Source organism: Lactuca serriola, chromosome 4, assembly GCF_051521515.1.
Source record: "Lactuca serriola cultivar US96UC23 chromosome 4, Lser_US96UC23_V15, whole genome shotgun sequence".
NCBI lineage: Eukaryota > Viridiplantae > Streptophyta > Magnoliopsida > Asterales > Asteraceae > Lactuca > Lactuca serriola.
Window position 1 is genome coordinate 314,280,692 of NC_136411.1, and position 72,089 is coordinate 314,352,780.

The 72,089-nt window shown below is 36.2% G+C and overlaps 1 protein-coding gene across 1 annotated transcript; it reads left to right on the forward strand.

Moving 5' to 3' along the window:
- The first annotated feature begins 27,001 nt into the window (after positions 1-27,001).
- Positions 27,002-48,662, forward strand: LOC145099516 (uncharacterized). The gene is made up of 3 exons (XM_079037084.1): positions 27,002-27,142; positions 27,246-27,566; positions 47,103-48,662. The coding sequence occupies exons 1-3, from the start codon at positions 27,002-27,004 to the stop codon at positions 48,660-48,662; spliced, it is 2,022 nt and encodes a 673-aa protein (XP_078893210.1).
- The last annotated feature ends 23,427 nt before the right edge of the window (positions 48,663-72,089 follow it).

The following is a 72,089-nucleotide window of genomic DNA, read 5'->3' on the forward strand; positions in this document are numbered from 1 at the left end:
ACTGATCTTCTTGTGGTAGTGTTGGTAAGTTTTTAGACTTGTTAACATATCACAACCATTCTAGGGCATATGCTAATCACTCCTAGGACCAGCATAGTTGATCAGGCTATGCCATTCCCAGGACTGACCATACATCCCCGAGCTCACTTGTGATATCTAACAATCGTAATACTTTTGTTCTTGTCATTGTGACACTTATTTTAGTATGAATGCAGACTAGTATACTTAATTAAATATTTTATTATTTAAAGTATAGACTCTTGGTCAGAGTGTTTTAATCCCTTTTGGGTTTATAGTTTAGTATATCTTTTATGGGTTGATATACTTGATTCACTATAAACAATGCTCTGATACCAATCTGTCACACCCCAAAACCAAGAACGGCGGAAACGTTCTGGGGCGGAGGACGTCATGTATAGTATCACAACACAGTAAATGTAAATAAGTAAACAACATCATCCATTGCATTAAATATATAATTTTAATACAAGTGTGTTCTGTACAGTTATAGACACCAAAAATAATGTAACACAAAATAATATGAGATGAGTCTTGAATGCACTCCATCTTCTCAAAAGCTGGCCTCGGTACCTGTCTACTGATGACCTGAGAATACAAGTTATTTTGAAAGAGTTTATCAGCATTAAGCTGGTGAGTTCATAAGTATTTTAGTGTCAATGTTTGTTGGCAAAAACGTTTGAACCTGTCTCAATGTATAAGTTTGTAAAAATGTAAATAGAAGTTTGAAAGTGTTTGCAAAAGTTTGAATCTCTCAGAAAATCCTATATTTTCTATAAAAGTAATCTTCTACCAAGGCTTAACTGTCTTGTATACTCGTTTGTTGTAAAAGTGTGTAATTACCCAAGTAACTATCATTTAATAAAATATAGTTTGTACATTAATGCTGAAGTGAGATTATCACTAAAATATGTAATGGGTAAATCATTGTAGTACTGTAGCTTTGTATAATAAAAACTACTACTGTACTAATTACTACCTTAAACCAGATTTATATTAAGGTATAATGTGATAAATTGCACCATGCTATCGACTGGTAACAACGACATAATGAATGGTCGTAATAAAGAAATGACGTTTGGCACCCGCAGACCTGCAGGTCCGGCTGTAGCTAGCAGCAAGGTGTAGGATAGTCAATCCAGTATAGATCTATACGCAAACTCATGCTCTCCCTCCAAGAGAATTCTGGCTACAACTCGGGCCATGACATTTAAGGCATGCTCCGACACAGTGGATCACAATTGTCAACGTATTCATGTATATGTAATGTTTCTCGTTCTAGTATAGCTGTATATGTACTTGTTTCTAGTATAGCTGTATATGTACTTGTTTCTAGTATAGTTGTATATATTCATGTTTCTAGTATAGTTGTATATGTACTTGTTTCTAGTATAGCTGTATATGTACTCGTTTCTAGTATAGCTGTATATGTACTTGTTTCTAGTATAGCTGTATATGTACTTGTGTTACCCCGATGGTAACTAACTATTGATGTACTGATAAGTATGAATATGGAATTACTTTTATGTCTATATATGTATATATGATATATAAGTAATATTGAAACGACCTTCGGATGGTCACCCGAAATCCCACCAGACCACATCTCAAGGCGCGAAAAGGAAATAGGGCGGATGGCCTTCCTAAGTCCTTTAAACATTATTTATACATCTATACATATATGGGCATGCAATTGAATATATAAAAGCATAAATAAGTTTTCATAAGACATTTGAAGCATAAATATAATTTCAAGAGAAGATCGACTTGATGTCGATCTATAAAACAATTTGAAGGCATAAGTTGATAAAACAGTTTAAGTATAAGAAGCATTTGTTTGAATCACAGTCTATAAATAAGTTTGGATAGTAAAAGAGTTTGTAAAACATTTCAATGTAAAGTAGTTTGATAACAGTTTGAACAGTGGTAAAAATCGTTGTTTTCCTAGTTATTAATCACATGTGATTAAAAGCAATCACATGTGATTGAAGCAATAACTATAAGTATTTGACTTGTATTCCCCCCCCCCCCCCATAAAGTATTTAAAACATTTAAAATCATTTCAAAGGTTGATTTAAGGGGTATGAACTCACTTGTGGTGAGTCGTACGAATTGCAGTGTCGGATACCGTGCTAGGTGGCAAACGGAGACTTGTTTACACGCACGAGCCTAGTTATCATATAATAAGCATATATATAACTAATTAGACAAATAATAACTTAATAAATAAGTTAGGACACTTAGGAACATGTAAACACTTTTTATAAGTGTTTAAGGTCCAAATGGTTGCATCTAAGCTGCAACGGGACAAGGCAAAAGGGTTTGAAACATCAAATGGCCTTGCATAAGAATTCACCACCCAACAAACCCCACCCTTTGGAGTTTACGGCCATACAGTATCACAACAGTGTAATATAATAAACAAGCAACAACATCATCCATTGCATTATAAGTAGAGTTTTAATACATGTGTGTTCTTTCATAATGTACGACAATACAATGAATAATCAAAATAAGGCGAGTCTTGTCTGTGCTCTATCTTCTCCGGTAACATGGCCATCGCACCTCTCTAACTGATGACCTGAGAATACAAGTTATTTTGAAAGCGAGTATAAGCTTTAAAGCTGGTGAATTCATAAGTATTTATGTGTTATTGTCCTGTTTTGGAATGTTGCTAAGAATGTCGTATAAATCCTTAAATAGAACAGTTGATATAAGTATGAAATGTGGTCTTCTACCAAGACCCGAATGTTTTGTTATGACCAGTAAAATGATAGGTTTTCCTTTCTATTCACTAGTACTAAGAGTACTTAGTCTAACTCATCGTTTATGTGAATATATCACAAAATAAAGTAACATAGGGAAATGATATGATAGTCTTCTACGAAGACCTAAACGTTTTGTAAGTAAAATGATAGTTTTTCCTTTCTATCGACTAGTACTTAGAGTACTTAGTCTAACTCATCGTCTATGTGAATATATCACAAAATAAAGTAAAATAGGAAAATGATATGATAGTCTTCTACCAAGACCTAAACGTTTTTTAAGTAAAATGATAGTTTTTCCTTTCTATCGACTAGTACTAAGAGTACTTAGTCTAACTCATCGTTTATGTGAATATCTCACAAAATAAAGTAAAATAGGAAAATGATATGATAGTCTTCTTCCAAGACCCTAATGTTCTGTTATGACTATGTAGTCTTCTACCAAGACCAGATTGTTTTGTTATGACTAAGTAGTCTTCTACCAAGACCCGAATGTTTTGTTATGACTAAGTAGTCTTCTACCAAGACCCGAATGTTTTGTAATGACTAGGTAGTCTTCTACCAAGACCCGAATGTTTTATAAGAAATATGATAGCTTTTCTTTTCTATTGAATAGTACTAGAGCGCTTAGTCTAACTCCTCGTTTATGTGAAAGTATCACAAAATAAAGTAAACAGGAAAAATATAATCATGTAAGTGTTATTATCTTGGGTTACCAGGACAAACACGACATCGCCGAAGGGAATGATAGACCCTATGGACATCCGAAGAGTGTCCCCTCATCCTCTGTAGTGGCAGCAGGGTGGAGGGAGGGTTAGTCTTGATATCGATCTCTTAATACAAATCGCTAACCTAATGATCCTCCGAAGATTCACATCTCATCCACTATTGCAACAGTGGACAGAGGGATGGTTAGTCCCGTCACTTACTACAAAGTAAGTAACAACCTTAGACATCCGTAGACGTTCATCGACCACTGGTGCTAATCTGTGGGATTCGAAATGGTAAGTCCCGCCGAATTATCCCATTGAACTGGGATAGGGAAGATAATTTACACAGTAAATACTAATAAATCATCCTCGTAGTTCTAAGTACAAGTATCCAGGTAAGTAAATACAAGATAATGCACCTAAGTAACAGTCTTCCTGTATGGTATTCACGTAAGTGTGTTCATGTAACAGGTAAGTATATGTAAACATATTCATGTATCAGGTAATCCTAAGTAAGTGTACTCATGTATCATGTAAGGTATTGGCATAGACTCATGAATGAACTGACTCTTGTGTGATTTTTTGTAATAGTAATAATGTTTGATATCTTCTAACTATCTCTATGATAGCTAACTAGAAGGTAATTGGTTGTTCAAGTAGATTTATGCACCCTTGCTACCCAAGAGTATTGGAAACTAAATGAAGGGTGAAAACTATAATCTCTAACATATAAATGAACATATGCACATAAGTATAGTTCGATTCAAGAAGGTAAAATAATGGTTTTGCAAGATATCTAGGAGTTTTGAACAATAATTAAGAGTGACTTGATGTCATTTTAATAAACATTTCAAAACTGATACTTTTGTTATCAAGGTATTTTAAGATAGAAAACCATTTCATGTGACACCTTTTGAAATATGTGAAATCTACTGAGTGAAAACACAGTTATAAAATACATAAGATTGATTTATTAACATACTGTTTTCTACTTGTATCCCCCCATTAAAGCATTTAAAATCGTTTAAAACATTGATTAAGGGGTATGAACTCACCTGTTGTTGGTAGTTTAGATGAACTAGACGGTGTAGGATTGTTAGGCGTCAAGTGAGGACTTGTACACACACTACGATCCTAATGAACATATAATCACACATATATGCACTCAATTAGTCTCAAATCACTAATTGATAAAGTTAAGACATCCTAGACATAATAAACACTTTATATAAGTGTTTTAAGCCCTAAGGATTGCATCTAAGCTATTGTGGGACAAGGCACTTGTGTTTAGGGTTCCAAAGGACCGCATATATGAGTTTACTCCTCATATACCAACACACATGGAGTTTACGGTTGTAAACTCTTGAGTTTACGGCCGTAAACTCCCAACCATGGGTGTTTGGTGTGTTTTGAAGTTCCAAATGATTCCTAGAATTATTCCAACTTGGTGGTTAAATTCTTGGAAGGGTTTAAGGCCTAGAAACACTCCCTAGAGGAGTTTACGGCCTCAAGGCCATTTCCTTTGGAGTTTACGGCCGTAAACTCCCTTGGAATGGTGGTTTTGTTGTTTTTAAGTCTCTTTGATTTGAAGGATAGGTTCTAGACATTTGTTTAAAGCTAATGAGGACCCTAGGCACACTATGGTGCCCTTGTTTGGTGTTTACGGCCTAGGATCATTACCAAGGCCGTAAACTCACTTCAAGAAGTGGTTTTGATGTGTTTTTGTCCTTTAATTAAGTGGGAAACAATTCCATGTAAAGGTCTAGGGCTTTAGGTGACTTAAAAGCACCCTTTGCTCCATTTCAATGGAGTTTACGGCCTAAGATACACTTGGGCCGTAAACTCCCATGTGTTTGTGTTCTTTGATTGTTTTCTTGTCCTTTATACACCTACAATTGAGTCTAAGGCAGTAGCATAACACAAGGGTCGGTCTCGACTTTGTTTCGGGAGTTTACCGCCCAAGAACACCTTGGGGAGTAAACTCCTAAATCTAGTGATTTAGCCTTCTAAATCATGTTATAACTACATATAAAGCTTTCTAACACTACTAGAAAGAGGTACTCACGATTTGGGATAAAAACCCGAAGATCCGTGAGAGACAAAATGGCTTTTCTCTAGTTGGAAATGTGAATAATGAATGAATTTGGTTCAAAATTCTATTTATAGTCCTGAGATATTTTTGGCAGAAAATATTTTTATTCCTGGAATGATTTCTAATATAACCGAGTGTTGGAATAATAGTGTTGCACAAAACCCTAGGGCAACCACTCTCCTGATATCTCCTTAAGTGTAAATCCTGAAAAATTGTTAAACTTATACCCGAAGTCTAGAATTTCACTGAAACTGTTCTAAGCTCTATTGTCTTGATATGGTTTGTTCAGAATGGAAATTTCGGGTTGTCACATTGTACAACCAATTGAGAACTCTAAGAACTCATATGCAAAGCCAACTTTAACTGGAATGGGCACAGAATATGTCAACATGATAGGTTATAAACCTCAAGTCGTGTGCTAGTGAAGAACTTCAAGATTTATTCTTGATTAGTTCTTGAGAGTTTCAACACTTTAAAGACTCCCACTGTCCTATTGACATATATGACTTTCTTGTCAGTTATTCAAGAGATAGTGTGGATTCTAATCAAGACAAACACGTCACAAAATTGGCCTAAGTTGGTCTTTGTTTTATCCAAAACATCATAACTTACCAATTTCAGATGTACAAGAGTAGAAAACTTTTACTCTTACATTTGACAAGTGTTTTAAACCTTCTCTAAGACATGCAATTCAAATTACAATCTTGGAGTATGACTCTAAGACTTGTATTGGAACGAAGTATGACTCATCTTCTTGATTTAACTATTTCAACAATTCAAGTTCCTCTTCTTAGTCATAATGATTTCCTTAGAGAACTAATTTTGATATGGTTTCTTAATCATTAAGATGATCACAAAAATTGATACTAAAGTACTCTCCCATCTTTTCAGATTTGAGAAACTTTTATCCTTCTGCCTAAGTTGATTCTTTGTATTCGCTCTGTCTTACATTGGAACCTTTTCCAATGACTCGGAGTTACACTTAAGCTTGTAAGTATAATCATATTTACTGAGCTTTAGTAAACTATGCCAAATAGTCTTATTGATCTTTTGTGGTGGACTTAATCAGTGCACAAGAATGTGTACTCGATCCCTTAGTCCTTTACTTGACTCACACATCCATGTGAACAAGTAATTAGTCTTAATTTTCCAATGCTTGAAAGTTCTCATTCATCATGCTATACATCTTGCATGATTCCAAGTCCCGGTCCAATTGAAACTTGGGTGATGAGAATCTTTCCTTATTTGGTAAATTTAGACATTACCACAAATGAAACAATCAATTTCATATTTCCACTCTTGCTATTTATGGAATCATATAAGCAACAATTTTTCCTCAAATGCCATTGTAAGGATATTTTAAAATAAATAAAATCATCATTTTTCCTTTTATTTTAAAACCTTTGCGGAAAAACTATCCTTACAATCCATATGAAAACTTGTTGTTATCTATTCCTAAGCAATATCTCATAACTCCTAAGAAATAGCTCAAGACTCCAATCTTCAAACTATGCGATAGAAATCCATCTACGCGATCAGATTCAACATATTCTTTCTTTAAGTTTCTTTACTTTTCTTTCATTCTTGAAACATCACCATGTGACCCAGTCACATCATATATCAAGAATCTTAGAATAGAAACTTAGCAGAGTTAGATAGTGGACTTTACCTGAAGTAAAGTCAAACTTATTGACTTTACCATCCTTAGGTAAATTGGCAGATTCGCAACCAATGCCCCTTCCTTTGGCAATATAACATATGGATGATTTGGTAATGGAACATGGGACTATCACCGACTTAGCCTTTCTCTTTACCATTTGGTCAACCGAGTTGACAATGGTCGATCCCTTTCCATTGGGAAGAGAGAGCTTTACTAGATATCCAATGTCATCATTGTCAATGTCCATAAAGTTTTAGGAAGTTGATCTTAGCAAATATATAAGATCATTAAGGGTCTTGTCATAGTCTATTTCATAGGTGTCCCAAAGGAACTCACTATGTAACTTAGAAAGTGATTGAGCCACCAAGTTTCTCAAGACTTTGACACCCAACTCTCCCGGCTTGTCAATATGTGACTACATCTCCAAGATGTGACCACACCTAGACCTTTCCTTGCCAATAGGGCTTGAGTGACCTTAAACTTTTTCAAGAACTTGTGGGTTAGTGAGAATAATTGGAGGAGGTGAAAGAAGTATGATTTGCATGGGACATCATCTTCATTTAGGAAACCTTGTTTCAAGAGATTTGGGAAGATCATAAATGTCTAAACCAGACATCTTTTGGGATATATTCAAGATAGTTGATTTAAAGTCCTTAATATGACACCCAATATGAAATATTAAGGCTAGGACCCAACAAATTATTTTATAACTTAGAAGAGGGATGCCGTAATCCAAGCTATAAAATATTTGAAGGTAGGTGAATGATGAGTCACCAATTTCCACCATGAAAAACAAAATAATAATTATGTTTTTAATTGGATTTGAAACTCCTAGATCTATTGAGATTCATTGAAATGTTCAATGGCATGTTTCAATCTCGAGTGTGCCCTTCAAGTTTTGTGACTGGGATGCCGAGGATCACAAAACAAGGTGTGAAGTAACCATGCAAATTACTTGGTACCCTTAAGTGTTTACCCCTCAATCGATGTGCTGGTTAACCACACACGCTCCATCGATACTATGATAAACATTAAGTTACCCTTTGCCTACGTTGTTAAATACGAGTTAGTGTGTCGGTTAACCACACACGCTCCACTAACCGACTTAAACAAAGTGCAAAGTGTAATTTCTTGGCTTAGCACCTTATTCACATTTTCCTAAGTAACTAAGATTGGGTATTATTAAGAGTTTAGTTACATAGTATTTATCATTAATACTTTTAATGAAGGGAGAATTATAGTCCTGTCAAACCCGTTCGGCTAACGACCCTCCACCGGTCAAGGAAGCGGTGGGTGAGACTGGACACTCATTAAACTACCATTTTATAGGTAGTAACCTTATACCCCCCCTAATAGACCGGCTTCGTGAATGAGGCCTACTAACGATAAGACTGACTTTACTCTTATATATATATATATATATATATATATATATATATATATATATTATTAACTTATAATATTATAAAGTATAAGGGTTGAATTTTAACTTTTAAAATTCTAAGGGCTAACTTGGAATTAAAGTATTCATAAGAGAAAACTTTTCAAATTCCAAAACTTGAGGGCAAGTTTTGAAACTATTCAAAACTAATTAATTCCATAACTTATGTGTTTAAAGTAGTTTTAATCCAAAAACTCTTCAAGTTCCATAATAAAAGAATTAACTTTTCTTTATTTTATAACTTATGGAATTAATTAAGGTTGCACTTTTTTTTATTTATTATTTAATGAAGAGACTCTTGGTCCTCCATAACATTAGGACAAGTTATGGAGTCATAAACCATTTAATAAGAACTAGACTCTTCATTTTGTAACCTTTGCCAACTTTTATGAGTTTTATGAAACTTAAATGTGACTTTTCATATAACTTGAGCACAAGTTACAAAAACACATTTCAGAATCAACTCTTAGATTAATTTGGATTGAAAACAACTATTTCACTCAACTTTTCTATTAATCTAAGCAACTCATAAGAACAAGATAATTCAAATCAAACTTTTTAATGTAATTAGTCTAAACCTTAAACTAATACAAAACATGAATCTATTAACAATTATCTTTGAAATTGGATTAGCATGAACATTACCACATCAAAAACAAGTTTATAAGTTCAAAAAAAACTTAGGGTAATGTTCCTAGTCCAATTAGAAGCCAAAAAAGTTGAATTTATGCTATCTGGGGGTCCAACTCGTCGAGTGCATGAACCAACTCGGCGAGTTGCATGCATTTTTCCTTGGACTCGGCGAGTCTGCTAGGCAGACAGCAACAAAACTCGATTTTTCAGCTTCTATTGCAAGTATAATAAGAAAACAAGCCTAGCCTCTGATATCACTGTTGGGTTTTGAGCATTCTAACACTCCTAAGTGTACATGCAACCCTAAATACCGTGGATCTATGCTTTCTCTATTATACATGCAAATATGAACTTCCAAGGTATTATCCTAATCTAGCATACAAAACAATGAATATAACAAGATAGAATACATACCTCTTTGATGTAGAATGTCTTCATGAAGCTTGAGTGCCTAGTGCCTCAAGTGTGACACCTCAAATGATTCACACAACACCAAATACACTTGGAATAACTTGAGAGAATTCTACACTTCATGAAAATCGGCTAGCCCTTTCATGCTCTCTCTTATAGTCTATCCAAATGCATGATGCCATGCAACCCAAATGGACCATGCCGGGTCGGGTCAAGTGTTACCAATTATAGTTATCGACTTAGACATTAATCCAAAAAATATAACAAATTTACCCCCACAACCAACACTTTGAGAATAAACAATATTGAACCAAAATAGTTACAAATCAATTGCGATTCACCTGGGACCTCTTGTGTTAACACCTAAGTTCTTCGAGTAATTCTTTGAATTCAAGGTTTTAGATTTGGTCGACGCTATTGATGAGGAGACCTCGCAGATTAATTATGATTCACCTTCGCTTTATCTTCTTGTTCTCCTCTTGATGATTTCAGACTCCGTCTCCACGCTTTAAATGATATTTTTTCATAAAGGCGTCGTTGTGGAGCATTGGGGTTTTTCTTTATTTCACAACCCTCGCACGTACTGGGTTGAGAGAAAATGAGAGAAACGGAAGCTTGGAAGAAAATAAAACCCTAGCACGTGCTAGAGAGAAGGGAGGCGGCGATGGCTTGGGGTTTACAGAGAGACAGGAGGTAGAGAATGAAGGGAGATCTAGAGGAGAGAGCATCAGAGAGGGGAGAGTGGATTGCAAAGATGAACGATAGATAGAAGGTAGAAAAAACGAGGCGGGTTTTCAAAATTTTGGGGATTTCATTTTCCCCCTTGTCAACTAAAAGCGTGTTTCATTAAAATTATAGAGCGACAGGTACAGACGATGCGCGTTTAAGATAAAGCTCCCTCCGTGTTTTAATTTTTTTTTTCTTGAGACACTAAATTAAGGGCACACAATAGTGCGTGACGTAAATCCTTAAATTTTTTGGAGAGATGACACTATCTTAAGGGCACGTCCTTTTGCGTATCATTAATCAGTGCGTGTCGTAAAAAGTGCTTCATTAAAGGTCTGTTTCTAGTAGTGAGTGTTTCCGCCAGCTGTACATCTCAAGTTCTCTAGATGAAATCTCAGCTCTTAGACTCTGGTTACCGTTTTCAATGAATTGCTATCTATTGTGACTCTCAAAGTGCCATTGCAATCTCGCACAATCCAATAATGACTAAGCACATTGAAATACGTTACCATTTCATTAAAGATCATGTTTTAAATGGTAACATTGAACTTATTTTTGTTCCATCTAAAGATGAAATTGCTGATGTCTTTACTAAGGCATTAGACGAAATCAAGTTCAATGGTTTTCTGAACAAAATGGATATGATGATGCCTGATACACAATTCTTTCAAGAGGCTTGTACTCTCTGACATAAACATTAGTAGGTGATATAGTTCCACAATAAAACCATTTTTCATCTCAGAACGATTGACTCTTGGAATAATTGGCATGATCTTATGCATTTTTTCTAACCATCTCTTGTAGTTTTAAGTTGTACAGCTCACTGTGTCACATGAAGTCCAAAACCAATATAGTCACATTGGTATTAATCTCATCTCGGAACTTACTTCATAAGATCATCACGAAATTCAAGTCCGGAATAGTATTGAACTCTTTACAAAATTCACTCCGAAACTTTTCAAAAATTCACTCCGGAACTTTTCAAAATTCACTCCGGAATTTTTCAACTTCACTCCAAAATTGTCACACCCCAAAAACCGAAGGCGGAAACATTTCCGGGGCGGACTCCACGTTGAGTATCAAATCCAATGTACATAGTAAGCAAAGTAAACAACCATTACATTACATATATAAAAGTTTACATTTTGTTTCAAAAGTAAGTTACACATGTGATACATAGTATATATGAACAACAATAAGACGAGTCTTCTACGCACTTCGTCTTTGCCAAAAGAGATCGTCGGATACCTGTCTAATGCGAACCTGAAAATACAAGCGGTTTGAAAATCAGCATAAAGCTGGTGAGTTCATAAGCGGTTTTGTTTTGTGAAAAATGTACGAGTTCCTTTGGTTTCCTGAAAAAGTGGTTGTCCAAGAAAATCTTATATTTTCTTAAATACAAGACCGATTGAATATCATAGAGTATAGTTTAATACACAAAACTATATATTGAGAATCATGGGATTACTATCCCGAATTAGATATAAAATACTTTGATATACGTGAATTGTAGATGGAAAGTAGTTTGAAAACCATGGGACTAACATCCCGTACTAGATACAAGATAGTTTGATATATGTGAAAATATAGATTGAATACCATGGGACTACCATCCCGAACTAGATACAAGATAGTTTGATACACATGAAAATATAGATTGAATACCATGGGACTACCATCCCGAACTAGATACAAGATAGTTTGATATACATGAAAATATAGATTGAAAACCATGATTGTTCTTGTGAATCGTTAAGTTTAGTTATCTAACTTGTTACACTTTTCTGGTTACGTACTACTGTTACTCAGGAAAATCCTATATTTTCCTACATGTGTGTGTGTGTGAACTGTTACCGATTCTATGTGTGCGAACTGTTACCGGGTCCGATTATGTTCAATGTTTTCCCCAGGAAAACCCCATGTTTTCCTAAATGTGTGTGTGTGAAATCTCCTGAAGATCTGATTATCCATAAATGTACATTAGTTTTATTACGTACATAAAACTAATAAATAAGTGTAAAATGTTAATAATCTTGATTGCGAGTCCTTAACCATACTCAGACTAGATATGACTCGGGCCAGGGCCAGTATCCTTTTAATGACTTTCGTCACCCTTGAACCTTTCGGTTCGGCTGTAGCTAGCAGCCAGGTGCGGGATTGTCAGTCCCGTATAGATCTATACACTCAAGTCACGTTCTCCCTCCTGGAGATTCTGGTTACAGGGTTAGTCCTCCACTCTCTCGTGCCAAGGAAGTGTTACAGAGGAGGTGTCTCCAATATTTTAGATTACTCTTTACTTCTCGTCTAGGGAAGTAGTATATACGACTAACTAAGTTCTAAGGGTACCTGTCCTTTACACTCGAGCCTAGGTGTTTTATTAAGGACATCACAAATGTTCTATGCTATCTAATGGTGGCTGTCCTTTACACTCGAGCCTAGGTGTTTTATAAAGGACAATACTGATGTTTTATGTTTTCTAATGATGTCTGTCTTTTACACTAGAAGCTAGGTGTTTTATTACAGATATTACAAATGTTTGATGTTTTATATCAATATAAGTGTGAATAATCAAATGTGAAGTATACAACATAACAATATATAATAAGAATTGAAAATTGGTTTGAACAACAACTCAGCAAGTTAAAACAGTTTGTTAAAAAGGTTTTCAATTCTTAAAAATGTACAAATTATGAAACCATTGAACTGAAATCATGAGTTTAAGTACAAGATATTCTTGTACTCTTTCTTGTATTCCCCCCCTGAAAACATCGAAAAACCATTGAAAAAGAGTAGGGGTATGAACTCACCGGACGCAGAATGTGACGACTAGGATGCTAAACGTCGAATCGAGGCTTGAATACGAGCGAGTTTCCTATGTAATATGAAATGATATACAAATATATCTAATTTGATTTATAAACTCTAATTAGATATGATATTACACTCGAATGAGCGAAAACACTTCAAAACGAGTGTTTGGAGTGACCCGGGTGACATCTACGAATGTGTATTGATGCGTGGGACTTTGGATTTGAGTTTACTCTTCAAGAGTACACTACTCACACATGAGTTCAAGGCCTTAAACTCATGTTGTCAAGGTTTATGGTGCTTAATGGTTCAATAACACTTGGAAGGAGTTGGTACAATTTTACCTAATGCATGGGATGGAAATTAAATCACCAATGACATTATTTAAGGGAGTTTACGACCCTAGCATGGAGCTTACGGCCGTAAACTCCTATACTCTCCTTGAATGAGTGATTTAATGTCCCAAGATTAATCACATGTGATTCCAATAATTTTTACAAGACTTCGGGTGAATTTAGGGCATCAAATGACACAATATTTAGGAGTTTACGGCCCTGGAGCATATGCTATGGCCGTAAATTGTGAAATGAAGGGTTTTGTTATGTTTATGGTCCCCAAATAATTTTTGGTTGGTTCTAGGATTTATTCCAAGGCTATTGGTGGTGTTGGATGGCTTTTTAACATGTTAAAATGAGTTTACTCCCCATTTTTGAGGGGTTTACGGCCCAAGCACATTCCTTGGCCGTAAACTCATGTTTGTCCCTCAAAATCCATGTCTAGGGTGTTCTATGTCTGGGTTTGTAAGCCATAAGGTCATATCTAAGTCCCAATGATGGTTTGGAAGGGTTAAGTTGCTCAAAAACCCCAATATTATGTGTTTACGGCCCAAGCATGCTCCTTGGCCGTAAACGCATGTTCCAGGTCCAAAATTATAATTTAAACATGGATTTGAAGGAATAAGAGGTTGAATAACAAGTTAGGGAGGTTACCTCTATGATTTGGAGCCTTAATTCATTGATTTTGGACCTAAATCTTGGATGAGGAGAGAGGTTAGAGAGAGAGTAGTGAGATGAAGCAAAGGCTTCAAATGAAGGCTTAGAACACTTTAAATAGTGTTCAGGATTTGGACACGGTGAAATTCTACCCGATACCGGCTTTAGACGGGGTTTTGGTCGCACCCGATCAAGTTGCCGTAACTCGATATGGTTGATTCTAGAAATGTTCCGATCACTAATATGAGGTGTTAGAATGATTTCTAAAGGTAACAGAACACCCATTAAGTCATAATATAAAATACACATTAATGACTTAATTAAATGACGGAATCGAAAACGAAATTGGTAACGGCAATTGGTTTATCAAAATGAGTTATGAAAAGGGTTACAAGCAGTAATACGAATTTCGGGTTGTTACATTATCCCCCCGTTAGAGGGAATTTCGTCCCGAAATGCAAAGATTTGAACACAGATCGCGAAGTGAAAAGAGATATGAGGATGAATCTACTACTTCGGGTCTTCATGCTCTTATGTGGAATCAGGTCTCTACTTGGCATTCCAGCGAACCCTCATTGTTGGGATGCAGCTTTGTTTCGAACGGTCAACCTATCAATCCATGATCTCAATTGATTCATCCATGAAGGTTCGGAATTCCGTTGGTTTCGATCTCATCAAGAGATTTCTAGGGTTTCGTCAGGTCGGCACTCCTTACGAACAAAGATATGGAATACCAGATGGTTGATGTTGAGTTCGGAAGATAGCTCGGAGAGGGATACAGAATCGATTCCTAATGAGGATCTCGAGGGGTCTAATGTTCTACGAGTTAAGTTTTTCGTACTTCCCAAGGCGTACTATGTCTTTCCAGAGTAAGACCTCCAACAAGAGGGCACATCTTCATGTGGCAGAGTAACTAAGGGTCCGATGGTTCTAAAGGAAATTTCTAGACGGGTTTGCAATAATAGTCGGCGGGACCCAAGAGTTGACGGGTTTCCATGGGTATTCCCGGTGCCGACTAATTCTTTATCGCCTTTAGTTTTTGGAAAGGTCCACAAGTATGACTGCTTTGCTTATCTACTTTACCGGAAAGTGGTTTGACCGAAGTGCATCACTACTATCTCGTAGTGATCGTATCAAGTCGTGGTTGCTGCCTTGGACACATCGTCGCCACTGAGGTTTTGGCTATGAGGTAATTCCAGGGATTAGATCGATGTGAAACTTAACTACACATTCGAAGGGAAATTCTCAGGAAATCTTTGGAAAAAGGCATTGGGGAAGGAGTTGCAGACTTCTCGTTTCTCGATGATCACATGGACGAGGAATACATGGGAAAAACTTTTTAAGCTTTGATGCACGAAGATCATGAGAGTCGGGTCGGAGGAAGGTTAAGACGTATGGATTTCTCAAAACCAGGAATAACAACATGAATGAGGCTCGGTCATTACATGCTTAAGACGACATCAAAGCATTTCATGAATAGTTTGTCATTAGATCGAACGGAAAAGAATAATTGTTCGGATTAAGGATACAATCTACAGATATGACGTTAGCGTTCTCATTCTCACTTGATAACCATCTCGACGGTATACATTTTCGATTACTCATGAACGATAGGGTTTAAAAGATGTTCAAATGGATGGTTAGCAAATTTCTTTCGGCAATAAAATCGAAACGAATCACAGGCATAAGATTCAACGAGGGGAAATATACTTGTGGCAACGGTGGGATCGGTGGCTGTCTCCTCTTGTCCTATCGCTAGAACTCTTCCAGTGTTGCCAGATGTTACTACCTTGGGTCAGTTTCGCTTGAAATGTCCAACTTCTCCACAATCATAGCATGCTCGACCAATGCCCGCTCCGGAAGTTTGACTCGTTAATTGAGTTGTTGTCTTACAGTTTTTCGCCATGTGACCCTTCATGCCACAACTGTTGCAAAATACCTCTATACATGGACCTAAGGAAGGTGATGATAGTTGCACTAGTCACAACTAGGAAGGGTTCCAACATACCTACTGGCAGGTTTCCGAGTTGAGGATCCAATAACAGAAACAGTTGCAGGGGAAGTGGCAGCGTGAACTGTCACCGTTTGCTGCCTCTTCGAAGACTCATGCGATGTCTCACCTTTCTCCTTCTTCCCAATCTTTCTTTTCTCACCACTCCTCTCCGTCGGCTCAGGAGTGGTAGCTGTCTCCTCAGGGTCATCACTATGATCTATTAAGATTTGTGCAAAGCGTTTGGCGCTGTCGTATGTATCTGGCCTCGCAGCTATGACGTTTCCTTTCGTTGGTTGGGTCAGCCCGCAGATGAATTTATCTATCTTCGTACTCTCTGAGGTAACCATTCCTGGGCAGAGTAATGCCAAGTCATCGAACCTAGAAGTGTAAGCGGTGATATCAGAACCTTTCATCTTCAGGTTCCAGAGTTCGTGTTCTAACTTCTGCATTTCGCCCCGAGGGCAGTACTCAGCCAGCAGAAGTTCCTTCATGGTTTCCCACCCCATGGCGTTGGCTATAGGTAAGGTTAGGGATTTGACTCGGCCGTTCCACCAAGTCAGGGCTTTGTCGATAAAGGTACAGGCGACAAACTTCACCTTGTCAGATTCTGAGCAGGCACAAATTTCAAAGATGGTTTCGATCTTCTCGAACCATCAGGTGAGGGAAATGACACCTCCAGTGTCATCAAAGGACGTGGGTTTCGCGTTCATGAAATCTTTATAGGAACCCTCTTTTCGGTGTCCCTGACTACTTTCTTGGCTTTGGGTTTGGGTACCACCTCCCGAACCACCGGAACCGCCAGAGTTCCATTGAGACATGGCAGCTGCCACTGCGGCTGTAACAGCTGCCTGGAATACTACAGGGTCAATTTGGGGAGGAGGTGGTGGCGGAGGGTTGTTGGTCTTGGAGCTGGGTCTCTTTCTTGGATGCATCTTGATCTAATAAGATCAATAAAGAGAGGATGATAAGTCCTCTGAATTGAATCAAGAGATATGACGGATATATGTTGAATAAGCGATAAAGCAGGAAAGCGTTATCTAAGCGGGAAAATTTATCGCTAAGGGAATGATCAAAGAACAATGCATGAACGAGGATTTCTACCAAGGATTGTCTTGAGAAATACTCCCATAGTATCTCATGATTCGTTACGATGCTGGCTCGATGTTTGTGGTATTAGGGTAAGTTTTAGGCATGCCGCATACCACAGTCACTCCCAAGAACATGTTGGCCGTGTCTCGAATGAATATAGTTGGCCAGGCTATATTGATCCTAGACACGACTACATAAACGCCCAGGTTTAACCGCAGCGTACGACACCCATTGACTTATGTTTTGTTCTACTTGTACTTACGGATCTTCATGGTTCGGTATACTTATATACTTTTGAAAATACTTATATTTTGGAGGATACTTTTAGTTCAGAGCACTTAGGCCCCTTAATGTTTATAGTTTTATACCATGTAAGGTTTGGTATACTTTATTCACTATAAACAAGGGCTCTGATACCAATCTGTCACACCCTGAAAACCGAAGGCGGAAACATTTCTCTGCCGGACTCCACGTTGAGTATCAAATCCAATGTACATAGTAAGCAAAGTAAACAACCATTACATTACATATATAAAAGTTTACATTTTGTTTCAAAAGTAAGTTATACATGTGATACATAGTATATATGAACAACAATAAGACGAGTCTTCTACGCACTTCGTCTTCGCCAAAAGAGATCGTCGGGTACCTGTCTAATGCGAACCTGAGAATACAAGCGGTTTGAAAATCAGTATAAAGCTGGTGAGTTCATAACCGGTTTTTTTTTTTGTGAAAAATGTACCAGTTCCTTTGGTTTCCTGAAAAAGTGGTTGTCCAAGAAAATCCCATATTTTCTTAAATACAAGACCGATTGAATATCACAGAGTATAGTTTGATACACAAAACTATATATTGAGAATCATGGGATTACTATCCCGAATTAGATATAAAATACTTTGATATACATCAATTGTAGATGGAAAGTAGTTTGAAAACCATGGGACAAACATCTCGTACTAGATACAAGATAGTTTGATATATGTGAAAACATAGATTGAATACCATGGGACTACCATCCCGAACTAGATACAAGATAGTTTGATACACATGAAAATATAGATTGAATACCATGGGACTACCATCCCGAACTAGATACAAGATAGTTTGATATACATGAAAATATAGATTGAAAACCATGATTGTTCTTGTGAATCGTTAAGTTTAGTTATCTAACTTGTTACACTTTTCTGGTTACGTACTACCGTTACTCAAGAAAATCCTATATTTTCCTACATGTGTGTGTGAACTGTTACCGATTCTATGTGTGCGAACTGTTACCGGGTCCGATTATGTTCAATGTTATCCCCAGGAAAACCCCATGTTTTCCTAAATGTGTGTGTGTGAAATCTCCTGAAGGTCTGATTATCCATAAATGTACATTAGTTTTATTACGTACATAAAACTAATAAATAAGTGTAAAATGTTAATAATCTTGATTGCGAGTCCTTAACCATACTCAAACTAGATATGACTTGGGCCAGGGCCAGTATCCTTTTAATGACTTTCGTCACCGTTGAACCTTTCGGTTCGGCTGTAGCAAGCAGCCAGGTGCGGGATTGTCAGTCCCGTATACACTCAAGTCACGTTCTCCCTCCTGGAGATTCTGGTTACAGGGTTAGTCCTCCACTCTCTCGTGCCAAGGAAGTGTTACAGAGGACGTGTCTCCAATCTTTTAGATTACTCTTTACTTCTCGTCTAGGGAAGTAGTATCTATGACTAACTAAGTTCTAAGGGTGCCTGTCCTTTACACTCGAGCCTAGGTGTTTTATTCAGGACATCACAAATGTTCTATGCTATCTAATGGTGGCTGTCCTTTACACTCGAGCCTAGGTGTTTTATTAAGGAAAATACAAATGTTTTATGTTTCCTAATGATGTCTGTCTTTTACACTGGAGCCTAGGTGTTTTATTACAGATATTACAAATGTTTGATGTTTTATATCAATATAAGTGTGAATAATCAAATGTGAAGTATACAACATAACAATATATAATATGAATTGAAAATCGGTTTGAACAACAAGTCAGCAAGTTAAAACAGTTTGTTAAAAGGTTTTCAATTCTTAAAAATGTACAAATTATGAAACCATTTAATTGAAATCATGAGTTTAAGTACAAGATATTCTTGTACTCTTGCTTGTATTCCCCCCTGAAAACATCGAAAAACCATTGAAAAAGAGTAGGGGTATGAACTCACCGGACGCGGAATGTGACGACTAGGATGCTAAACGTCGAATCGAGGCTTGAATACGAGCGAGTTTCCTATGTACTCTGAAATGGTATCCAAATATATCTAATTTGATTTATAAACTCTAATTAGATATGATATTACACTCCAATGAGCGAAAACACTTCAAAACGAGTGTTTGGAGTGACCCGGGTGACATCTACGAACGTGTATTGATGCGTGGGACTTGGGATTTGAGTTTACTCTTCAAGAGTAAACTCCCCAATGAGTTTTTGGCTTTATACACTACTCACACATGAGTTCACGGCCGTGAACTCATGTTGGCAAGGTTTATGGTGCTTAATGGTTCAATAACAATTGGAAGGAGTTGGTACAATTTTACCTAATGCATGGGATGGAAATTAAATCACCAATGACATTATTTGAGGGAGTTTACGGCCCTATCATGGAGCTTACATCCGTAAACTCCTATACTCTCCTTGAATGACTGATTTAATGTCCCAAGATTAATCACATGTGATTCCAATAATTTTTACAAGACTTGGGGTGAATTTAGGGCATCAAATGACACAATATTTAGGTGTTTACGGCCCTGGAGCATATGCTATGGCCGTAAACTGTCAAATGAAGAGTTTTGTTATGTTTAAGGTCCCCAAATAATTTTTGGTTGGTTCTAGGATTTATTCCAAGGCTATTGGTGGTGTTAGATGGCTTTTTAACATGTTAAAATGAGTTTACTCCCCATTTTTGAGGGGTTTACGGCCCAAGCACATTCCTTGGCCGTAAACTCATGTTTGTCCCTCAAAATACATGTCTAGGGTGTTCTAAGTCCAGGTTTGTAAGCCATATGGTCATATCTAAGTCCCAATGATGGTTTGGAAGGGTTAAATTGCTCAAAAACCCCAATATTATGTGCTTACGGCCCAAGCATGCTCCTTCACCGTAAACACATGTTCCTGGTCCAAAATTATAATTTAAACATAGATTTGAAGGCTTAAGAGGTTGAATAAGAAGTTAGGGAGGTTACCTCTATGATTTGGAGCCTTGATTCATTGATTTTGGACCTAAATCTTGGATGAGGAGAGAGGTTAGAGAGAGTATAGTGAGATGAAGCAAAAGCATCAAATGAAGGCTTAGAACACTTTAAATAGTGTTCGGGATTTGGACATGGTGAAATTCTACCCGATATCGGCTTTAGACGGGGCTTTTGGTCGCACCCGATCAAGTTGCCGTAACTCGATATGGTTGATTCTAGAAATGTTTCGATCACTAATATGAGGTGTTATAATGAGTTCTAAAGGTAATAGAACACCCATTAAGTCATAATATAAAATACACATTAATGACTTAACTAAATGACGGAATCGAAAACGAAATTGGTAACGGCGATTGGATTATTGAAATGAGGTATGAAAAGGATTACAAGTAGTAATACGAATTTCGGGTTGTTACAAAAATTTTCATAAATTTTGGCTCTAGAATCCTTATATTACATCCAGATTTTAGGATAAGTTGGTTGATTTCAGAACCTGTCTATTATCTTTTCTAACTTCATTCTGGAATTCTTCATGATAAGAAGTTGTTCAAAACCTTCCAGAATCCTATGGTTCCAAAATCAAATCACTCTTAAAGTCCGAAAGGTTTTTCGATGAATGGTTTTTTTACAATGGTTACTTTTTTGAAATTGCTTATATTTTTGCCCTCGAAATTTGCCCCACGTTTGCGCGTTTCCATAAACTAAACGTCCCATCACCGTGTGATGATTTCTATTTTGCACTATAATCCATTGAAACCTTTCGTTACATCAGGTCAACTCACTCCAAAAACGGTAACATAATTGATGCGACCATTTTCAATATTCGGATCTCATTATCAGCCCTCAACCCGACACGTTTCCATCACCTATATAAATCTTTTCAAACCTGTTATTCCCTCTTTACGTGCATTAAAAATCCCAAAATTTCTCATCTTCTTTATCTCTACTATGTTCTTCGAGCTCTCATCCTCTACAACAATGGCATCCAAAAAACCACTCTCGAAATCGCCAAACCCGCTCCCAAAAAGAAATCATCTAAGGGCTCATCATCATCTATGTCATCTGAACCCTTCCTCAGGGACACTACCCAACTGTTCTCCTTAGATCCAAACGACTACGTTGAATCCATCCTTGTTATGATCGAGTTCATCTCAAATCATCCCATCTCTGTTTCTCTTACCAAATTACCAGACCCTCCAATTCCTCTCTATCTACTTCGTGCTGCCTTTGAACGAATCAAGATCGACAATGATGTTCTTGAAACAAAGATAACTGGAGACAAAATCGTGCATGTTCACAAATTGACGTTCTTGAAGGCGATCGGTGTTGAAGAAAATCTAGAAAACTACAAGGTTGAAGAACCAACGGCCAAAGAGTTTCAGTGGTTTCTAAACCACATTGGGTACAGTGAAGAGTACAAAGCAAAGAAGTTCAAGAATTCTATTGTATCAGGGTTATGGACTATTCTCATGCACTTTATTATAAGAGGACTATCGGTCAAACATGGCATAACTGATTCATTGAGCAAGGATTGGTTGTACGTTGTTTACAACATCTTATCTGGCATGACCATTGTAGTGGATCTCCTTGAAGTTTTGTGGCAACACTTTCGGAAGTTTTCCATCAATCGTAAGCCACATGAGATCTCAACTTCTCTATTTTGGGCTCTTACCATCAAAAAATTGTACAGAGAACACAATGAGCCCATTCCTACCCACACCATTCCGGAAGAGGTACTTCTTAGTTTTAAAGCTATCAAATCCTATCGCCTTCTGGACCAAACATATTTTGGACCTGTTAGAAGATTACCTGAACACATGCTAGCCATTCTTCTGTCTGGATATATTTATTTAAAACAACATTTAGAGACTTCAGTTGTCTATTTTCCTCCACAATCTACCCATGTCTCCGTTGAGCCCACTTCAGACATGGCTAAGGTAGTTCCTTCACGAGGCAAGAAAAAGAAATTCGCCAAGCGCAAAGTTTCTACCTCAAAACTAGTAGCCAAAAAGAGAACCAATGTCGGTTGCTCCTTTCATCGGGTAGGAGCCAAATACATTTTGGCTCACTCTGGCCATCTGAATACCCCACCAACCCACTCTTTCGAGGTACCCCTGGGAGTTTCAGAATCATAAGCGCACACACACAGGGAGTCTCCACATAATCCACCCTCACCTTCCCAAACAAGGTGATGTTAGTGTTGAACAAAGTTCCTTGCCCCCAGGAAGAAACCCACGAGTCACATTCGATATCCCAATTCTTTTCCACACAATCATGGTCCGAAACCCCTATTCCGGACCCCAAGCATTCTGAGGCTGGAGTAGTCCCTCCAGCCTAAAGTGCTTCAACTGGTCTGATACCTGGTATGGGTACAGGATGACCAAGTGCTAATGATGCACTTTGGGAAGATTATGCTGACAGGGCGAATTCAAGGAATCCATAACTCACCAGGTCCCAAGTTGAATAAACTCTCATCTTAATGAGAAACAGACTATTCAAAGAAACTTACCATTTGTTGCTACTACTCACGATATCATAGACTTGGAGTACACTTCCGGAGAAACTCCAATGACTCAACATCATGATTCAATGCATTCTGATCCTAACGAAGAACTGTCAGAAGAAATGATTTTCGATGATGATGGTACCTTTGTTGCTGATACTCATGTGCTACCCTCTGTTCACTTTCAGTCTAAACCATTCCCATCAAAATCACTTCTTGATTTTGGACTCTCATCATGCTCCCTTGACCCATAGATGAAGAAGTTCAAATAAATGATCATCTTCAAGTTAATCCTGATTCTGAAACTGATTAAACTCCAAAACCCCAAGATGATGCTTCTACAACAAAGCCTGGCCCCTCCGAATCGCTAGTGAATCCGGAATCAATCAAAACAAAGTGTTAGGATTCCACTTCTGACACCGAATCTTCTACAGGGAACTACATCGATCCGTTTGCCCTCTTAGATATTGAAGTTATTGTCTCGGAGACCATAAAAAAGGTTGATGCCCTTGAAACCTCAGTGACTGGACTCAATTCAAATATTGATGAAAAAGTTTATGGATTGGATTCAAAGGTTGAGGCGATTCTCTCCTCCCTATCGAAAGCAAAAAAGTCAGTTCCCACCACAGTTGAAAGAGAAGATCAGGTTGATCAACTACTTTCTCTACACCTCAAACACACCATAGATGAAGTTGAACAGAAGTATGATGCATCTGTCAATCACTATCTCGACACCATCACCCAAATGGTGAAAGTTCATAATGATTAGTCGTTGCCACACATGAGCTTATAAAAAAACTCATGTTCGTCATGAGAAGCAGATTCAAAGATTTTAGAAGGAGATCCAAAAGAAAGACGAAATGAACCTTATCTTTCAACAGGTTTTCTCAAGCTACTCCAGGCATGCTGGAACATTTTTGACGTTCCAAATAACAAGTTTGATGAAATGCTTTCAATTCTCGGAAAATTGTTTGATCATCTCAAAGCTCAGGCTCCCATAGCTGATGCTTCTGACACCCTAACTCTTCAACTTAACATGGACTTTCAGAAGGCGTTTGATAAATTCTGCGAATTGAAAGAGATGTATTTCGTTGCACTGACTGCTAGGGCCTCCGTTGCAAGAGGTGGAGAAGGATCAAGCTCAAGAACGCAACCGTGGAAACCTGCCTCGGAATTCACACTCAGAGATGACAGTTTAGATGATGATGTCCAGCTTCTCACCGGTTCTCCCTATGCAGCTGATGATGATGATAGTGATGATAATGATGTATATGTTAAGAACGGAGTAGTGGGACTCCAAGCTCCAAGAAAGTTCCTTACTAAAGCAATGACAGAGGAAGAACAACGAATTTGGTCAGCAGTCTCTTGGCCATCTACCCTGGCTGACATTCTTCAAAGAACAATTGAAGAAGCTAAGGCTAAAACCAAATAAACGGTTGACGCCTTACGAGCATCTACATCCATGCTGCCCCCAACTACTGCACCTTGGATTGCTCCTATTGATGAAGCTTCACCACTCTGGGTACCAGGCATCCTTCTGGAAGAACCTATCTGATCCTCTCCTCCTAAATTTGTTGTTTATTGTTAGTACCTAAAAGTGAACCTCTAGCGATCACCAAACATGTTCCGAGACCAGTCTTAGTTCCGAAGTTAAAGGTGTTCCGGAGTAGATAGAGAAGAAGATTTCGTAGAGCTTATGGTATGAAGTGAATGAAGTCTGAGATGGTGAAGATGCTCCAAGATCAGTTTTTCCGTCTACATTAATTACTTTTGTCATTTTATTTTGATGTAATGTATCATATAACTTAGTATCTTTTTTTAACTTAGATAATTAGAGTGTTAAGAGTAACTCTATTATCTGGTTCTATGTATATTTTATGGTTAGTACGATGTAACACATTCTCCAATTTAAGGAGCATTCATGACAAATAAAAAAGATAGATTGCTTCACCAAAGATAAATATTTTCACAGTTACTTCACTTGCACCTTTCTTTCAAATTACATCTATCAAACATTCATTGTGTTCATTTATTGGCATTACTTGATCATATAAATTATCTTATATTTAATACATGAAGTACTTGGTTTATTCTTATATTCATTCTTTACTAGTCTTGCCAAACTTGACTGGAACCATTAAGTTAGTAGCAAACATTGATTTTAAGCATTAACTCAAAGTTTGAGTTCTCAAGCCTTGTCTGTGTGAAATCAGATCATTGTTATCACAATTGGTATTAGAGCTTGAGTGGTTTTCCTTTGAATCGATAAGAACAAATTATAGTTGATTCATGATAATTGGTATTAAAGCTTGAGTGGTTGTCCTTTGAATCCATAAGAACAAATTATAGTTGATTCAAGATTACCTTGGTATTTCGATAATTTTTATGTTCAGGATAAAAGTTCTTCTATATACCACTTTATCTTAAAGATATCTTAACTTCAACGACTGCTTCTAACACTCAACAAATGTATTCGATGCAAATAGCAAATAGCATGGGTTGCCCTAAACGTGTACCACTGCTTGTAGTTAAAGAGTATGATCATTGGAATGTCCGAATGGAAATATTTTTACATGGAAAAAAAAAGGTGAATCTATCTGGAGACCCATTAAAGAATGTCCTCATGTTCAAGTTCAAACCATTGTTATAGATGTTGCTGCAAATCTCTTGCGACTAGATCAACAACAACAAGCACCTCTCATTGTTTATGATCTTGAAAAGTTGCATGCAGATCAAATTGCCTTTTCAGAAATGGTGTTTGGTGTTCCACCTTCTCTCTTTAAGAACGTCAAATTGTTCAAGTCTACAAAAGAGATTTGGAACACAATTCAAGATTTGTTCGAAGGGTCTGAAAACATGAAGGATAAGCGCCTGAATTCGGTTGTCAATGAGTTCGACACCTTTACTACAACTCCTGGTGAATCCATTGGCTCAGCTTCAAACGAATACCAAATCATCGTCAACAACACGACAACTAATGGGATAGTCTGAACTTCACTTGAGTACATTCTCAAGTTCATTAACAGTCTCGGAAAGGGATGGGGAAATGTAAAATCATGTCTTCAAATCAATGGCTCACTAAAAAAGCTCAAACTTTATCATCTTTTCGATGAAATTCAAGGTCATGAGTCAATGTTGCACAAACTTTACGTGAACTCACTGGAGGTCCTCTAGCTCTAATTATCCACAAACCTCAAACCATACCACTTCGGATCCCCTCACCAGTGTTGTTCCTTATATTCCTCATGTTCAACCCTCACCTCTAACTGTTCCTACTCTCACAACTTCTAACTATCTATGTATGGGAGATCCTAATCCTGAAGAAATAGACTCATAACTATGTTTCCAGAAAGTGTTTGCCCTACTTTCCATGAAATACAACCGTCCTTTCAACATGTTTCACAACAATCGTTTCCAAACTTCACAACAAAACAATCGTTTCCAAGATCATCACCAAAATAATCATCAACCATTCAACAAACCTTCCGAAAATCCACCAGCCTACAAGCCTAACCTTCCTACCCCGGATCACATCTCGGAACCACCATAGAGTCCGAAGTCTGAAAAACCCAAGATTGTATGTCATAAATGTGGACATGCAAACCACTTTGCCAAAGACTACTTAGCTGAAGTCCCACAGAAACCCAAGACCATGGACTCTGCTTACTATGCATGTCGAGCTCAAGAAATGACAGAAAGTCCCACATGTCAAAGACACTGCATACTAGCTGAAGTCCCAAAAAAACTCAATATCAAGGACTCTGCTTACTAGCTGAAGTCCCAAAGAAAGCCAAGATCAAGGACTCTGCTCACTATGCACGTCGAGCTAAAGAAATGATAGAGAATGAAAAAAAAAACCTTTTTTATAACTGTATCAAGGGATGTGGAATGACATTGGTCGTCTGGAGATGATGATGATGTAACTACTGGAAGAAACATGTGTCTTATGGCTCGACAAGAAATTCAATGTGATGAAGACTACTGGTCTTCTGGGTCCGAAAGAGATGATGAAGATGTTGAACCAAATTATTGCTACATGGCTACCAACGATCCACCCAGTAGAAGCATTTTCCAACAGGTAAAAATCTATGATTATTGACAATAATTTTGACTTATCAGTTTGTGAACCATATCTAATTCATATTCAATCTGACATGAACACAATTTAAAAAGCCTATCAGTCAACCATAGAAGCCAGTGAAAAGAAGGAAAGTGAATTAAGTCGTCTTAGATTACGTTTTGAGGATAAGAAGTTGAAAATAGAGTCTTTAGAAAAAGAGCTTGTAATGTCAAAAGATGAACGTATCATTCTTAAAGATAAATGTGAAATTACTTATTCTAAAAGAAATGTTATAATTTCCAACAACAAACTACTCACTGCTAATATAGATGTTTTGCACAATTTCATTGACATTCTTGAAGCAAATGATCGGATGACTCACAATTTTCGTCATACTTGGTCAAAAGCACCTGGTCATGGAAGCACGTTTCCGAAACCAATTGTTCGTCCCTTGAAGGAGTTACCAAACCTAAATTTTGTGGGAGACATTCTGAACAGTTGGATTAGGTGTCTAAGCCCATAACTATAACTGGGATGTACTTGATCCGAGAGAAGCATGGTCCTTTTGAGTTGCGTTCACCAGTGCAATTTGATTGGATGGACTTTTGAGAATAAGGTTGTTTATGACTTATTAATATGTTATAAGTATAATATATTAATTGAGAAATCATATAATCTAATTAATATTGATCAAGAATTAATTTGGAATTAATTTAGTGATTAAAAGAGACTAATTAAATATACAAGGACTGGTTAAGTAAATCAATGATTCTTATATTGTGGGCCAAAGATCCATGGTTAATTAGGAGGAGCTAAACCAATATGAAAGTCCATGGAGGTTTTACCCATGGAGCCTAAGTAATATGAAGGGTCATAGTGCATTAGGATTTGCATGGAAGAAACCCTAGCATTTGTAATACTATAAAAGCAATCCCCTAGAGCTAAAATCGGTTGCCCATCATTCTAAGAGAGTGATAATCGATTTGGAGCTAACTAGCCTATTCTCTCAAGCCTTCTTTTGTATTAGGTGTGTGTGACACATTAGAGGCATCACACTTGATGTGCTAATGTTTTTTAAGGACAAGAGCTTCAAACTACACAAGAGGTATTCATTAAACTATGAGTTTTATGTCGTATATCCTCTATTGTATGCTAGTTAGGATGTATGCTTTGGAAAATTAAAAATGCATGAATAATTATAAAAAACATAGATCTAAAGCATCTAGGGTTGCATGTGCACCATAGGAGTGTTATAATGCTTAAAACCCAACAGCGGTATCAGAGCCTAGGATTGTTTTCTATTATATTTGATATTTGCTTATTTTTCAAAGTTGAAAAAATCAAATTTTTTGCCTCTGACTGATGAACTCGACGAGTCCAATGCCTGAATCGACGAGTTCACTCACTAAAAGGGTAACTCGACGAGTCCAGTTCATGCACTCGTCGAGCAGAGGCTTCTGGTTGCAGAATTTCGAGTTTTTCGCCAGAATTGGTTTAGGATCATTACCACAAAATGTTTTGGATAAGATAAAATGTATTTTCTGATTTGGTAATGATCATCCTCATCTAATTAAAGGGCACTTGTCAAATTTTAAGATAATAAGATATTATTTGATTATTTGATATGAATTGCCTTGCTATGAGTTAGATTAGATCTATAGTGAAATTATATGATAATGTTGTTAGTTAAAATTGATCTAAGTTGTTCTTGAAGTGAGTTTTGTAACTTGTCCTCAAGTTATATGGAGAGTCTTATTGATGAACATTAAAACTCATAAGTTTTCATAAATTATGGAAACCAAAAGTTTTGAAGAGTTACAAAACTTTCCCTCAAGGTATGAAATTTGTAAATTCTCACTAATGAAACATTTAATTCCAAACTTTAGAATTTTAAAAATTTAAATTTCAACCCTTATACTATTATAATATTAAAAGTCTAGTTATATATATACATATATATAGATATACATATATATATATATATATATAACACAAGTCAGTCTTACCGTTAGTAGGCCTCATTCACGAAGTCGGTCTATAAGGGGGGTATAAGGTTACTGTCTATAAAATGGTGGTTTAATTGGTGTCCACTCTTATCCACCGCTTCCTTGACTGGTGGAGGGTGATTAGCCGAACAGGTAGGATAGGAAATTAATTCACATTATAAGTAGAATGATAATTATAAAGTAACTGAACTTTTATTAAATTCCTAATCTTAGTTACTTTATGAAAAATGTGAAAATGGTGCCATTCCAGGAAATTGCACTTTGCACCTTGCTAAGTTGTTAGTGGAGCATGAGTTGTTCACCGACACACTAATGTGGGACTAACGAGGGTGGCAAAGGGTAGCTTGATGTTAATCATAGATCAATGGAGCGTGTATGGTTAACCAGCACATGCATTAGGTGATTTGTAACATTAAGAGTACCAAGCACATTTGCATGGTTATTCACACCTTGTTTGTGATCCTTGGCATCCCAGTCACAAACTTGGAGGGCACAATAGAGATTCATACATCCCATTAAAAAGTTAAATGAATCTCAAAAGAATCTAGGAATGTCAATCCAATTAAGAATTAATATTGAATTTCGTTTTCATGGTGGAAATTGGTAAATCGTCATTTACCTACCTTCAAATATATTACAATTGGATTACGACATCCCTTTTCCGAACTGTAAAATATTGTGTTGGGTCCTAGCCTTAATATTTCATTTGGGTGTGATATTAAGGATTCTCATCTAATCTAAACTTTTTTCTTCTTTCCTTTTAGATGTATATCCCAAACAACGCTTCAGGCTCCAACCCTTCTAGCTCATTCTCCTTCATGAACTTGGTTGGGAGAACTATCTTCGATGGGTCAAACTTTAACGATTGGATAAGAAATATTTGTATGGTCCTACGCTACAAGGACAAATAATATGTCCTGGATAAAGAGCTGACGGAGATTGATGAACAAACTGCCACTCCCGAACAAATCGAGGAATATAGGGTTCATGAGAGGGACACGACAAAGGTGTCGTGTATTATGATTGCTACCATGACTGCTGAGCTTCAAAAGTCCTATGAGGACTTCTGGCCTTTCGAAATGCACCGAGATTTGATGGAAAGGTACCATCAAAGTGGTCGACATGAGAGGTATGAGATCATTACCTCCATGATCACAACCAAAATGACGGATGGAGAGTCCATCACGACCCACTTGCAAAAGTTGCAGAGATATGTGGACTTCTTGCTGAAGTTAAATGTGAACTTCGATGAAAAGTCGGCCATTGACATCATCCTACATTCGTTACCTTGTTGTTATGATCAGGTGTGTATGACCTATCATATGAACAAGGAGGAGGTCACTCTTAGCAAGCTTCAAGGCCTTTTAAGAACTGCAGAAAGCAACTTGAAAGGCAAGTCGGTTGTACCTACTCTTACTACTACTGATGCCCATGTTCTGGCAATTGGAAACGGGAAAGGGAAGAAGAGGAAGGCTCCTTCTAAGAGTCGCAAGGGAAAGTCTCTTGATGGATCCTCTTCTAGTGGGACCAAAGTTGGTTATGCTAATCCCTATACCAATCTAAATGATGAAAAGTGCTTCCATTGTCATGAAAAAGGGCACTGGAAATGATGCTGCCCCAAATACCTGCAGGACATTAAGGATGGGAAGATAAAGCCCACCTTCACATGTATTTACACTATTCTTTCTAATAACTCATCACATGCTAATTCTTGGGTCGTTAATACATGTTGTGGATTTCACATTTGTTCTTATTTGTAGGGACTAAAAAGAAGTAGGGATGTGGAGCACGGGAAGATAAACTTAATCATGGAAAATTGGAATATGTCGCATGTCACCAAGATTGGATTTTATTCTTTATTGCTTAGTAGTGGTTTAAAACTAGAATTAAGTTGTTACTCGTTGGAAATAGCGAGAAATATTATTTCCTTTCACAGTTTATATAAACAAGGTTTTACCTTTTCTTTTAATAATGAAGTTGGTAGTATTAATGCTTATTATAATGGTACATTTTATTTTGAAGCATTACCTTGTAATGGTATATATGAAACTGTGATAGTTGTAGATAACCTAGGAAATAATGTTTTCAATGTTGATTTGTCCAACGTTTTGCATAAGGCATGCTTGTGGCATTGTCGTCTTGGACATGTCAACAAGAAGCGCATAGGACAACACCAAAATGCTGGATTCTTGGAGTCATTCGACTTGAAGTCGGATGATACTTGCAAATATTGTTTGCTTGGAAGATAACCAAGTCACCCTTCATTTTTACTTGTGAATGGGGTGATGGTTTGTTGGATCTTATACACACTGATGGGTGTGGAACCTTCAGAACCGCCACAAGGGATTCTAATCGCTTTTATGTGACTTTTACTGATGATTACATCAGATATGGCTATATCTACTTAATCAAGCATAATTCAGAAACCTTTAAAATGTTCAACGAGTTTAAGCAAGAAGTAGAGAATCAATTGATGGGTTTTGGTCATAAGACATCCTATGTGCTCATATAAACCCTAATGCTTTATCTAGGTTTCTCTATTGTACATGCTTTGAATCCAAGACTATAAACCCTAATTCTAGCATATGGAAATACTTATTAACATATAATTAGGTTTAAGATAGTACCTTGATTGTTATGTAGCAATAACAATCCCAATTCCTCCTTGAATTGACTTTGGAAGGCTTAGAGTCACAAGTGTCACTCCTCTAATGGCTCACAAACACCATAAGCAAGAGGATGAAGAGGAGAGAGGTTAGAGGCTGCCCAAAACGTGTTCTAACCCTAGAAAAGAAGTCCCCTCCGTTTTTGAGCCTTAAGGGTTATATTTATAGTGAGGCTATTAGGGTAATCTAACAAGGAAACCCTAATTTGGTTGCTTAAGCCCTAAGAAACCCATAGACTCCTTTAATCAATCCCTTGGACGATTTCCTTATGGGCTTCCCATAAGAATTCGTCCACCTCTTGATTTAAGACAATCCATGAACCAAATTGCAATTATCTTATAATTACAATTCCAGTCCCTTAAGTTTAATTAATCTCTTTTAGTCACAAAACTAATTACCAATTAATTATTGACTAATATTAATTAAACAATATGATTTCTCCTTTAATATATTATTCTCATAATATATTAATAAATCATATTTAATCCTTTCTCTCCATAATTCATCCTATCAAGTTGCTTTGGTGAAGGCAACCCAAAAGGACCATGCACCATCGGGTCAAGTACATACCAAAATAGTTATGGACTTAGACACTAATCCAACAGTCTCCCACTTGGATAAGTCTAATAACTATTATGCGTATGACTTTAGATCCTGATCTACAATCGTAGCTTTCCAAAGTTGTTGTCAACTCTGATCCTATCAGATACGCGTGTCCTTAGATAAGGGATCATATATTCCTCCATTCTAGATATCATATGAGATATGATTTCAAATCATTCTCTTTGTACTATATCTTGATTCCCGATTTATGACGACTGACTAATTGAACAAATCAAATTAGCTCTAGCCCGGCCGAGCATTTACGTTTGTCATCACAAAATCATCGAGGGGCCCAAAGATATCGCTTTTATCCTACTTAGGATAAAAGGAACGGATAAACTTTGATACAATTCTTGCTTGCACTCACTCACCGAATCACACACAACAATATGTTTTATAACACCAAGTTATTGGTGCATTTACATATTATCAATGTGCAACCGATTCTCAAGATACAACTCACACATCTCGGTTTCAAGAATATAAGATGTTATCGTCTCACCAATCACTCGTGATACAATTCATGGAGTGATCAAAGTGAGCGTGCGTTTGATCCAATGCTCAAATCATATTCATAAGCACTCATGAACGTTGCAGCAAACATTTGCTTATGTCTAATACTCTTTTAGACAATCCACACACCAATTCACGACAGTCTTCATTCATATCTACTTCCAACATATGAACAACTGTGGCCCGTTTGAATAATTCGATTATTCTTAATAAACTCAATTATTCTGGAAGTCAAAACATGCAAATGTGAAACACAAGAATAATACTAATCCCATATGGCCTCAAACCCTTGAGCATAAATAAAACACCTTTTATTTATCACCATATTGATTACTCATTATTTGTCGTTTCGGGTAATCAACTTCTTACTTGAATTATTACACTTTTCCCATGCTCCAAGCATGCATACAATGTTTACCTATGGTTCTTACTTTGTGAAATAGATCACATTGAACACATTTCGAATCATTCTCATTTCACAACTCCAAATCCTTTTTCATAAGTGTGAGAATATCAAATTCTTGTTACTTATAAAATATGCTAGATTCTAACATTCTATGCAATGGTCCTTTTGTAATGTCACTTTACCAAAGTCACAAAGACTATTGCCAATGATATTACAAAGTCCTCCATCGGAGATTGTTACAAGACAATTCCTTAGATATGATGTCTCTCACTCAAAGTACTTTCCTTTGAACATCCTTTTGCATAAAAGTTTCTAATCTTAGACATAGATTTTTCAATATTCATTCCCAATATGGACACGCTTCCATATTTTCCATATGACAACTCATTCTTAATAGAATCTTATCTATCCATAATAATGTCGATATGGTCCATCCAATATGGAAACATTTCCATATTTTCCAATACTATACTTCCAACTACTCACAAGCGACCAATCCTCGTCGAACTTTGGATTGTCCTTTGATAGATGTTTAATTATTTTAGTCAAAACCGATTCTAGTCCTTTTTCCCTCTAAATGCGCTAGACATTTCGAAAATTTTAGAATGGTCAAACATTAAAACATTTGCAATCGATCCTATACCCGGAGCGTATGGGACACGACGCAAAATGTTTTATTTGCTATGTTCTCAAAATTCGAATTGTGAAGAGGAATGTCGTAATCATAATCGAAATTTTAAGAACACACTATGTACCTTTGACTAAATTTATTAACATTTCTCAACCTAATCCTTTAGATTTGAAATGAAGCATAATATTTTCTCCCTTAGTTATAGCAAAATAACTTTACAACCCTTACGACTTTGCAAGGTATAACTCTTGTTTTCTATAATTAATATTGCCAACTTGCAATACGTGCCTTAATAATCATACAATCATAACATTTATGCTCCCACTATCATGATGATTATTATGAAACATAATACTTATGCTCCCACTAGCTTCGACATGTATTCAGAAACAACTTAACTTTCAGAAAAAAAAATAATGCTTATTGAATTTCCTAAGTTCATGTTTCTAATACTTAGTGCTTTGATAATCTTTTATCAAGGCTTCTTGAGCTCATACACCTTTGCCTTAGATAGTTCATATGTGTGTAAACAATTGCCAAACCTCACAATTCAAATTATGGAAAGGAATACCGTAACCATAATTGAATTCTAGAATACAATTTTACAATCACTATCTTCTTAAAATCTTTGTTAGTGAAAGCATTTCCTCACAATCATTTTCATGAAGGAGGAAATCTCATGACACTTAGATTTAAACGGTGTATGTGTTCCTATCCATGTGAATTTGTCAAAACTAAAGTTTACGACAAATTCAAACTCATATGGACCGAACTTTCTTAAACTTGATATATTGCCTTATGGTAGCACAGCTGCCCACCATGTCTTCCAAGTAGTTAAGCAGCTCACTCTTTCCTATCAATGTACCTTTCATTGATTAAGGTGCTTTGCCTTTTATGCGTTCAAAATGAGAACTCATAGAACTCACATGCATAATTAACTCGATTGGATTGGCACAGAAAGAAAATAATGTCAACACGATAGGTTGTAAACCTCAACTCGTGTGCTAGTGATGATCGGTAAGGTCTATTTGATTTGTTCTTGAAACCTTTCAAGACCATTAAGACTCCCACTGACTCCTTGACATATAAGATTCTCTTGTCAAAACATTTCTTGACAAACAAATATTCAAGAGTTAGTGTAGCTTTTATCAAAACTATTCATAAATTCGTCCTAGTTGCTCTTTGTTTTTATCCAAGACATCACAACTTTCCACATTTGATGAATGTTATAAACCTTTAATACTTTTCACTCAATGTCACAATCTTGACTTTAAGACTTTGTAACGCCCGTGTTTCTAGGCTAGGCATTAATATTGACATAATGGTCTAGGTTAACCTTTGTAACTCATTTAGAAGAAATGAAAAGGAATTATGTGAATTTTATGTGAATTATGTGTTTTATGCTTAATTATTAGGGTTTAATTAATTAAAAATAAAAATAAGCGTCAAAATTAAAGTGTGAGATAAGCCCGATATCTTTACATAAAGTTGTAGTGGTCGAAACAAGGATTTCGGGGATATAAGGAATGTCGAAATCCGAGTTATAACGAAGAAGTTATGACCTGTCGAAGTTTCGCGACAAAACCGGCACGGTGCTGAATGTCGTAAAAAGTGAGTTTTTGATAAACTACTTTTTAGCCTTAGTAATCTAAACGAAAGTCGTAGTATTCGTTAAACCGAGAAGTTCGATAAAAAGAACGCCCAAATCTAACTTCATATGAGGAAGTTATGATTTTTCGAAGTTTCAGCGTAGCAGTAGACAGCTAAAAACTCGAATTTTAGATCGAGCGATTTTTAGCCGACACAACCTAAACGAGAATTGAAGGTCTCGTCATTAGGAGCACAACGGTAAAAAGTCTGACGAAAACGGACGTCGGATGAAGAAGTTATGAATTTTTAACGGATTTCTGTCCCGGTCTGTTAAAAATAATAATATAAAATTTAAAGTCAAAATTAGCCGACGAAGTCTAAACGGAAGTTGTAGATCGTAATTTTAGCTATGCGTGCATATAAAGAATGTCAAAAACGGAGCTCGTATGCGAAAGTTATGGATTTTAGAAGTTTTGGCGCGAAAACCGAGAAATTTCGCATAGTCACACTTTGCCACGTCACCCTCGCCTCGCATGTGACACGTGTCCTGCTGAGTCACTGAAGCTGCTGAGTCACGAAGCTGCTGAGTCATCCGAGCACATGTCCCTATCCGAAGTGGTCCAGTGAAGATCCGACGCGTGCCTTCTCCCTCGTGTCCGAGCCCTCGCAGAAGCCACGTGCTTCCCTCATCGGATCCGAACTTCGGTCCAATCACAGGCCGCCAACAGCTCCTTCGCACGCGCAGCCCTCATGCGAGCCTCCCCCCTCTGCGAGCCTTCTCAGCCGTCGGATCAGAAGACTCCTGACCGTCCGATCAGAAGGTCTTCCCTATAAATAGAAGGCTGCGAGCCTTCCCGGGTAACTTTGGAAATTTGCCATTTTTCACCCCTTTCTTCATATTTTCTTCACCTTAACATCCCGCAAAGCCCCGGTATCGATTGTAAAGCCCGGAATACCCCACGAAGTGCCCGAGAAGCCCGGAAAATTTATCTTTTCGGTTTTGAAGCCCGACCTTTCGCAGAGCCCGGTTTCTTAATAAAACTCCCGGTTTTATTAAAAACGATCGTTTTAGGAAACGAATTGCTGCCCGATTATCATCAAATCAAGTGAGTGTATATTCACTTTCAATTTACACATAGATATGAAGTATTTACCTTAAAATACGTGTTACGTGTAAATATGTTAATTGTTTATTTGAGGTGACTGTTGTGTTGATATTCTATACAAGTTTTAAACTGTATATATATTTTTATCTACAAATATGTTGGGTAGAACATGGGTAGTTAGTTGGTGTGTGATAAAATAAAGTGATGAGAGGTATCAATGTTTAAGATGATCTAGTCATCTAACAGAGTATAGACAACGGCCACAGACTATTTTATATAGTCTAGTGGAACGTTAGTAGACTCGTAATCGGTACATATGTTTGAACTATATGTTCATAAAGTGTTCTTGAACTATATGTTCCTTAGGTGTTTTTGAACTATGTGTTCATCCGTTAATTCTTCTTTTTGACACTATTACGTGTCGGGGTACGGGAGCGTACGGGAGTACTTTATTAGTATTTTCCCTATGCTTTTATTTTGAAGAGATTTGGAGTCTTCGTTTCTTTTGTGAAGTGATCGGACGAGCTTCATGAGTCAGTGTTTTCCTTTCCGATGCCGGATAGGGGTGAGTCTGGGGGTTCAGACCACAGCCTAGGCATTAGTTAGTGTTTTCATTTCCGATGCCGGATAGGGGTGAGTCTGGGGGTTATATACCTCATGATATTCAGACCACAGCCTAGGCAAAGTTCGATGCTGGATAGGGTGCGTCTGGGGGTTATATACCTCACGATATTCAGACCACAGCCTAGGCATTGATAACTACCCCTGACTTAATTGTCTTGTGGTTCTTTCTTTTACGAACAAAGGTTCGTAGTTAAACTTAGTCCATTCATTCAATATCTTTATCGATCCTTGTTTACTGCTAGAGGATTTCTGAAGCAGTTTAGTTAGTTAGTTGTTCATATCGATTCTTTAGGTTAGATCTAGTAAGATCACTGTATAAAGTTAGTATGTAGGGATCGATGTTGTTAGTTCCTGTTGAGTAAATCTTGGTGACGATGTGACGTCGTGCCGATTAGATAAATCTTGGCGACAATGTGACTTCGTGCCTATTTGACATAAATTGTTGAAGGAAAACAATGTTGTCACCCCGGTGTTTGTTTTATTTGACATAAATTGCTGAGAAAGCAATGTTGTCACCCCTAATGAAAATCCTTAGGCTAGGTTCCTTGTGATAGTTGTTTTAGGGACGTAACGTGAGGATAACGGGAATGGGTAATTGGGGTAATTTGGTTGACTGATTGATGTTTAAACATAATAAATTTATGTATTGTGGGTTGAAAACCCTATATGCTCACCAGGCTTCCAAGCCTGACCCACTCAGCTTTTTATGATTACAGGTAGTGGACCCCGAGCATAGTCGGATGATGATGATGAGTGATTTTGGATTATAGGCCATTAGTTATAAATAACTGTTGTAAGGCTTATAATGTCTTGTTTATGCTTTTGATCTGTATCGGAACATGACATCCCGAGGTTTTGTTATGAAATAAAAATATATATTTCTTAAAGCAAGGTTTTGATAAATTTTTATCATGTTTGACTTTGGGAACAAATTCCGCAACACTTTTAATGAAATACTCTGATTTTATTTTAAAAAGCATAAACGAAATCGGTCTTTTCTGGCCGTGAAATTGGGGAAATTGGGGATGTCACAGTTGGTATCAGAGCATTAGTTTAAGCGAACTAAGAAATTGTAGAATTTCTAGACTTAAACTTAGAATGCTAAGTGATGATTGTGAGATGAGTGTCTACCATATTTTAGACACGAGCACTAGTTTATTTTAGGGAAGATGCCTAAAATGCCCTTATGTGCTAAATGCTATGTGTTTGCCATGTGTGCCATTATTTGTACGGATCTATGGTCTGTTGCCGACCGGATCTGGAAACCTTATGTGTGTAGGATTCTAAACGTATGACTACGGTATTGGAACTAACATATAAACGTTTCGAAGACTTAACATCTAACAAAAATGAGGATCTAAATTCACCTAGGATTGGTGTATAGATCGAAATGCCGAGTACTCAAAGTGGGTTCGAAAGTGATAATCCACATCCTGAGCTAATCACGATGACTGGAGTGCAGGCAATGGTACGTACGATGTTAGGTGAACAGATGAAAGAAGTCCTAGTAGAGTCTAGGAAAATTTTATGATTAATTGGACACATTTTCATGTGTTAAATTGTTTTGTGATTTTAGGACTTGGGGACTGCGAGACAGTACTTGGGACGAGTATGAGTAGGTGTGAATAGTAGTAGAGATCTATACTACTGGAAGCACAGGACTCGCACTTGGATCAGGGAAAGTCACAAGGTTACCAAGAAGCTATTATTTGATTCCGTCTTGTTCTAGTCTGTCGTTACCATCGTTTCGGTAATGACTAAGAAGATCATTGTTATTCCGACCTTAGAGGTCATATCAAATTGAGTCCGACTACGATGAGTTTATTATGTGGTTCAGAGAACCAAGTTCGATGTAACATTTGACTTAAGCCAGAAGATTGAAATGAAAGATGATCAAAGCGATCAATAGAAGTATCGCACTCATTGTTAAAGAAGTTGGTAGTTAGAAATGATACATTTTGAATGGTGATTGTATCGCATTAGAACATGAAGGAAGGTATAATTTGTTCTGAAATTGTCCCTAGGAGATCTGAGTCTAAGTAGTGCAGTATACAATGAGAGATCATTAGAACATGACCCATCGGTCTGTTACAATAAATACTTATTCCAAGAAGAAGGAGGAGTCCTCAATAAGGATTTATTTTGTAACTCGAAGGGTACAATTGAAAGTCCTATGGAGATCTGAAGCTTTTTAGGATTAGCTGGATATTATCGCTGATTTATCCAAGGCTTTTCTTTGATCGCGACTCCATTGACGGCTTTGACCCACAAAGGAGCTGTCTATACTTGGAATGAGAAGCATTGGAAGCTTTGAGAAGTCAAAGAAGAAGTTGTGTGAAGCACCGATTCTTTCATTACCCAAAGGAGTTGATGACTTCACAGTTTATAGTGATGCCTCTGGAGTTGGGTTAGGATGTGTTCTGACCCAAATGGATAAGGTGATAGCATATTCATCGAGGCAATTGAAAGAGCATGAAAAGAACTACCCCACTCACGATTTGGAGTTGGCAGCGGTAGTATTCGCCCTAAAGATATGGAGGCATTATCTTTATGGCACAAAGTGTAAACTTTTCACTGATCATAAGAGTCTTCAATATCTCTTTAATCAGAACGAATTGAACATGAGGCAACAATGCTGGCCAGAGTTACTAAAGGATTACGACTGCGAGATACTTTACCACCCTGGTAAAGCAAATGTGGTTGCTGATGCTCTCAGTCGGAAGGTAAACCTTGAAAAGTAAAGGCCAAGAGCGTTGAGAATTGAAGTTGTCTCGACAATTGTGGAAAGTATAAAGAAAGCTCAAGAGGAAGCTTTAGAGAAAAATGACCGAAAGGAAGCACGTTTGGGCAAAACGTTAGTATTCGGTACAAACAACCAAGAGTTGAAGGTATTCCAAGATAGGATTTGGGTACCTAAGACGGGCGGAGTAAGAGATCTTCTGATGGAAGAAGCTCACAAGACCATGTACTCGATTCATCCCAGCAGTAGAAAAATGTATAGGGATTTAAAACCCTATTATTGGTGGCTGACGATGAAGCTCGATGTTGCTAGGTATGTGGCCGAGTGTGTAACTTGTGCTAGGGTTAAGGCACAACATCAGGAACCGTATGGGAGTTTAGAACCTTTACCCGTACCCATGGGTAAATGGGAGGACGTCACCATAGATTTTGTGACTAAACTGCCCAGAACAAGGAACGGTCACGACATGATTTGGGTAGTCGTTGATCGCTTCACTAAGAGTGCGCATTTCATAGCAGCCATCGAGAAATGGTCTATGGATAAACTCGTGAATTCTTATGTGAAGGAAGGGTGAGGCTTCACGGTGTTTTGTTAACGATTGTATCCGATCGTGACAGCCGTTTTACCTCAATGTTTTGGAGGAGTCTATAAGAGGAAAAGCAGTTTATGGGACTTGAAATAGTCCATTAGATTGCTGAAAAGTTGTAAGTGATTAGGAAAAAAAGATATTAGCTGCTCAAAAGAGCTATGCTGACAAGAAAAGACAACCGATATCATTCGAAGTTGGAGATTCGGTTTCACTTAAAGTCTCGTCGTGGAAGGGACTTATAAGATTTGGTAGAAGGGGAAAGTTGAGTCCAAGGTTTATTGGACCATTTAAAGTTCTTCAGAAAATCCGGAATCAAGCTTACAAGCTAGAGTTACCGGAAGAACTAGTGGGTATTCATAACACCTTTCATGTGTGTTATTTGAGAAAGTTCACGGGAAGTGTGCCCGACATAATTCCCATTTCTGAGTTAAGGTTGGACAAGAACAAGAGATTAATTGGAGAACTTGAGGCAATCGTTAACCGTAAGACTAAGAAGTTGTAACATAAGATAGTCGATTTAGTGCCTGTGCGTTGGAAACATATAAATGGGCCAAATCCCACCTGGGAAACGGAGAGTGACATAGTGAGTCGCTACCCGTAGTTGTTTGTCGTTGTGTGATTCCGGGGACGGAATCATCCTAAGGGGGAGAGAGTTGTAACGCCCGTGTTTCTAGGCTAGGCATTAATATTGACATAATGGTCTAGGTTAACCTTTGTAACTCATTTAGAAGAAATGAAAAGGAATTATGTGAATTTTATGTGAATTATGTGTTTTATGCTTAATTATTAGGGTTTAATTAATTAAAAATAAAAATAAGCGTCAAAATTAAAGTGTGAGATAAGCCCGATATCTTTACATAAAGTTGTAGTGGTCGAAACAAGGATTTCGGGGATATAAGGAATGTCGAAATCCGAGTTATAACGAAGAAGTTATGACCTGTCGAAGTTTCGCGACAAAACCGGCACGGTGCTGAATGTCGTAAAAAGTGAGTTTTTGATAAACTACTTTTTAGCCTTAGTAATCTAAACGAAAGTCGTAGTATTCGTTAAACCGAGAAGTTCGATAAAAAGAACGCCCAAATCTGACTTCATATGAGGAAGTTATGATTTTTCGAAGTTTCAGCGTAGCAGTAGACAGCTAAAAACTCGAATTTTAGATCGAGCGATTTTTAGCCGACACAACCTAAACGAGAATTGAAGGTCTCGTCATTAGGAGCACAACGGTAAAAAGTCTGACGAAAACGGACGTCGGATGAAGAAGTTATGAATTTTTAACGGATTTCCTGTCCCGGTCTGTTAAAAATAATAATATAAAATTTAAAGTCAAAATTAGCCGACGAAGTCTAAACGGAAGTTGTAGATCGTAATTTTAGCTATGCGTGCATATAAAGAACGTCAAAAACGGAGCTCGTATGCGAAAGTTATGGATTTTAGAAGTTTTGGCGCGAAAACCGAGAAATTTCGCATAGTCACACTTTGCCACGTCACCCTCGCCTCGCATGTGACACGTGTCCTGCTGAGTCACTGAAGCTGCTGAGTCACGAAGCTGCTGAGTCATCCGAGCACATGTCCCTATCCGAAGTGGTCCAGTGAAGATCCGACGCGTGCCTTCTCCCTCGTGTCCGAGCCCTCGCAGAAGCCACGTGCTTCCCTCATCGGATCCGAACTTCGGTCCAATCACAGGCCGCCAACAGCTCCTTCGCACGCGCAGCCCTCATGCGAGCCTCCCCCCTCTGCGAGCCTTCTCAGCCGTCGGATCAGAAGACTCCTGACCGTCCGATCAGAAGGTCTTCCCTATAAATAGAAGGCTGCGAGCCTTCCCGGGTAACTTTGGAAATTTGCCATTTTTCACCCCTTTCTTCATATTTTCTTCACCTTAACATCCCGCAAAGCCCCGGTATCGATTGTAAAGCCCGGAATACCCCACGAAGTGCCCGAGAAGCCCGGAAAATTTATCTTTTCGGTTTTGAAGCCCGACCTTTCGCAGAGCCCGGTTTCTTAATAAAACTCCCGGTTTTATTAAAAACGATCGTTTTAGGAAACGAATTGCTGCCCGATTATCATCAAATCAAGTGAGTGTATATTCACTTTCAATTTACACATAGATATGAAGTATTTACCTTAAAATACGTGTTACGTGTAAATATGTTAATTGTTTATTTGAGGTGACTGTTGTGTTGATATTCTATACAAGTTTTAAACTGTATATATATTTTTATCTACAAATATGTTGGGTAGAACATGGGTAGTTAGTTGGTGTGTGATAAAATAAAGTGATGAGAGGTATCGATGTTTAAGATGATCTAGTCATCTAACAGAGTATAGACAACGGCCACAGACTATTTTATATAGTCTAGTGGAACGTTAGTAGACTCGTAATCGGTACATATGTTTGAACTATATGTTCATAAAGTGTTCTTGAACTATATGTTCCTTAGGTGTTTTTGAACTATGTGTTCATCCGTTAATTCTTCTTTTTGACACTATTACGTGTCGGGGTACGGGAGCGTACGGGAGTACTTTATTAGTATTTTCCCTATGCTTTTATTTTGAAGAGATTTGGAGTCTTCGTTTCTTTTGTGAAGTGATCGGACGAGCTTCATGAGTCAGTGTTTTCCTTTCCGATGCCGGATAGGGGTGAGTCTGGGGGTTCAGACCACAGCCTAGGCATTAGTTAGTGTTTTCATTTCCGATGCCGGATAGGGGTGAGTCTGGGGGTTATATACCTCACGATATTCAGACCACAGCCTAGGCAAAGTTCGATGCTGGATAGGGTGCGTCTGGGGGTTATATACCTCACGATATTCAGACCACAGCCTAGGCATTGATAACTACCCCTGACTTAATTGTCTTGTGGTTCTTTCTTTTACGAACAAAGGTTCGTAGTTAAACTTAGTCCATTCATTCAATATCTTTATCGATCCTTGTTTACTGCTAGAGGATTTCTGAAGCAGTTTAGTTAGTTAGTTGTTCATATCGATTCTTTAGGTTAGATCTAGTAAGATCACTGTATAAAGTTAGTATGTAGGGATCGATGTTGTTAGTTCCTGTTGAGTAAATCTTGGTGACGATGTGACGTCGTGCCGATTAGATAAATCTTGGCGACAATGTGACTTTGTGCCTATTTGACATAAATTGTTGAAGGAAAACAATGTTGTCACCCCGGTGTTTGTTTTATTTGACATAAATTGCTGAGAAAGCAATGTTGTCACCCCTAATGAAAATCCTTAGGCTAGGTTCCTTGTGATAGTTGTTTTAGGGACGTAACGTGAGGATAACGGGAATGGGTAATTGGGGTAATTTGGTTGACTGATTGATGTTTAAACATAATAAATTTATGTATTGTGGGTTGAAAACCCTATATGCTCACCAGGCTTCCAAGCCTGACCCACTCAGCTTTTTATGATTACAGGTAGTGGACCCCGAGCATAGTCGGATGATGATGATGAGTGATTTTGGATTATAGGCCATTAGTTATAAATAACTGTTGTAAGGCTTATAATGTCTTGTTTATGCTTTTGATCTGTATCGGAACATGACATCCCGAGGTTTTGTTATGAAATAAAAATATATATTTCTTAAAGCAAGGTTTTGATAAATTTTTATCATGTTTGACTTTGGGAACAAATTCCGCAACACTTTTAATGAAATACTCTGATTTTATTTTAAAAAGCATAAACGAAATCGGTCTTTTCTGGCCGTGAAATTGGGGAAATTGGGGATGTCACAGACTTGTTATTGGAACGAAATATGATTGACTTATTGATTTAACCATTTCTTCAATCATTGATTCCTCTTCATAAACATACAATTGTACTAAGACTCACTTAGAGGATCAATTGAGATATGGTTCTAAATCATTAAGACCTATCATAAAGCATAAAAGGTACTCTCCCATCTTCTTAGAATGGAGAAGCTTTTATCTTTCTGCCTACTTGATTCTTCTTATTCGTTCTACTATTGATTTAAACCTTTTCAATCAATTCAGAATTACACTTAATCTTATAAGTATAATCATATTTACTAAACCTTTAGTAAATCATGACAAATGTCATTGTTACTTTTATGGTGGCCTTGATTAGCACGCAACTTTGTGTGCTCGATCTCCTAGTCCTTCACTTGACACTTTGTCAATGAATTAGACTTATTTACAAATATGAAATTTCTCATTCATCGTGCAACCAAGTTGCATGATTCCAAGTTTCCGTCCAATTGAAACATGGGCGATGAGAAACTCTCCCTATTTGGTAAATTCTCGACATTTCCATAAACAACATAATAAGAACCAAATCCATTATAGAAACATTTTAACATCAATTTTTCATACACGCCATTGCAAGGATAAATAAATAAAATTTAAAATCAAAATTTATTTTATTGCGGAAAAATTTGTCCTTACAATGCAATTCATTGAAAAACTTATGTTAATACATCTTTCTTAGCAATCTAATTCTAACTCTAAGTAGTAGCTTAAGAATCTAATCTTCGAGAAATGCGATCGAAATCCATTCCTTCATCGTTAGATTCTGCTCACTTCTTCCTTTAAGCTCCCTTTCTTTTCTTTGATTCTACAAAACATCAATTGTAATCTTATCACATTATCTATTAAGAATCTAGAATGAAGCTTAAAAGAGTTAGTCAATGTATTTTACCTATATTAGAGCCATACGTTTCGACTCACCCATCTCTTAGATCTCTTAAGTAAATAGGGCGGCTTCGTCTCCAATGCCCCTTCTCTTGACAATAAAAGCAAGTTGACTCTTTTGGAACAGCACATGGAACTATTTCAGATATTGCCTTTCTCTTATGATCAAACTCTTCGATCATGACATGTCTTTCGTTGCCATTGCCTATACCCATAGAGGTCTGGAAGGCAGATTCACCAATCAACTTTGCTTTTCCATTGCGCCAAATCATTGCTGATTCAGCGGCAATAAGCATGTAGGTGAGATCTATAAGGGTCACGTCGCGGTTCATCATATAGTACTCTCTTACGAACTCACACTACTACAAAATGAGTCTAATGCAACATTTCATAAGCAACACTTAAAAATTTTGTTGGTTTTGATTCTAAACCAACGTTTCCAAAATAAGTGTTGGATTATACTATCTAATACAACACTTATTTTAAAGTGTTGGATTTTTTATTTAAAATACCAACATTTTAGAAAAGTGTTGCAATTATTAACATTTAAGACCAACACTTATTTAAAATTGTTGTATTCTCAATGAAAAATCCAACACCTAATTAAAAGTGTTGTATTCACATACTTTTTATATAAAAACATTTATAACTAAGTTACTAAACCATATTATTAAAGGAGATTAACTATATATTTGTATACGAATATCATTGATATATTAAATTTATATTTAGTAATTGCAAAATATATATACATAGTAATTATATGATTGAAGTGATTAATTTTAAGTTTTAAATTTTATATTTTATATTTTGTATTTTAGATTTTAAATTTTAAATTACAAATTTAGTAAAGTTCAATCTTATATATAACATATTTATAATTATAAATCACTAATTGATTCAAGTTAAAAATTATGTTTTTATCAAATTAATTTAAAAATACATATAATTAAATATTGAACTTTAAGTAATTTTAGTCCCCTAGGTTATTTTTATTACCCTCAATTTATTTTACTTAATTTAATTTAATTGAGTTTCCCTCCTATAAATTTTATATAACTTAAGTTTAATTTTAGCTAAACAAGATTCCCTCCATTGAATTTAATTAAATTTATTTTTTCTTAACTTAATATACTTAATTTAATGACCTATACCGTATTTTACCCAAATTTCCCAATAGTGGCGTTGATCCTATTTTTTATTCCCTCTTTGTTCAGCAACCGGCGTACCCCTAGAGTCTCTATCTAATACTTACGATCAGACAACTACAATTGATTGGCGATTGACAAAGGCGCTCTGTCACTACACCGGCGTCTTTCTCTCCGTGTATTTCATCGGCCGTTTGTAAGTTTTTCATTCCCTATTCTCATATTCTTGACGTTTCTTTTTTATTTGCTCAGTAGTATAATGTGTATGCGTATTTGCTTAATCTGTCTATTTGCTCTAGTCTTTAATCTAAGGTGAATTCATTGATATCCTTCGACTCTACTGTGGTTTTTTTGCATTCTCAGCAACCAGATTGATTAATTCCAATATCTAATACGCAAATACATAGTACTAGTTCACTGAAAGGGAATCGACAAATTGTTATGCTCTATATCTTATACTCACAAATTACGGCACATTAGATTCAATATTAGCAAAAACCCCTTTCTCACTAACTTCTGGTCTATATTTTGTTAATTGAAAATTATGTCCCTGAACAAGATCAAACACATCTATATTAGTATATTATTTTATAATAACTTGTTAAATTCCAAAAATAACCTTGAAAGTGCACATCACATGCCATTTTCCCTAATTACCCGTATATAAGCATATCTTACATTTAACGTATTATCTATTTGTACTAACTTTAGGAAATTACAACCATGGGTAATGCTAGAGATTGGATGTATTTACCTAGACGACTACATGAGTTTAAAATAGGAGTTACTAACTTCCTTAATGCATCAATTTCTAAGGCAGCAAGGGGTGGTCAAATTTTGTGTCCATGCAAAGAGTGTCAAAACCGTTATTGGTTTCGTAGAGATGAAGTATTCGATCATTTAAAAGGAAAAGGATTTGTAGAAAACTACTACGTATGGGTTTTTCATGGAGAAGAATCCTCACAAATAAGATCTAATATCGCTACAGACAATCATGAGGCACATACGCATGATAATTTTGATGAGTTATTGCATGATAGGTTTAGAGATAGCATAGAGGAAACTAGTAGGGTACAAGAAGGTTTAAACGAGGATGCTAAAAGGTTTTATAGGCTGGTGGAAGATGGAAAACAAGAGTTATTTCCTGGGTGTAAAAGTTTTTCGAAGTTGTCCTTTATTGTTAGACTTTTTCTTTACAAGACGCTTCATGGGCTTAGTAATGTGGCATTTGATGATCTTCTACAACTTCTAAAAGAGATGATGCCAGAGGTAAAACTCCCTACTAATTTTGCTCAAGCTAAAAAGATTATAAAGGATTTGGGGCTTGATTACAAAAAGATACCAGCTTGTCCAAATGATTGTATGCTTTATTGGAAAGAGTACGAACATATTGATTCATGCCACATTTGTGATACCTCTAAGTGGAAAGAAATAAAAGAGCAAGAAGGGAGAAAAAAAAATCTTTTGGAAAGAACTTCAAAGGTTCCAGCTAAGGTGGTATGGCGTTTTCCTTTAAAACCTCGGCTACAAAGGCTTTTTATGTGCTCAGAGACAGCTAGATATATGACATGGCATGATAAAGAACGTCCTGATGATGGAAATTTACGACATCCAGCAGATGGGCAAAGCTGGAAGGAGTTTGATTCTTTATACCCTCTTTTTGCCAAAGAACCTAGAAATGTAAGGTTGGGGTTATCAAGTGATGGATTTAATCCATTTCGAACAATGAGCATTGCTCATAGCACATGGCCTGTAGTGTTAGTTAATTACAATTTGCCTCCATGGATGTCATTGAAACCAGAATACTTTATGTTATCCTTATTGATTCCTGGACCAGAATCACCTGGTAATAATATTGATGTTTACTTGCAACCTTTGATTGAGGAGCTAAAAGATTTCTGGCTTGATGGGTTGGAGACATATGATAAATGTAAAGATGAGACCTTCAAAATGCATGTTGCCTTAACATGGACCATCAGTGATTTTCCTGGATATTCAATGTTGTCAGGGTGGAAAACAAAAGGAAAATTTGCATGTCCATGTTGTAATCATGAAACTAGTTCACTGTACTTGAAACACAGTCGGAAGACATGCTATATGGATCATCGTAGATTTTTAGATGCTCAACACCCATGGAGACGTAATAAGAGTGATTTCAATGGTGAAGTTGAGGAGAGACTCTCTCCAAAATATCTATCAGGCACTGAGGCTTTTGCAGAGTTATCCGATTTTCATAATACTTTTGGAAAGATACAAAAGAAAAAAAAATGAAAGCACTTGCCCATGGAAGAAAAGGTCAATATTTTTTGAATTGCCATATTGGAAATTTAATAAATGTCGACATAATCTTGATCCGATGCACATAGAAAATAATTTCTTTAGCAACTTAATAGGTACTTTGTTGGATATTTTTGGGAAATCAAAGGATCATGCAAAAGCTCAATTTGACCTTTTAGATTTGGGCATCAAAGAAAAGCTTCAACCAAAACTTTCTAATGATGGAAAGCATGTTATCTTGCCGAAATCATGCTTTTATATGTCTTTAAAAGAGAAAGACATTTTTTGTAAAGTTTTGAAAAACGCAAAATTACCTTATGGATGTGCATCAAATATTTCAAGGTGTGTACGTTCTTCAGAAAGGAAAGTTGCAGGTTACAAGAGTCATGATGCTCACATCGTCTTGCATTACTTGCTTCAAGTTGCAGTTAGAAAGTCATTACCCAAGCATGTTGCAATGCCTTTGATTAGATTGAGTGCTTTTTTTAGAGGTTTGTGCAGCAAGGTAATTAAGCCTCAAGATCTTGATCGATTACAGTTAGAAATAACTGAAACATTGTGTGAACTTGAGAAAATATTCTTGCCAAATTTTTTTGACATAATGGTGCACTTACCTGTTCATTTAGTAAATGAAGTTAGGCTTGGAGGACCCGTGCGTTATAGATGGATGTATTTTATGGAAAGATACTTGTGTAAGTTGAAGTCATATGTACGAAACAAGAGTCAACCAGAAGGATCCATAGCAGAAGGGTATTTGATTGAAGAATGTTTGACGTTTTGCTCGCGCTATATGCATGAAGGAGTAAAGACAAGAGTTAACAAGGGTGGAGAAGATGTTGATGATTTTGATGGTGAAAATGGAATTGGTAAACCGGTATTTGTGAATGTAGGTCATTCTTTGGGAGGTAAAAAACGAAGAAAGGGCAAGCTTTTCACTTTAGATTCTATTTTAAGTGAACAAGCCCATCGTTATGCCTTATTTAATTCAGATTGAGAAGAGGTTAACGAGTATATCAAGTAAGTAATGTTTTTATAACAATTTTATCTTCAAGTTATATGTAACTTATGTATAAATTAATACCTTTTTTTTTCTAAATGATGTAGTGAACACCAAGTATATATTGATAGCCAACCACGAAAAAGTAGATGGACACGAGCACGAAATCATAGTCATCAGTTTGCTAATTGGTTAAAAGATAAAGCAATAAATAATGACGTTCCAGATCATATATTTTGGTTTGCTAAGGGTCCTAGTCCTACAGCAAGGAGATATCATGGGTATTATGCCAATGGATATAGGTTTCATACGAAAGCACGTGATGCACGATGTAATACCCAAAACAGCGGCGTTTTAGTTAAGTCTTTAACTCCTAGCTTTGCAAGCTCTAAGGACAAAAATCCAGTTGTTGGGAATGTTGAATACTATAGGCGAATCTTAGACATAATTGAAATAAACTATTGGTCAAAGTTCAGAGTTGTAATGTTCCATTGTGAGTGGTACCAAGTTGAGAAAGATGACTATGGATTAACTTGCATTAATTTCAATAAACTTTGTAGTTCAGATGATCCTTTTGTCATGCCTTCTCAAGTACATCAGGTATTCTATGTACCAGACCCAATAGAAGATGGTTTACATTATGTTGTCAATAAGATTCCAAGAGATCTATATGACTTTGAGGATGAAAATGATGAAAATGTTGGTACATCATATTGGTGTGAACCAAATGAAGACAATCTAGGTTTTGTGGAACAAGTTGGTGAGCGTGATGTTGAGTTGACTAGAGAAGACATCCCTCCTCTTGTGGTGGATGCTAATACAAATTTAGATGAGATGGATGAGGTTAACAATGAAAGTGAAGATTCTGATTATGATGGTACACTATGGGATTGGATGCAAGCAGATGAAGATGACGATAACAATGTTGATTTTTTTTAAGTTACACATCTTTTATTGATTTTTAGCTACTTATTTGAACATTTGTTATTAACTTGTATGTTTTTGCTATTGAACATAATAGTGTTTCTGTTATTTCTTTATATAGTGTTTATAAATTTTAATTACATTGAAGATGATTCTAACGTTGATTTGACTTTGTACATCTTAGTAATGAGAAACAAAAGCAAGCAAGATGAAAGTTCACAAAGAGATATGAATCATTATGAAAGGATTAAATTACAGAGGGTCCAAGAGAATCAAGCAAAATTACGTGAATTGAGTGTTCAAAATATTGCAAAGTCTTTGACGAGTTTGGTAGAAAGTCAAAAAACAAAGAAAAATAAAAAGAAATCAATGGATACCAATGAGAGAGATGTGGATTATGTTGGCGCTGATAATGACGGAGATGGTCGAGAAGTTGCTAGTAGAGTTCAAGCTTCCCAAAAGGTAATTAAATTACTTGATTATTTATTTATTTGTTTTCTATGAAATTCTACCTTATTGGAATTGCAATTTGTTACAGCAACATCATCCACGATATATTGCACCAATGTCTATAAATAGATATGCTAATTTTGCTAAGCAAAAACGAGTGATCGCTTCAAATATGTCTGACATGTTTCCATTTGATACAACTACAACGAAAAAAAGTAGGCTACACCAATCCCAGGAAAAACCTGATACAAATGCAACAAAAAGTAATTTGTCTAGAGGATCAATTACCATGGGTGAATTAATCTTAAGTAAGAAAGGGTCACGAAAGCAAGACATGAAAGAATGTACGCTTAAAAAAAACTTGACAGAACCTAATGATATTACAAGTGGAGCCAAAAGAAAATTGTATCGTGTTCACAGTGACGATGATGATATGGATGACGAGAGATATCAAGGTATCTTTTTTTCATCTTAATCTATTTTTTTGTGCTAAATGCAAGATATAGTATGTTTTTATGTCATATGTGTGTTTGTGTAATATGATATTATTAAAGAATTGGAAGTGAGAACAGGTCTGATGGTAAAACCATTTGCGTTTGGAACAAAATTTGAAAAATGTCAACTAAATATAGTAACTGTTATCTTAAGTTACAGGATATAACAATAAACTTGCAAAATTGGTCCTTGTACTTGTATTTTCCAGGATATATAGAAATAATTCATGTGCAATAAGTTACAGACTTGGTCCCTTTGTAACTATAAAACTATAGACTTGATCCCTCAATAACAGTAAATTTGGATAAATGGTCGATGTCCTAATTTTTTGAGTAACTGACTGATGTGTGTTTGTCAATTATGTATCAATATTATTGTAAATATTTTTTGTCTTGTTTTAGAACTAGAAGAAGATGATTTCAGTGCATTTGATGATGAAAATGAAGGGGATGATTTGAAGTCACTTGGTACGTATGTTTTGTGTTTTTATTGTTTGTTTGCTTGTTTGTTTGTTTGTTTTATTATTTGTTAATTGTTATTCCTTATTTGTGTTGAATTTGTAAATTCCAAGATGATATAGGTCAAGATATACAAAATGAAGACAATGAACATATGGTTTATGAAAATATTGAAGATGATGCTCAACAAAGTGATAGCGATGACGATATAGGAGATAGGGATGATGAACTTGTTGAAGAACAAATTGAAAGCGTCCCGTCACAACAAGCAACAGGTTAACTTGAGTTATTATATTATTCTGGTTGATTGATTACACATATTATAATTTATATATTTGGATTTAGAACTTTCTATTACCAAGAAAAGAGGGCCAACAATGATGCATGATGTGCAAGTACGAAATTTCAATGAACGTGAGGCCATTATATGCAATAAATTTGGACAACCCATTGGACCTGTAACTAAGGAGAAGGACATAGTAGGGCAATTTTCACGGTTTTTGGGTACAATAGCTCGTACTTATAGTTATGCTCCATTAACATATAAAGAATGGCGCAAAGTACCACATAAGGAGAAGATGTGGGAGTTTGTGTTGGTAAGGTTTTTAATAGTTTTATTCATTTTGTTTATGAATCCTATATTCTTTTAACTAAAGTATTATATTTTTCAAGGAAAAATACATTGTGCCCGAGAATGCTAAAAAGTGGGTTCTAAGAACAATTGGGGAATGCTGGAGGGGATACAAATGTAGGACCAAGAAAAAACACTTATATATGTTTAAGGATAACAAAACAAGATGGAAGAATCGACCTAAAAATATTCCAGAAAAGGATTTTCAACAATTGTTGAGCTTATGGAATAATAAAGTTGTGATGGTATAGTTTGCTAAATAGTTTTGTTACTAATTTTTGTTCATACTGAAGTGTTGTTTTGTGATGTAGAAGCGTTGTTTGCTCGCCAAGGATGTACGCATGTCTCAAAAGAATATGCACACAGCCGGACCAAAAAGTTTTGCTAGAATTCATGAGGAAATGGTATAGCATCTCTTTACTACCCTTATATTTTGTAGGAGATGCAAATTTACAAAAATGGTCATCATTAGTTTATGTTAAGTCCTTAATTTCAACTTTGATAGTATTTTTTTTCTTTTTGTAATTTTATAGATGAATGATGATACTAACAAGGAACCACCTACCTTAGCCCAAATGTTTGAGCGCACACGCAAAAGGACATCAGGAAATAAATATGTTGATACATATGATGATACTGCAAATAAGATAGTAAGAACACAATTTTTTTTTTCGTATTGGTTATTTTTATTAGTTCGTTATAAATTATGTAAACTTTTTCTTTCTGAATATCATTTGAAGGAACAAATGAAGAACTATAAACCTTCAGAAGATGGAAGTGCTCCATTGGATCCTTTTTTAGCTACAATGGGAAAAGAGTATGATGGACACCGTAGAATTTTCGGAAGAGGTGTTACTAATAGGTTGATGAATAGAGTGAATGGTGATGACACGTCCTATATGGTCCCACGAGAGCTTATGGACTCACTTAGAGCGAATGCTGAAAAAAACCAATTGCTTGATATGCGAAAAGAGCTAGACGAGGATCATGCAAGAAAAATGGCCGAGTTAGAAGAGGATCATGAAAGAAAAAAAGCTAAGTTAGAAGCTATGCGGAATGATATTGACAAAGTAGTTGAAGATGCGATGCAAAGGCTTATAGAGAAACTACCTGCTGGAGTTGCTCGAGAGTTCTTAACATGAGTTATCATCCATGTTTGGTACAAGGTAAGACTTACATCTTTAGTTGAACACCATTAATCCAACACCCTTCACTCCACTAAATTCCAAACTAAAGAGGTTGGAATTTAACTTTTCGTTTATTGAAAATAACTCAAACTTGAAGTTTGGTGGTTGATCTCCATCACTTAATTTGGATAATATTATTTATTGTATATTTATTGATTAATTAAATAAATGCCTAACATTTTTTTATCTATACCAGGTTACAATGTTTTTGGGCATGCGAAGTGGTAATTGGAGAAGGGCAATATGATCAAATAGAAGAACAAACGAAATACAAATTGAGTAGTTTAATATATTTCATGGTTTTCACAAACATTTTTTGTATTGAATATTTATTATATGGTTATCATTTTGAGTGTGGACATATGTATCAAGTTACAATATGACGTTATCTATGAAAGGTTTTTATTTCTAGAATTGAATTTTTTTTAATACATATTATAACATTTGTATTGAGTGATGCAAAAGCGCTAGGAAATCAACTACTAAATGTTGTGTTGCATCAATTAAGTGTTGCCAAAGCTTGGATAATAAAGTGCTGTAGAAAATAAAGAAAAGTGTTGCACATATACAACATATAAAAGGTGTTGCAGTTGATAAAAAAAAACTATTGGTATAGGTTCTAGATAGTAATGAAAAAGGGTTGCATATTGTGTAAAAATTGTTGCATATGATAGGTAAAAGTGTTGTTGTACATAGTGAAAATATTGAAAAAGCGTTGCTTTTTTGGGAAAAAAGTGTTGCACTATAAAAGTGTTGCACTTATAAAATACACGCAACACTTGCTAAAAGTGTGGCATATTCTAAAACAAGTGTTGCTTTAGACCTAAGGCAACACTTCTCAAAGTGTTGGATTAGGCATAAGACAACACTTTTAAGACATAATACAACACTTTATGGGTGTTGCAATAGCTTCATTTTGTTGTAGTGTCACTATATGAGTTAGGAAGTGACTGAAGAACCCAATTAACAACCATTTCCTCACAGACAACGGATCCCAACATTTTTAACATATCAATGTGTGACTTCATCCCTAGGACGTGTGCACACACCGACTTTCCTTCTTTATGTTTACTTGCCAAAAGGGCTTGAGTGATCTTGAACTTTTCAAGCCTTCGAACTTATGGGTTAGGGAGAATAATTGGAGGAGGTGGAGGAAATGAAGCATGATTTCTTGTTCCTTGATCGAATCGAGGAATATCATCTTCATGTGGAAAGCTTGTTCCACGGGATTTGGGAAGACCATAGTTGTCGAACTTTGACATCTACAAAATGGGAGAAAACGAATTCAAGTTAGTTGATTGATTGAGTCCTTAGCAAATCACCCAAATGAGATACTAAGGCTAGGACCCAACACAATATTCTACAACTCGGGAGAGGGATGCCATAACCCAAATTGCAGAACATTTGAAGGTAAGTGAATGACGATTCACTAATTTCCACCATGAAAAACGAAAAAGAATTTTAAGTTTTAAATCTATGAAAACTCCTAGATCCTTTGAGATTCATTGTACTTTCAATGGCATGTTTAAATCTCGATATGCCCCTCTTGTTTGTGACTGGGATGCCGAGGATCACAAAGCGGGTGTGAATAACCATGCAAACTTACATGGTGCCCTCACATGTTACAGTCACCTATTCGATTTGCCGGTAAACCACACACGCTCCATCGAACTATGACAAACATTGAGTCACCCTTTGCTACCTTTGCTTAGAACCATTTAGTGTGCCGGCAAACCACACACGCTCCACTAACGTCTTTGCAAGGGCACAAAGTGTAATTTCATGGAATTGCATCAATTCACTTTTTCCTAAGTAACTAAAATTGGGAATTTTATGAAAACATTTAGTTACTTTTATACTTCATTATACTTCTAATGGAAGGTTTCGTCCTATCCTACCCGTTCGGCTAACGACCCTCCACTAGTCAAGAGTGTGGTAGGTAAAAGTGGATACCGATTCAATCGCCTTTTTATAGGCAATTTCCTTAAACACCCCTTATAGACCAGCTTTGTGAATGAGGCCTGCTAACGGTAAGACTGACTTTTACTCATACATATATATAATGTTAGACTCTTAATGTTATATATATAGTATAGGGTGTATTTTACACTTTTAAAATATTAGGTGGTCAAATTTAATAATTATACTTTTAATTCAACTAAATTGTAAACCAAAACTTTTATGGATTGATTAAACCTCTTTTAATTATACACCTTAATTAATTAATAAAACCATAAGGGTGTGATTTGAACTTTTTCAAAACTATACTAGAGTTTTAGAATTTAACATTCCTAATTAAACTTTTAATCAACTTTTAAATTCCAAAACTTAAGAGCAAGTTTTGAAATATTTCAACACATTAGGGTTTAGAATTTAAATATACATCAAAATTAAACCATTTAATCTAAATTTAAATTCCAAAACTTGAGGGCAAGTTTTGAAACCTTTTCCAAAACTTTAGGGTTTTAACTATTTAAATTTCAAAACAACAAAACTTTTGGGTTCAAATTTAAACTATAAAACCTAAGGGGAAAATATGAAACTTTTCATAACAACAAGGATCAAATAACAAATAATCTAAATTAACATTTAATCACATAATTATCCATATTTGATTTATTTAATGATTTCTTGCAAAACAATTTATCAATTTACTCAAAATAATTAATCAGTTATCTTATAAGGAAACAATTATCTTATTAATTGATAAATGTCTTCAATTAGATCAAAAATATAGTCATATATATCAAAAAATCGGATTTATATTGATCTAATATGATAAGGTAACTATCCATAAGCAAAAACAACAAGAAATCGCGAAATACCCTCCATCTGACGAGTTGACTCGTCGAGTCAGGCTTGGACTCGTCGAGTCTGCATGGACTCGGCGAGTTCAGCCATGGACTCGTCGAGTCCAGCCTCTAGAATCCAAAAAATCGAATTTTCCAGTTATACAATGCATCAATACAATTGAAACCAAGCTAGTTCTGATACCACTGATGGGTTTTGGTCATAAGACATCCTATGTGCTCACACAAACCCTAATGCTTGGATCTAGGTTTCTCTATTGTACATGCTTTCAATCCAAGACTATAAACCCTAATTCTAGCATATGGAAGTCAATGTTAACATATAATTAGGTTTAAGATAGTACCTTGATTGTTATGTAGCGATAACAATCCCAATTCCTCCTTGAATTGACTTTGGAAGGCGTAGAGTCACAAGTGTCACTCCTCTAATGGCTCACAAACACCATCAGCAAGAGGATGAAGAGGAGAGAGGTTAGAGGCTGTCCAAAACGTGTTCTAACCCTAGAAAAGAAGTTCCCCCCGTTTTTGAGCCTTAAGGGTTATATTTATAGTGAGGCTATTAGGGTTATCTAACAAGGAAACCCTAATTTGGTTGCTTAAGCCCTAAGCAACTCATAGACTCCTTTAATCAAGCCCTTGGACGATTTCCTTATGGGCTTCCCATAAGAATTCGTCCACCTCTTGATTTAAGACAATCCATGGCCCAAATTGCAATTATCTTATAATTACAATTCCAGTCCCTTAAGTTTAATTAATCTCTTTTAGTCACAAAACTAATTAGCAATTAATTATTGACTAATATTAATTAAAGAATATGATTTCTCCTTTAATATATTATTCTCATAATATATTAATAAATCATATTTAATCCTTTCTCTCCATAATTCATCCTATCAAGTTGCTTTGGTGAAGGCAACCCAAAAGGACCATGCACCATCGGGTCAAGTACATACCAAAATAGTTATGGACTTAGACACTAATCCAACATCAATTTGGCAAGAAGATAAAGATGTTGCGATCCAATCGAGGAGGAGAGTCTCTTTGTATCAACTTCCTAGACTATCTTAAGGAGAGTCTCTTTGAGAGGCGCAATCGAACTTTGTCGGACATCGTTCATTCCATGATGAATTGAGCTTTGTTACCTATCTCATTCTGGGGGTATGCCTCAGTGACTGCCACCTATATCCTTAATCTAGTCCCTACTATGAAGGTTGCCAAAACACCTCACGAGATGTGGACAGGGAAGGTTCCCTCGTTGGATCACATCAAAGTTTGGGGTTTTGAGCCTTTTGTGAGAAAAGAAATTCACGACAAGCTCAAACCTCATAGTGAGCGATGTATTTTTGTCGGCTACCCACATAAATCCTTTGGATATCTCTTCTATAGACCGAGTGACAATGTTGTTCTTGTTGCAAGGGGAGGAGTCTTTTGTGAGAGAGAACTCATATGCCAAGAGGACAGTGGGAGGCAAATTGACCATGAAGAGCTTCAAGAGTTAAGTGATGAAGGAACCTCAAACACTGGCGCTCAACCCGAGGAGGAAACTCCTGTTAAATCGATTCACCAGTACGTATCTCTGAGACGTTCCAGTAGAGTTAGCGTTCCACCTGTGTTATATGGTTTTCATATAACAGTTAAGGATGATACATTTATCAGTGATAGTACATTGACAAATCTGGATGACCCTTACAACTACAAGGAAGCAATGGTAGGCCCCGATTATGCGCAATGGAAAGAGGCTATGGACAGCAAGATTCAGTCCATGTATGACAATCAAGTTTGGAACTTGTTTGACAATGTACCACGTCGTAAGATACTCCAGTGCAAATGGATCATCAGGAAAAAGACCGACATGGATGTAAAAGTACACACATATAAGGTGCGAATGGCTGCGAAGGGCTATGCTTGCCATAGAGAAGATTAAATCTATAAGGGTTATGCTTGCCATAGCTGCATTTCATGACTATGAAATATGCCAAATGGATGTCAAAACCGCTTTCCTTAATGGAAAGTTGGCTGAAGATGTTACATGAGTCAGCCATATAGTTTTGTTAATGCAAAGTACCCTAATAGAGTGTGTAAGCTTGAGAAATCCACTTATGGATTGAAAAAAGCATATCGTAGATGGAATCTTTGTTTCTATGAGAAAGTCAAAGTGTTTGGATTTTCGAGAAGCGACGATGAGTCCTGTGTATATGTCAAAGCCACTGGGTGTATAGTTAGCTTTCTGGTGTTGTATGTGGATGACATACTTCTCATAGGAAACGACATTCCAACCTTGCAGGAAATTAACTCCTGGCTTGGGAAGTGTTTCGCTATGAAGCACGTTGGAGAAGTTCCTAATATTCTAGGAATAAGGATATTGAGAAATAGGAGTAAAAGACTAATATGGCTTAGTCAAAGTACCTACTTGGACAAGCTGTTGAAGTATTTCAGCATGGAGAACTCCAAGAAAAGTGACTTACCTATCCAAAGTAATACCAAACTGAGTAAGACTTAGAGTCCCGAGTACAGAGGCTGAGATAGCAGAGATGAGTCGAGATCCATATGCTTCCGCAGTTGGCTCGATCATGTATGTTATAACTTGTACTTACCCTGATGTGGCCTTTTCTTTGAGCATGCTCAACAGATATCAAGGGAATCCTGGTAGAGCTCACTGGTTCCTTACCCTCGGTGGGAGTGATGACTTAAGAGTAACAGGGTATTGTGACGCCGGTTTTCAGACTGACACAAATAATTTGAACTCTCATTTTGGCTGGGTGTTTACCCTAAATGGACGAACAATAACATGGAACAGTTCCAACTAGGAGACTGTAGCTAATCCAATGTGTGAAGCACAGTACATTACAGCGAGCGGAGCATCGAAAGAGGCAATATGGTTGAAGAACTGTTGGATTAGCATCTAACTCCATAACTATAATTGGTATGTACTTGACCCAACATGGCATGGTCCATTTGGGTTGCATGGCATCGGAACAATTAGATAGACAAAAATGAGAAAAATGATACTAGTGATTTATATTAATATACTACAAGTTCTAATATATTAATATGGAATCATATTATTTAATTAGTATTGATCAAGAATTAATTTAGAATTAATTTATTGATCAAAAGGAACTAATTAAATATGGACTCTTATATATATGGTGGGCCAAGTTCATTTAGGTTGGGCTAAGCTTTCATGGATAGTCCATGGAGTGTTTAACCCATGGATCCTATGGAAATGAAAGGTCATGAGTATTAGGGTTTACATGAATGTAACCCTAATCCTCCACACTATATAAAGAGGTCCCTAGTTCATGAAATGGGCACTAGTGTATAGTACACAAGAGGGCAAAACTGATTTATTTCAAGTATCCTTATTCTCAAGTTATTCTAAGGGTTCTTGGTGTTGTGTGGATCATTTGAGGTTCAACACTTGGGGCACTAGGCTCTTAAAGGTTCAAGCCTTCAAGCTCCATCAAAAGGTATGTCATTCTACTAGTTTCTTGTAGTATAGTTGCTTCAAATTATGCTAGTTAGGATGAAACCTTGGAATATCAAATATTTTCATGTATAATAGAGAAAAAATAGATCCAAGGTTTATAGGGTTGCATGTACACCATAGGAGTGTCAGAATGCTCAAAACCCATAAGTGGTATCAGAGCTTAGGCTTCTTTTCAATTATACTTGATGCAACTTATTTTTCAAAACCAAGAATCTGCCCAGACTGAAAACTCGACGAGTTCTCGCCAAAAACTCGACAAGTTCATGTGATAAAGCATGAGCTCGACAAGTTCCTTATAGAACTCCACAATTTGGTCTTCCAGTTTGCATATTTTCGAGTTTTTAGGCTGGAATTGGATTATGAACATTATCCTAAGCTATTTTTGAACTTATAAACCTGTTTTTGAACTTATAAACCTGTTTTTGATGTGGTAATGTTCATGTTAATCCAATTTCAAAGATAATTCTCAATAGATTCATGTTTTTTATTAGTTTAATGGTTAGGCTAATTTCATTAAAATTGTTTGATTTGAATTATATTCATTTTATGATTTGATTTAGATTAATAGAAAAGTTATGTGATAATGTGTTTTCAATCCATATTGATCTAAAAGTTGTACATAATATGTGTTTTTGTAACATGTCCTCAAGTTATATGAAAAGTCACATTTATGATTTTTAAAACTCATAAGATTTGCATAAGTTTTAAAAATGAAGAGTCTCATTTTGTAAATGCTTTAAAGTCTTCCATAACTTGTCCTCAAGTTATGAAACTTGAAGAGTTTTTCATTAAAACTACTTTAAATTCATATGTTATGGAATTGAATAGTTTTTGAATTGTTCAAAACTTGCCCTCAAGTTTTGGAATTTGTAAAGTTTCCCCTCATGAATACTTTAATTCAATGTTAAACCCTTAGAATTTCAAAAGTTAAAATTCAACTCTTATACTTTATAGTATTATAAGTTTATATATATATATATATATATATATATATATATATATATATATATATATATATATAAGAGCAAGTCAGTCTTACCGTTAGTAGGCCTCATTCACAAAGCCGGTCTACAAGGGGGGTATAAGGTTACTACCTATAAAATGGCAGTTTATCGGTGTCCACTCTCACCCAACACTTCATTGATTGGCGGAGGGTCGTTAGCCGAACGGGTTTGACAGGACCCTAATTCTACCTTCATTATAAGTATAATGATAAATATAATGTAACTTTTATAAATTCTCAATCTTAGTTACTTTAGGAAAATGTGAATTTGGTGCTAACCCATGAAATTACACTTTGCACTTTGCTTAAGTCGTTAGTGGAGCGTGTGTGGTTAACTGGCACACAAACTTGGATTTAACAAGGTTGGCAAAGGGTGGCTTAAGGTTTATCATAGAATTGGTGGAGCGCGTCTGGTTAACCGACACATCGATTAGGTGATAAAAATAAAGAGTACCAAATACATTTGCATGGTTATTCGCACTTTGTTTGTGATTCTTGGCATCCCAGTCACAAACTTGAGAGGGCACAATCGAGATTGAAACATGCCATTGAAAAGTTCAATGAATCTCAAAAGATCTAGGAGTTTCAAATCCAATTACAACCTAATAAATTATTTCGTTTTTCATGTTGGAAATTGGTGAATCGTCATTCGCCTACCTTCAAATATTTTATAGCTTGGATTACGACATCCCTCTTCCAAGTTATAAAATATTGGGTTGGGTCCTAACCTTAATATTTCATATTAGGTGCTATATGAAGGACTTATAAATCAAGTAACTTTAATTTCTCCCATTGTAGATGTGTGGTTCAGAAAATTACAATCCTCCCAAATCTCTTGGAACAAGCTTCCCTAATGAAGATGATGTTCCGTGGTTGGAAATCATACTTTTTTTCCTCTACCTCCTCCAATTATTCTCCTAACCCACGAGTCCTTGAATAGTTCAAGGTCACTCAAGCCCTATCGGCAAGCATAGTGTATATGTGCTCACATCTTGGAGATGAAGTCACATATTCACAACCTGGGAGAGTTGGGTGTCAAAGTCTTGAGGAAGTTGGTTGTTGACTAGGTTCTTCAATCACTTTCTATGTCACATAGTGAATTCTTTAAGGACTACTATGTAACAAACTATGGCATGACCCTTAATGATCTTACCTATTTGCTTGATGTTGCTGTATCAACAATGATTTGGAGCACTGGTAAAGAAAATTTGATTAGAATATCAACTTCACATTGACAATGGTAACATTGAATATCCATAAAAGATTTCTCTTCCCAGTGGAAAATGATCGGCCATAGTCAACTCGGTTGACCAAATGGTAAAGAGAAAGGCTAAGTCTGAGATGGTACCATGTACTATTACCAAAGGGTCCATATGTTTATGTTACCAAAGGAAGGGACATTGGTTGCGAAGCTGCCCTGGCTACCTGAATGATCTGAGAGAAGGAAGAATCAAAAAGTTTGACTCTGCTTCAGGTAAGTCCACTATCTAACTCTGTTAAGTTCCTAATTGATGATTCTTAATACGAAATGTGACTCAGATACATTTTGATGTTTGGCAGGATCAGGAAAAGGGAAGGAAACTTAAAGGAAGAGTATGTTGAATGTGATCGCGAATATGGATTTCAATCACATGGTTCGAAGATCAGATTCTTGAGCAACTACTTAGGAGTTATGACAGATTGCTAGAAAAATGTAATAGCATAGTTTTCATTTAAAGTTGCATTATAAGGAAAAACTTTTTTCCGCATTTATAAATAAATAAAATTTTATATTACTTTATTTTATATCTCCTTGCAATGGCATTTACGGAAAATTGATGTTCGTATGTTTCTAGCAATAATGGAAATATGAATTTGACTCTTTCATTTGTGGTAATGTCATAATTTACCAAACAAGGAAAGATTCTCATCACCCAACTTTTCAATTGGACCGAAACTTGGAATCGTGCAAGTTGTATGATGAATGAGAATTTTCATCTTTGGAAAATTAAGACTAATTCCTTGTTCACATGTATATGTGAGTCAAGTGAAGGACTAAGGGATCGAGTACACATTCTTATGCACTTGTCAAGTTCACCAAAAAAGATCGATAAGACTATTCGTCATGACTTACTAAAGTTTAGTAAATACTATTATACTTACAAGTTTAAGTATAATTCTGAAGCATTGGAAAAGTTTCGATGTATGGCAAAACGAATGAGAAGAATCAAATTTGGCAGAAAGATAGAAGTTTCTCAAATCTGAAAAGATGGGAGAGTACTTTAGTATCATGTTTTTTGATCATCTTAATGATTGTCAGATCATATCACAATTCATCCTCTAAGGACATCTTAGTGCATTCTTATGGCTAAGAAGAGGAGTCATGAATTGTTGAAGTGGTTAAATCAAGAAGATGAGTCATGCTTCGTTCCAAAACAAGTCTTAGAGTCATACTCCAAGATTGTAACTTGAGTGACACATCTTAAAGAAGGTTTATAACACTTGTCAAATGTAAGAGTAAAATATGTTCTACACTTATACATTTGAAATTGGTAAGCTGTCATCTTTTGGATAAAACTAAGACCAACTAAGGCCAATTGTGTGAAGTGTTTGTCTTGATAAGAATCCACACTATCTCTTGAAAATTTGTTTGTCAAGGAATGGGTCTTGTCAAGAGAGTCTTATATGTCAAGAGGGCAGTGGGAGTCTAAGAGATCTTGAAACAGTTTCAAGATCTAATCAAGAATAAAACCTGTAGATTATCACTAGTACACGACTTGAGGTTTATAACCTATCATGTTAATATATTCATATTTTTGTGCCCATTCCAGTTAAAGTTGCTTTTGCATATGAGTTATGAGAGTTCTCAATTGGTTTCATAACAACTTGGAAGCAATGGCAGGCCCTTGTCCTGTCAGGTGGCAAGAAGTTAAGACTGCACAAGTTCAGTCGATATGAGTTTGGATTTGTGACTAACCTTTTCTTGTGATTATGGTTTTTACAAATTCACATTGATAGGAACACATACACCATAAAATCTAAGTCTCATATGGTTTCTCTACGATTCATGAAAATGATGGTGAGGAAACGCTTTCACTAAGTGGTTTCATGTAGATAGAAATTGTGATATTTGCATTCTCAAAGTCGTTAGTGGAGCATGTTTGGTTATCCAACATACTAACATGAACTTGTGAGTAATAGCAAAGGTCTAAACAATTGAGACTATGATTACGACATCCCTTTTCACAGTTCTGAAATTGTTTAGACAGACCTGTATGCTATCTAAGGAAATGCGTATGATTTTGATAAAGTTTTATCAAAGCATTTCGTATCAGAAGTCTAAACTTTGGTAAGAAGGTCAATAAAGTATTGATCTCTAGAAGTACAGCTGATTTGTAAGTATATGTCGAAGCTAGTAGGAGCATAAGTGTTATGGTGATAATTTTCATGTAAGTGGGTGCATGATAATTATGATACGTGTTGCAAGTTAGCAATATTAATTATAGAAAAACAAAAGTTTCAATTAGGAAAAAGTTGTTTTCCTATAATTAAGGGAGAGGAAATTATACTTCATTTCAATTCTAAAAGCTTAGATTGAGATTTTAATCATCTTTAGCCAAGGATATATATATATATATATATATATATATATATATATATATATATATATATATGAATTTTATGTTGGAATGGTTCAACTTAAGGAAATTCTATATATATTGCGTTCTCAAAATTCGATTACGATTACGTCATCCCTCTTCATAGTCGAATTATGAAAACTTGACAAGAAAAAAAAATATTGTAGAAAAAAACTGATCTAGGATCATGTCTTTATGTGAGACATCATGAATCGTGTCCCATATGCTTCGGGTATAGGATCAATTACATGTGCTATAATATTTATCCTTTCTAAATTTTCCAAATGCCCAGGGCATTAAGATGGGAAAAAGTCTAGAATTGGATATGACTAAGATGATTAAGCAATTGTCGAGGACAATCTGAGGTTCACCAAAGATTGGTTGCTCATGGACATTTGGAACTATGGTGTAAATTTTTGGAAAAGGACCATATTGATATATTCTTAAAAGAGGCAGCTCTTGTTCAGAAGTGATAGTCAGAATGGGAATATGGAAATGTTTCATTGGTGGAAGTTATCCATTAAATCTGTGTAAGATTAGGAAACTTAATGCAAGAAGGATGTTCAAAGCAATGTACTCTAAGTTTGAGACTTCGTTTCCATGGAATGATCTCCATTGGAATACTTTGTAATGTCTGTTGCCAAGTCTTTGTGACTTTGTGCATAGTCATTACAAGAGGATCAATGCATATAAGTTTAGAATCTAACGAATTTCGATAAATAGCAGGAATTTGGAATCTTACATTTACGGTAAGGATTTGGGTTTGTGAAATGAGCATCATTGGAATCATGTTCAATTGGTCTATTTCACAAAGTAAGGATCATAGACAAACATAGTGTGCATACTTGGTGTATGGCATAAGTATTGTTTAGAAAACATAGTGTACATGCTTGGAGCATGGGACAACTATGATTTCAATTCAAGTATTAAGTTGATAAATTCGAAACATTATACAATGAATAATGAGTAATCAATATGGTGTTTAAATAAAAGGTGTTCTATTTACTCTCAAAGGTGGTTGGGGCCATACTGAATTAGTATTATTCTTGTGTTTCACTTTGCATGTTTTGACTTCCCGAATAGCTGTGTTCTTCAAATTCTGCATAGTCAGTCATATGTTGGAAGTAGGTATGAATCAAGACTGTCATGAAGTTGGCTTGTAGATATCTAAGGTGTTGGACATAGCAAGAGTTGCTACAACATTCATGAGTGCTCATAAGTTCTGAGTATTGGATTAAAGACATGCTCATTTGACCCGCTTCATGGATGTTATCACGAGTGATCATGAGACGATAATATCTTATATTCTTCAAACCTAGAGATATGAGTTGTTGACTATGAGTTGGATATACATTGATTGTACGAAAACGCATTGGTAACTCGATGTTATAAAACGTGCCTTTGTGTATGATTCAACATGTAGTAGAACAAGCATATGAGTCAGAGTTTATCCATTCCTTTTACCATTGGAGGGATAAAAGCGATATCTGTGGGCCCCTCGATGATTTATTGATGACACCCGTAAGTGCTTGGCCAAGCCTGACTGATGTGATTTGTTCAATTAGTCAGTCATCATAAATCGCAAACCGGGAAACAACAAATGGACAAAGAGAATGATTATAATCCATGTCTCAATCCATATGATATCTAGATTGTAGGAATATATGATCCCTTATCAAATGGACAAGTCATTGACTAGGTCAGATTTCGACAACGACTTTAAGAGCTATGATTGCTAGTTGAGTTTTGGAGTCATACGCAATAATAGTTTTAGAGTTATCGAAGTGGGATACTGCTGGATTAGTCTCTAAGTCCATAACTATAATTGGTATGTACTTGACCCGAATTGGCATGGTCTATTTGGGTTGCATTGCATCGGAACAATTAAATAGACAAAAATGAGAAAAATGATACTAGTGACTTATATTAATATATTACAAGTTCTAATATATTAATATGGAATCATATTTTTTAATTAGTATTGATCAAGAATTAATTTAGAATTAATTTATTGATCAAAAGGATCTAATTAAATATGGACTCTTATATATATGGTGGGCCAAGTTCATTTAGGTTGGGCTAAGCTTTCATGGATAGTCCATGGAGTGTTTAACCCATGGATCCTATGGAAATGAAAGGTCATGAGTATTAGGGTTTACAGGAATGTAACCCTAATCCTCCCCACTATATAAAGAGGTCCCTAGTTCATGAAATGGGCACTAGTGTATAGTACACAAGAGGGGAAAACTGATTTAGTGCAAGTATCCTTATTCTCATGTTATTCCAAGGGTTCTTTGTGTTGTGTGAACCATTTGAGGTGCAACACGTGGGGCACTAGGCTCTTAAAGGTTCAAGACTTCAAGCTCCATCAAAAGGTATGTCATTCTACTGGTTTCTTGTAGTATAGTTGCTTCAATTTATGCTACTTAGGATGAAGCCTTGGAATATCAAATATTTGCATGTATAATAGAGAAAACATAGATCCAAGGTTTATAGGATCGCATGTACACCATAGAAGTGTTAGAATGCTCAAAACCCATCAATAACTTCATCGGAGACCTTCGAGTTGTGACATTCATAACGGAGCCTATGGAGATTTTCTATGATAATCAAGGGGCGGTTGCCTTAACCAAGGAACCGAGAGATCATGTTAGATCTAGACATATCGACAGAAAGTACCACTTTATAATACTTCAAGTAGAAGAAGGACACCTTGTTGTGAAGGGGATATCATCATGGGACAACCCAACAAATCCCCTCATGAAGGGACTGAGTAGGGTTAGGCACTTGCAGCATGCAAGAGGCATTGGGATAACAGACAATATTAGTTTCAGTGATTAGATAAATATTTGGAAACTTTGTAATAGCTAAACTGTAATTGACATTTGATGATTAAATAAAAGGAGTTTTATTTATAAGTAAAGTTACTATCTTGTTTCAATTATTTACTTTTGTTTCACTTTTGCATGTTTTGACTTCTAGAATAATAAGATTATTCAAACTATCCACAGTCGATCATACTTTGGAAGTAGGTTATGAGGCTAGACTTTCATGAAATTGTCTTGTAGATGTTCTAAGGTGTTAGACATAGCAAAATTATGCTACAACATTCATGAGTACTTCTAAAATAAGATTTGAGTATTGGATTAAATTCACGTTCTCCTGATTCACTTCATGGAATTTATCACGAGTGATTGTGAGACGATAATATCATATAATCTTTAAATCAAGATATATGAGTTGTTGACTACGAGTTGGTTGTGCATTGATGATATGAAAACGCATCAGTAACTTGATGTTATAAAACGCATCATAGTGCATGATTTAACGAGTAGTTAGTAAAAGCGTATAATGTCGAAGTTTATTTGTTCCTTTTATCCTAAGAGGATTAAAAGCGATATGTTAGGCCCCTCGATGATTTTTTTGACTTATGTGTTGGGACTGATCAAAACTAAATTGATGTGTTCAGTTATGTTCTATGTGAGACAAATCGGAAATCGTGAAACAAACTGCAGGACAATAAGTAAGACTATGTTCCATGTATTTTTCCGCATGATATCTTGAAGAACAGAGGAATACATGATCCCTTATCTAAAGGAAGCGTCACTGACTAGGTAAGAGTTCGACAACGACTTTTGAAAGCTACGATTGCTAATCGGATCTTGAAGTTGCATTAGCATCTATAGTTATTAGACTTATCCAAGTGGGAGACTGTTGGAGTAGGTGTCTAAGCCCATAACTATAACTGGGATATACTTTACCCGATAGTAGAATGGTCCTTTTGGATTTCCTTCACCAATGAAATTTTATAGGATGGACTTTTGAGAATAAGTTTATTTATGATTTATTAATATATTATAAGTATAATATATTAATTGAGAAATCATATTTTAAATTAGTATTGATCAAGATTTAATTTGGAATTAATTTAGTGATCAAAAGAGACTAATTAAACATACGAAGACTGATTAAGTAAATAAATGATTCTTATTGTGTAGGCCAAAGATCCATGGTTAATTAGGATGGGCTAAACCAATATCAAAGTCCATGGAGGTTTAACCCATGGAGCCTAAGTAATATGAAGTGTTATGCTGCATTAGGGTTTTCATGGATGAAACCCTATCATTTGTAACACTATAAAAGCAATCCCCTAGAGCTAAAATTGGTTGCCAATCATTCTAAGAGAGTGATAATCGATTTTGAGGTAACTAGCTTATTCTCTCAATCCTCCTCTTGCATTTGGTGTTTGTGACACATTAGAGGCATCACACTTGAGGTGCTAAAGCTTTCTAAGGCCAAGAACTACAAACTACACAAGAGGTATTCATCAAACTATGAGTTTGATGTTGTATATCCTGTATTGTATGCTAGTTAGGATGTACGCTTTAGAAAATTAAAAATGCATGTATATTTAGAGAAAATGTAGATCCAAAGCATCTAGGTTTGCATGTGCACCATAGGAGTGTTATAGTGCTTAAAACCCAACACGAACATCAAACACCCGGACACCCCTGTGTTGCCTTTGTCACCCCTTCCTAAGACTTCTGACTAATTTGCATCACTAATTACTGAGTTTAAGCCCATAGTTGTCAAGTGTCCCGATTCCATGCATTTTCCGCCTCTGACAAACCTGGACCTGAATCAGACCTTGGAACTCAACTATAGTACCCCCAACTCTGTCATTCGAAATATAAATCACAACCCTCCTAACAACTGTGTTGTTGAGGAAATTTTTCCGGAAACAACTGGACCTAAACTCTTTGAGTGCATTTGGGTATCCTTAGATAGTGATGCTGAAGAGTCAATCTCATGTGATTCTGAAACTCAGGTTATTTCCAAAACAAAACTAGTTCCACTTAAAATTGTCTTTAACAATCCATCAGTAGGACAAACCTCCAACACTTCACCTCATTCCAAAAGAAAACCCATGTTGAATAAAATATATATTGTCGATCCAAAGGTATAAGCCCAGAATGCTCTCAAAAAGGAAGTTAAGTCAAGACAAAACTCTAGATTCCTTGAGAACTCCAAAAAGAGTGTATCTCGGAATACTCCTTTATCAACCAAAAGTCAAAACACCTTCTCACCCACTAAGATCCTCAAGAGACCTTCCAAAACTTCCAGTCCTAAAGAACAAAAGCAAGTTGTCAATCCCACTAAGGAGAAACCTACATCTGTCCGAACCAACTCTGATTGGACTATTTCATCGATTTTTATAGCAAAAGCTAATGGCACAATTTTTAAATCTAAATCGCTTTCAAAATCAAGTGTACCATCGAGCAAAGAAAGATTTTACAAGCAAACAATTCCACAAAAATATTCAAAAAAAAAATTAGTTTAGAAAATTAAAAAACCCATTGATGAAATAGTGACTCTGAAAAAGACTACTGCTCTGGAAGTTCATTGTCCGAGAAAATTTGTCCCGAGCACTCATGTCATTGAGTATGATTATTGGATATATGAAAAAACCATGGCCTTTTGTTTGTTTCCTAAGCAGTCTCGAAACAAATCTCCCAAATCATTTGCTTCTCGAAAGTCACAACTCGAAGCCTAAGACTCATGCCTTTATCCCAAAGCCTAACTCGGAGCCTAAAAACTCCACAACATAATAATTTTGAAGGCACTCTCTGCTTTCGAGCAAGAAACAATATGGCATATTGTGATGGGTTTTGAGCATTCTAACACTTCCTAAGTGTACATGCAACCCTAATAACCCTGGATCTATGTTTGTCTAATTATCATGCAAAGTTGATTTCCAAGGCTATGATCCTATCTAGCATACATGGGGAACAATTTTAACTTAAATAGTAGATAGAACTACATACCTTGTTGTTGTAAATGTTCCTTGAAATCTTGTGAGCCTAGCACCCCAAGTGTGACGCCTCAAATGCTTCACACAACACCAAATGATATGGAGTAAACTTGGAGAGAAAGTATAACACACTAAAATCGTCTATAGCCCTCTTGTTTCTTGTCCAACCGATTTTGGGAGAACACATGAGCTTTATATAGTGTTGACACATCTAGGGTTACATCATGTAAACACTAATGTGTCATGGCTCTTCATTTCCATGACCCATGGGTTTGTAACTCCCATGGAGCCTCCATGGAGCATCCAATGGGTTTAACCCAACTTGACTATCCATGGAGCCTCTTAGCCCACTATATAAGTTATGGATAATTTACATAATCAACCCATATATTTAATTAGCTAGCTTTTTGATCACTTAATTAATTCTAAATTAATTCTTGACCAAACTAATTAAATAATATTATTAATATATTAGAGCTTATAATATATTAATAAACCATATGTGTTATTTCTCTCATTTAGTCTATGCAATTGCATGATGCCATGCAACCCAAACGGACAATGCCGGGTCGGGTCAAGTACATACCAAAAATAGTTATGGACTTAGACACCTAATCCAACAGTCTCCCACTTGGGTAAGTCTAATAACTATAACTGCAAGTATGACTTCAGGAACCGGTCGGCAATCGTAGCTCTTTTCAAGGTTTCTCAGAACTGAGAAGATGATGGTACGCCATTTCAGATAAGGGATCATATAATCCTCTGTTCTTAGATATCAGCCGGACAAACACATGGAACATAGTCTTGCTTATTGTCCTGCAGTTTGTTTCCCGATTTCCAATTTGTTTGACAAAGAACTTAATTGAACACATCAACTTAGTTCTGACCGGGCCCGGTACTTAGGTCAAAACAAAATCATCGAGGGGCCCAGATATCAGCTTCTAATCCAAGAAGGAACAGATAAACTTCGACTCATATGCTTGTTCTACTATTTGTTAAATTACACAGAAACGCACGTTTTATAACATCGAGTTACCAATGCGGTTTTGCACGTTCAATGCATAACTAACTCATAGTTAACAAGTCATATCTCTAGGTTTGAAGACTTATATGATATTACCGTCTCGTGATCACTCGAGATAAATTCGATGAAGTGATAACAGCGAGCGTGGGTTGAATCTAATACTCAGAACTTATGAGCACTGATGAGTGTTGAGGCCATGTCCAACATCATAGACCTCTAAAACCAACTCATGACTGTCTTACTTCATATCTACTTCCATTATATGACTGACTGTGGATAATTTAGATAATATGTGAAACAACATAAATATTATGGAAGTCAAAACATGCAAAAGAAATAATAGTAAACGATTGACAATAGATAGTAACACTTTACTCATAAATAAACACAACTTTTATTCATAATCAACTGTCAATTACATTTTACACATTTCAAAATTATCTAACTACTAAAACTAATATCATCCTTCAGCCCTATGCTCCTAGCATGCTGGAGATGCTTAACCCTACCCAGTCCCTTCGTG

Bases quoted from the DNA above. Each gene is read 5' to 3' on its own strand.
- LOC145099516 (XM_079037084.1), top strand. From the start codon at position 27,002: ATGTGTCTTATGGCTCGACAAGAAATTCAATGTGATGAAGACTACTGG. The intron at 27,143-27,245 runs GTAAAAATCTAT...AAAGCCTATCAG, and splicing joins GTAGAAGCATTTTCCAACAG to TCAACCATAGAAGCCAGTGA. The intron at 27,567-47,102 runs GTTCGTCCCTTG...TACTAACTTTAG, and splicing joins GCACGTTTCCGAAACCAATT to GAAATTACAACCATGGGTAA.